At 51.7% G+C, this 70529-nt stretch overlaps 2 protein-coding genes across 2 annotated transcripts; one reads left to right on the forward strand and one right to left on the reverse strand.

Moving 5' to 3' along the window:
* Window positions 1–11535: 11535 nt before the first annotated feature.
* KLF11 (Kruppel like factor 11) lies at window positions 11536–18494 on the forward strand. The gene is given in 5 exon segments (XM_035000569.1): window positions 11536–11742; window positions 13515–13784; window positions 15249–15488; window positions 15490–16210; window positions 18148–18494. Coding segments are annotated over 5 exon segments (1554 nt in total). The 5' UTR covers window positions 11536–11700; the 3' UTR covers window positions 18429–18494.
* A 9362-nt stretch (window positions 18495–27856) lies between these two features.
* Window positions 27857–49506, reverse strand: CYS1 (cystin 1). Its single transcript, XM_035000571.1, has 3 exons — window positions 49165–49506; window positions 33647–33699; window positions 27857–29786 (listed from the first exon to the last, which is right to left on the reverse strand). The coding sequence occupies exons 1-3, from the start codon at window positions 49504–49506 to the stop codon at window positions 29672–29674; spliced, it is 510 nt and encodes a 169-aa protein (XP_034856462.1). The 3' UTR covers window positions 27857–29671.
* Window positions 49507–70529: the final 21023 nt, after the last annotated feature.

Consider the following 70529-nt stretch of genomic DNA (forward strand, 5'->3'; position numbering starts at 1 on the left):
TTGGGAACTTGAATGGTCTCCACACCCTGCACTGAAGCTTCTGAGCACAAAGTGTGAGACTGGGTCCAAAAACACTCCAAGGCCTGGCTGTTGGGCGAGTGTGCTCCCCGAGAGCCCCCTGGGACCACCCGGCCGGGCCAGCTCGCCAGCCAGGGGGGTGCAAACTCAGGGACCTCGTTTTCTGCACCCAATCTCCAGAGGTGCCTCCCCTGCCCACAGGACTCCAGGCCCTGCCCCCCGCCCCAGGGTTTCCCATATCCGGGGCAGTCGATGCAGTCCCACAGCTGTCCCCTTCTCCCCGGGCAGAAAATCAAGAGCCCCGCCCACCCAACATCAAAACCGGTCCTGATGTGAGCGGAAAGTTGGGCCCAGGGACACCAAAAAAATAACCTGCTCTGCGGGGTGGGGGGAGGGGGTGGTAATTGGATGGCTCTAAGTGCCATGCGTTGTGGAACAAAACCTCTAATTCTTAAAACAACTCAGGTAGGGAAGTATTTTTTTTTTACATTTTTAAAAAATGTAAAACCAATTAACATATAATGTATTATTAGTTTCAGAGGTAGAGATCAGCGATTCATTCGTTTTCTATAACACCCAGTGCTCATCACATCCTGTGCCCTCCTCAATGTCCATCCTGGTAGAGGAGCCCAGGGGAAAACATGCGCCCTGTGCCCTCCGGAAGTGGGAGAGCGAGGAAGGCCCAGGGGGAGGCTGGTGACAAGTTGGTATTTCCTGCTGAGGCCTTATTTCTCTGGGGGTTTAACCCTGTGTGAGCCAGTTGAGGTGGCTTCCCAGTACCAGAGAGGACTGGGGACCCATGCGTGCTGATGAATATGGCGAGAAAAGACAAAGTGCATTTACAGACGAAGGGAACTCTGGGGCCCTCTTCCCTGGACCCTTGGCCAGCCTTCAGCGCTGAATTCTTGGTAGACGGTTGATGTGGGGCCATGAGCTTCAGAATGACTCCCCGGCAAACCCTCTCTACTCGCAGGGTTGGTGTAAATGCTGAAAGGGAGGTACCAAGCCAGGACTCGTGGTATGTGGCTCATGGCAGGTGGCTCTCAGGCAAGTGAGGCCAGAGGAAAGGAGGCCCTGTCTGGCCGTGGGGACTGCAGCTCCGGCTAGAATAGGCTGCCCAGTGCAGGCTGGTGGCACTCTCCTGTTCTGGCAAGACCTGCCCAAGGCTCCGGGGAGCAAGGGCCGCCATGAGCCTCCAGAACCCCAGGACGGCCCTGGGGCCTCAGCAGCCAGCCCACCCGAGGCAGGCATCCTCACGGCCCTGATGGACTCCTGCCCAGCGTGGCTCAGGTACACCTCACGCTGGGGGGCGCACCCCTCGTGGGGCGGTCCGTGCACTTACTACATCCTATTACATAGCCCTCTTCACTGCTGGTAGAGAGGGAGAAAACGCCATCCATCCGAGAGCCAGCAGCAGGACCATTCTTGGAGGAGAGAGCTGCCTAGGTTTGTGGGTCACCAGTTGTAGAAAGACGGCCCCCAGGGCCTGCCCACTATGGGGTTGCAGAGGGGCAGAGTTAACTGGGTGGGGGTCAGGCAGCCGGGGAGGAGAGACATGGGGGGCACTGCACATGGAGGACAGAGGACCTGGCTTTTTTTTTTTTTTAATAGCTATGTATTTATTTGAGAGAGAAAGTGTATGTGCACAAGCTGAGGGAGCAGCAGAGGGAGAGAGAATCTTAAGTAGACTCCTCACTGAGCAAGGAGCCCGACGCAGGGCTCGATCCCAGGACCCTGAGATCATGACCTAAGCTGAAATCAAGAGTCAACGCTTAACGAACTGAGCCACCCAGGCGCCCCGAGGACTCGGGCTTTTACGACAGGGACATTCTGCTTTGCGTTAAGTCTTCACTTGTACCTCTTCCTCCAGCGTGACCTTGAGTCAAGGTGTCCATGCACTTGGCTGTGAAGGATCAGGCTCATCCAAGGGCACTCCAGGCCCAGGAGATGAGGAGAGGAGGAGGAATCTGCACGAGCAGGTTCTCAGAGCTGGTCACAAAGGGAGAGATGTGGCCCTGGGGGTCCCTGAGGATACTGGGAAGGATGCGGGGTTCCAACTGGACAAGGGCTGTGCTGGAGCAGTTGAAGCTAGTTCCTTACGTCTTAGGAGCAGGAGGGCTCAGTGGGCTGAGGGACTTGAGGGCTGCTGATGGAGCCAATCAGGCATCTGTCCAGTGCCCCTGAGAGCTGAGGTGTCAGCTCTGGCCGGCACAACATATCCCCTTTCCTAGAAACCCAAACTCCTCACTGTGGCTTACCAGAGGCTATGCCCCTAGCGGCCCTGCCTGTCTCCCAGGGCCCCCTCACGCTCGGACCCAGCCACGCTCCTGGCCCCCCGCCCCGAGTCTCCACGGCCTCCCCTCCAGCCACCTGGCACACATGTACCACTCCCTAATCCACATCTGCACACACATGCACACACGCGCGCGCTGTCTGGAAAGCCTGCTCCGAGTCATCTCTCACAGCGCATTATTTGAAAAAATTTTCGGTAATAATTTTAGATTTATCGAAGAGTTGCCAAGATAGTACAGAGAGTTCTGGCATACCCTCCACCCAGCTTCCCTAGTGCTAGCATCTTACGTGACCAGGGTCAGCTCATCAAAACTCAGAAATCACCATTGGGAGGCTACTACAGACCAAACCGACTTTATTCGGAGTCCACTAGCTTTCCCACCAATGCCCTTTCACAACTCCTGGGTCCCATCCAGGGGCCACAGTGCAGTTAGCCCTCGTGTCTCCTTAGGCTCCTCCATTCTGGGATGGTTCCTCAGTCTCTCCTTGAATGTCATGACTTTGACACCTCTGAAGAGTCCTGGCATTTTGCAGTGTCCTTTGATTTGTCCAACAGTGCTCATGATTCGACCAGGGTTATGGAATTTAGGAAAAATAACACAGAGCTACCGCGCCCTGCTCGCCTCTCCTTGGGGGTCCATAACGTCAACACAACTCAGCACCCATGAGGATAGCCCCCGCCTGCCCCCTGTGCTTGGTCATGTCTACAAGCTTGGGCTTCTTCTGTACCAGACAACGGTCCCTTCCTTCATGTTTGCTTAATTACAATGCATTTTGCTTATCTCCTCTCTGAGAGCCTCAGAGCTGAGCAGCTAAAATAGCTCTGCCCACCAGACTTTCCTCTCCTGTTGCACCCATCAGACCTCACCATTACCATTACTTTCCTTGTGAGCCTCCCGATCACAGGACAGGTTTCTAGCTCTCATTTACTGAGTAGTCGGTATGTAGCAGACACCTTAGCCAACAATTTATATGAGCATCAACTCATTTAATCCCCATGACATGCCTGTAAGTAGATATTTTTACTATCCCCATTTGACAGATGAGGAAACAGGCTCAGAGAGGTTAAGCAACCCGCCCGAGGTCACACAGCTAGTGAGTGAAGTCCATGAGGGCAAGAACTGTGTCACACCCATGTCTCCCCAGTGGCTTCATCAGGAACATGCTGGCTTTGCAAGAACAGCAAAACCCCAGGCTGGTCTCGTGATAACTGCCTCGGTCAAGTACCTCCTGCCTTCCTGCCCAGAGCCTCCTAGGGGCCAGGTGTCACCTGAGTCCCCACCTGGCAGGAGGCAGAGGGAAAGGCGGCAAAGCCTCTCCCCAACCCGGAGCACCGAGCACCTGCTCCTCCCAGCTCTGCTGATGCCGGGGTGGACCGGCCCCGAGAGCGACCCAAGGAAGGTGTTCAGGAAGGGGCTCAGGACAAATCAGGGCATGCAGCATTTCCTAAGCTCCTCCTGGCTAGGTGGTTTGCTCACTTCTTGGGGAAGAGTGAGCCCAGTCAACACCGGCCTGCTCTGTGGTCAGAGCGGCAGGAGCTCCCAGTTCAGGGTGGAGACAAGACGGAGATGGTAACTCTGATCAGTGTGACTGCAGAGAGGCCATGTGGGGACACCGGAGAGTGACACCGACTGCAGGCTGTGCAGAGGGGCGAGATCACAGCTAGCAGGGGCCTCCACCCAGCGGTCCCGTGGTGCCCGGGGAAGCAGCTGGCGGCAGGCCAGGCACCTGGGTGAAGCTGGGCGGCTCAGCCCTGAGCTGTGGCTGGCCTGTGTAGACAAGGCATTTCCTGCAAGGAGCTGAAATCTGTTCCTACGCTGGGTCAGGGGGCCGGCTAGCGTGGGGGGGTGGGGGGGCCACAGGAACAGGACAGCCTGATGGAGGCTCAGCCTGGTGCGCCCCAGGGCGCAGGAGCGAAGAGCAGGACAGATCCGGGCTCAGGCCCCTGCAGGTCGCTTACAAGTGCCCCTGGGAGATGCTCCTCCCCTGGCCACTCTGCCAACGCCCTGAGCTGCTGGCCCGGCTGGCCCTGCTGCCCATCCAGGCCACTGCCGGCGTGGTGCTGGGTCGCTGCCAAGGCCAGGCTGGGAGCAGAGCCGGCTCCAGGCAGTGGGCCAGGCAGACGGGCTGGGTGGCCACGGGGATCCGGGGAGATTGCCCTCCCAGGCCAGCAGGCCGTTTCTGCTGTTGTCCAGGACCACACTGGCCTCCGAAGGCTTTCTCCTGGGCTCTTCCCAAGAGAGCAGCCCGGGAGCCTCCGTCCAGGGGGCTGTGTCATATGGGACAAGGCACTAGTTGGGAATCAGTCTGGAGGTGGGTTCTAGTAGCTTCTTTGTGCACCCTCGGACGGTGATTTGGACAAGCTGCTTCTGTGCTCTGGGTCTGTTTCTCTTTCCACGAAACCAGGGGGTTGGACTTTATCCATGGTTCTACAGCTTGGTCCCTGGGCCAGCGGTGTCGACGACATCTGGGAACTTGTTAGAAACACAAATTCTCAGACCCTCATCTGAGACCTACTGGGCCCAGCAGTGTGTGTTCTAACATGCCCCCCCTCCCCGCCCCTGGGAATCAGATGCTGCTCAATGTGAGAACTGCTGGCCTGGATCCCCTCGTAGGTCTTTTTCCGGAGCTATTTCACTCTATTGGGCACCCGCCGTGTATGCAATGGGGATACGCTGTGTGTCCGCTCGCAGACGTCGCTTCCGCTCCCTGGATGGCTACCGCCCACTTGTCCCTTAGTGCCAGCTCCCGCGGGAAACCCTCCACCAGCTCTGCAGGCGGAGGTAGTCGGGGGTCCTCTGCCCCCTCTGCACCTGTGTGTCCTTCAGTCCCCTGTCCGTGGGTCACTTTCTCCTGCCAAGTGGGACCTGAAGGCCGGGGTTGGTCTTCGTCCCCCAGGGGCACGCAGCACCCAGCACACCACAGGGGGTCTCCTTCCCAGCACAACAGGCTGTCCTGCCTGGGCGCTCAAGGTCCCCCACCAAGCCCCTACCCCCTCAGAAAGCCTCTGGGGGGGCCCATGCTGAGGCTTTCCTTTGGCAAAAGTTGCAGCCTGAGGCCCACATGACCTTTCTTCCGGAGCCTGGGGGCCTGACCCGTAGATGCGAACTGGTTCTCCCCCCTGGAAGGTTTGAAGACATAACACACAGGCTGGCCATCCTCGTGGGTCCGGTGGGGGCCACAGCAGCGCCCCCCCGGCCGCCCCGGGCCCACTTACAGGGACTCGCAGGTGCTCCTAGCACCTGTTGTCCAACAGGACAAAGAAGCGCGGGCCTGGAGCCCAGGAGGTGGGCTGTGGCGTCCGCAGCGCCAGGTACGCAGGTGGCTCCAGTTCTCTAGCTCTCGGTCTCTTCATCGTAAAACGGGGCTGAAGCAGAGGACGGAAAAGGTGGAAGAGTTGGTACCATGCCGAATTCCTGACCCACGTTTGGTACCTGATTAGGGTCTGTGGAGCCGAGCCTCCTTTATAACTCAAGCACATCACACAGGACATCGTTATCATTTCTCTCCTGAACAAGGCGGCTCCGTGTGGACTCACTAGGCCTCAGTTTCCCCATCTGTAAAAATCTGGATGATGTGTGCCTCGGTTACCCCTACAAGCCACTCTGCTCCCCCCAGTGCCAGTGCCCCGGCAGGGTTGGGGAGGACAGGGGCCCTAAGGTGTTAGGAGTGGCAGGTGCCCACTGCCAGGCTGGCGGATCCATCACCCAACAGGTGGGAGAGTGGTGGGTTGGTGATTCATTAATCCATCCTCTAGTCCGTCAGTGATTAGGGAAGTCGTTTAGTCCACCAGACCACAGTCAACCAGCTAGTCGGTTTGCAGCAGGTTCTGGTCCTCGTGTGGCTTCCAGTCATCAGTGAGCTCAACTCAGGGGGAAAGAGAGCAGCACGGGACCCAGGCCCCACGGGGAGCCAGCTTTCCCCCGCCCCATGTCAGCTCTGCTGCCCTTCCCCCGGTGGGCTCTGCTTTGCAGCTCGTGGTTCCACAGCTGGGCCCTGGCCAAGGCTGAAACCCTCGAGAGCTGGTAAGGCCTGGGACTGCCAGTCAGTGACCCAGGGGAGGGGTGCTGAGGGTCAGGAGGAGGACTGAGTCTGCTTGCCGTGGGTCCTTGCCTCCCGGGCTGTTGCCAGGCCCAGGCCAGGGTGCAGAGGAGTCGGCTCCAGCCTCTGTTTCTGACTTTGAAATCAGCTCCTCCCAGCTCAACATGGAAGGGAGTCCAGCCAGCCCTTATTGGCTCTCAGAGATGGAATGGGCCTCTGGAAACATCTAGTCCAGAGAGTCCCAGATTTGGGCATTTCACTGACCACAAAATTTCAGAACAAATTTGGGGGGCTGCCAATGTTTTGTTTTCACAGGTTAGGGCACTCTGTACCGTCTGCTATCACTACCTCTTTCAAAAACACAGGACATTCTGGGGCGCCTGGGTGGCTCAGATGGTTAAGCATCTGCCTTCGGCTCAGGTCATGATCCCAGTTTCCTGGGATCGAGCCCCACATCGGGCTCCCTGCTCAGCGGGGGGCCTGCTTCTCCCCCTTCCTCTGCTTCTCCCCCTGCTCATATTCTCTCTCTATCTCTGTGTCTTGAATGAATAAATTTAAAAATCTTAAAAAAAAAACACAAAACACAGGACATTCTAATGAAAAAAATTAAGAGGATCTAATCTTTGTAATAAATGATAGTCCTTAAATTGTACTTAAATACATGAGGGAAAAAATGCAACAAAACCATGACAACGAACTTGATTATAGTTCAGGACTGATTAGAATCACAGAGCAAAGTCAGAAAACTGAGCTCAAAGATGAGAAAGAGGCCCACCCCAGGTGACCTAGTACCTTAATCCCCGGAGTTGGGACAAGAGCCTAATTATTGGTCTAAGGTCACTCCAACATTATGACTGGGCCCTCAGTGTGGCAGGCAATCGCTGTCACTGTCCCTGGCTGAGTCTGTTCCGGATCCTTCTCATCCCACCAGGGCCCGCTCCCTGGTAGATGGCTCCCACATCACCAAGAAGGCAAAGCATACGTAAACACTTTGGCCTTCTCTCCTCTCCAACCCAGAATCTTCCTGGATCTCCAGCCATTTTCTCTCCTTTCCCATGTTCTCCCACAAGGCAAGCCCTTCCTCCTGCGCAGGGCCAACTTCCCTGTTGTGTGTCCCCCATCCTCCCAACACACACTTCCCTTGCCTCCTTCCCCCTTCCTGTCAGACCCCCACCTCTGTCTTGCATCATTCACTTTTCTCCACTGGCCCCTTGTCTCCAGCATATAAACATGCTCAACTTTCTGTACTGTCGTTTAAAGTTCCTTCCAGGGTGCCTGGGAGGCTCAGCCGGTTAAACGGCTGCCTTCGGCTCAGGTCATGATCTCAGGGTCCTGGGATCAAGCCCCACGTCGGGCTCCCTGCTCAGTGGGGAGTCTGCTTCTCCCTCTACCCCTCCCCCTGCTTGTGATCTTGCTCTCTGACAAATAAATAAAATCTTAAAAAAAAAATTCCTTCCAAAGTTCACAGAAAAAGAAATCAAGATGGCTTTTAAACACACGAAAAACTCTGAAGGAAACTCCATCAGAGAAATGCAGTGTACTATCATGAGTTCTCATTTTTTCCACTTAGCTTGGTAAAGGTCAGAAAATTCAAGGCGGCCCAGCATTAGTGAAGAAATAGGGGACTGGCTTTGCAGTCCCTTGTTGGTGGGATAAATCGGCACGAATTCATGTTTGGAGGAAAACGTGACAATCTTTCTGAATTGAAGATGCACGTACTCACGTATGAGAGGTGTCCTGCTGGTTGCACTCGTGGTGGCCCCGGGCTGGAAACAGTCCTGATGCCCATCCGCAGAAGATGGGCCAATGCATCATGGCATGTTCTGCCTCGAGGACAAATGAATTCCGATTACGTGTGACTACATGCTAGACCCCAAAGAGAACTGTAGGATTCTCTCGGGACAAGTTTCAATACATGCAGAAATCTCCTCTGGTGCTGGAAGCCATGATCAGGGTTATCCTGGGGGGGTCTCGGTGGGGGGCCTCCTAGGATGCTGCTACTATTCTGTTTCTTGATCCAGGTGCCAGTGACATCAAATGTGTGCCTTGTGCAAATTCAGTGAGTGGTACCCTTACGTTTCCACGTTCTCCTGGATCCGTACTGTGCTTCACTGACGTTTACTGAAAGGAAAAAGGACAGAAAAGAAATGCAAGGGCAGTTAACCCAGCAACTCCAGTCGCAGGAGGTGATTCTGTAGGTGTCCTCGAACATGGGCAAACAATGCTTGGACATCACGTCCTGGCAAGCTGGACATAACCTGAACAGCCCGCTGATTTAACCAGGAGGAAAGTAAGCTCTGACACATTTGTATAATGGACCATTAGTTAACCCTTACAAAGCACGAGACTGATCTCTGTGAACGGAGAGGTAACACCCTCGAAGACACGTGGCGAAATCAGCAAGTGAGGTGCAGAAGGTGCACAGAACACGGTCCGCTGGGTAAGAGCACGTTTGCACAGAGACTCTGTCTGCAAAGTCACACGGGAAGGTGGTGGTGGTCTGCTCAGTGGCGGTTGTCCGTGTCCACAACCAGTCTGTCCACACTCCGTCTGAGAGTCTCAGTGATGTCTCTGAGTGAATGACTTTAACGGTCTGTAGTTTACAAACATGTCACTATTCCTCTGACTCCACGCGGGACCAGCATCCAGGGTGTGGCGGCAACCACAGCTTCGCGGGCATGTGTGAGAAGAAAGGCTTCATGGAGAAGCAGGATCTGGGTAGAGGTGAGGGAGAAATAAGGACGGACCAGCAGGAGCAAAGGCCTGTCGGTCTGTCCGTCCATAACACGGGCTAGGCAAGGGAAGGACGGGGCCTTATACTTGAAGAGCCCTGAGCCAGCCTGCTGTCCAAGTTTCCAGGGGTTCCTGCTGCCCAGGGAGCAGGCACAGAGCCTGATGTGGGAGAAGCTCACACACCACACTCACGGCCAGCAGCTGTCATCTCGTATGCGACAGAGACATGGCCAGCCACGTGACTTAGCCACACTGCCACGGCTGGGATTTGGCTCCAAGTCCGACTCCCAAACCCTGCACTTAGCATTCTGCTGAGCTGTCCTGCTGTATGGCAGTCAGGGAGGGCTTCGCTGAGGAGTCACGCAGTCCTACGGAGCCAAAGTGGAGAAGGGTTGCCATGTTCCATGTAGAAGGTACACCGTGTGCAAAGCAGAAGAGAATGACGTGACCTGACGTTGTCGGGGGGTGGGGTGTGGTTGCACGCACAGAGTTCTGTATTAGTGCAGTGGAGGGGGGACAGCAAGAGAATAAGGGATTGGGGGAACTGGTTGGCATGATGCAGGAAGCTCTGGCCCAGGCTGGTTATGCAGAGTCATGGACTCTTGCCTAAGGAGCGAGGTTCAGTCCTGTAGCTACTTGGCTTCCAGCTGAGAGTTTGCATACTGGCTTGGTACTGTCTCTCCTTCCAGAAGACCATTCTAGCAGTGAGATGAAGGGCGGATGGTAAGCAATGAGGCTGGAGGCAGGGAGACCTGCTGGGAGGCAGTGGAAACAACTCAGGTGACAGAGGACGGTGGCCTGGGCCGGGCACGAGTGGGTGATGAGAAGAAGCCAGCAATCTGAGAGAGAGTCAGGAAGAAGAAGGGCATGAAGTAATTGGCAAGAGGAACCAAGGGAAGGGTCCAAGTTGACTCTGCTCTCTGGGTGAAGTATCAGGGTATCTGGCGATGCCCTTCCCATAGATGAGAAATCCAGATTTGGGTAGACTGTGAGTTCAGTCTCAGGGACAGAGAATTAGAGGTGTCTGCAGGATGTCCAAGTTGGGGGGAGCGAGGGGTAGAAGGTGCTTGCCTTTATTCACTCCTTCAACCAATGGTTACAGTGTGCCTACGGTGAGTCCGGCACCAGGGGTTCGCAGGGACGCACACAAGCTCCCCAACCTAGGGAGGGGAAGCAATGAACAAAGAACTGAAGGAACAGAAAAGTGACAGGCCCTGAAATGTGCCAGAGTGGGCCTGAAGAAGAAATGGAGAGTAGTTGGTCAGCTTACCTCCCCCTACCCAAGCGGAGCAGAACTGTGAGGGGGATCAGCCGCCAGACCCCTGGGCCTCCCCTGCTGCCTTACCAGGAGGCCCTGCATGCTCTTGTGGCCTGTCCCTTGGGCCCAGGGCTTCTCTAGCTCAGAGCACAGCCCCCACAGTGCAAGCACGGATCCTCTACTTTCTCCTGCAGTTCGCTTTTAGGCCAAGGACTCCTCCCGGCGGCCTCTGCATCTCGGCTGCACCCACCCGTATCACAGCTCGGCAGCTGTGGGCCGTGTGGGCGCAGGAAGGGCTGCCCCACGCTGAGCTGCAGGCTGTAGGGGCACACGTAAAGACAGCCTGGCCCCTGATCGGCAAGAACTTAGAGCTGCAGAAGGGGGTAAACCACACCCAAGTAGAAGGGGGAAGAAAGATGCCAGTGGGTATCTCTCTCATTCAAGCCAGAGGAGTCCCAGAGGGGGTGACGCTTACACGGGGTTGGGAAGAATGGAGGGTGTCAGCAGGCACCTTTCAGATCTTGGTTCACCCTACCTCCACTTAAAAGAGTGGAAACTGGGGCCCAGAGGTGCCTGGGAAGGGGCGTCAAAGGCGGACCCACGTCTAGAAGCTTGGGTTCTGGGTGCCTGCAGAAAGGAGCCACAGATGCAGAAATGTCACCTGGAGCCAGCCAGCTTTCAAAACTTCTCCCCATGGGGGAAGCACTCCTAGGAGCCAACCGGAGATAAATTAAAAACAAAAACAAGCAAGCAAAACCTGGTGGGTTCCCTCTACGGGACGAATTCTCTCCATGGGGGCCTGCACTTGGGCAGGGCGCGGGCGGGACCCCTTTAAGCACGACCCCCCCTCCCCCGCCAGTCCTGCCCAGGGGCTTCCCCGGCCCCATCTGCACCGCCCTTCCCTCTGGCCGCAGCCGCCGCTGCCGCCGGGACCTTTCCCCTACTTTCCAGGGCCCCCCCAGGCCCCGCCCCTCACTCAGACCAAAACACGTGCCGCATCCCGCCCTGCCAGATCACGCCGCGGCCAGGCTCCGATCACGCGGCTCCCCGCGGCGCCCATTGGCCGGCGGCGCAAAGACCGGTCGCGGATTGGCTGGCGGGCGTCCGGCCCCGCCCCGGCGGGGCGCGGTGTATTTTGGTTTGCCTTCGCGCCACGCCCCCCCCGGCCGCTCCCTCCGCGGCCGCCCCGCCCCTCCCGCACCGCGAGGGCCGCGCCGGGGCAGAGCGGCGCGGGCGGGCGGAGGCTCCCGCCGGCTGCAGGGACTCCGGGTCGCCGCCTCCCGCGGCGCAGGTGCGGGTGCAGCCGTGCCCGAGCTCCCGCCCCGCAGCTGCTTTGTTGCCTCCGGGCCGCCGGCACCATGCACACTCCGGGCTCCGTGGGCCCGGGCGACGCGCGTGCGGTGAGTGGACGCCCATCTGAGCGAGGGGCGAGGCGGGGACGTGCCGCCTGTGCGGGTCCTGGGCGCGGAGGAGGGCGGAAATGCACGGGGCTTTGCCGCGGCCGCACGGTTAGGGGCGCAGGGGGACCCCGGAACTGGCAGGGCCAGGGGACGCGCCCGGCCCCCCGGGGGCGTGTGCCCCGCGCCGCCCTGCGCGTAGCTTTGTCTGGCGTTTCCGCAGCGGCCGCCGGCTCCCGGCGCGGGGCTATTTCCAGCCATGACGTCACCAGGCCGTGTGAGGAGGAGGCCGTTGGGCGGGGCGCGGCTGGCGGGAACGCGACTTGCGGGCGGCAGGGGTGCGGCAAGCGGGCGGTGGAAAGGGAGGGGGCGGGGCAAGAGCTGGCGGGAAGGTGGCACGCGGGGGGGCGGGGTGGGGGGTGGGGCAAAAGCTGGCGGGAAGGCCCTGCGGGGAGGGGGCGGGACAAAGCTGGCGGGAAGGCCACGCGCGGTGGGTGGAGGCAGGGGGTGGGGCAGAGCTGGGAGGAAGGCCTTATGTAGGGGGCGGGGCAAAGCTGGAAAGGGGGCGGGGCAAAGGGGGTGGGGCGGGGCACGGTTGGCGGGAAGGCGCACGCGGGGGTGGGTGCGGGGGGGGGCGAGGTAGGGCGCTGTTCTTAGCCGTGGCCCCTTGGTGTCGGGGCCTGAGGGCCACGGGGAGTTAGTTGGCTGGCTAACCTAGGACTTTGGTCGTCGAGACTGGAGGACCCCGAGGGCCTGAGAGAGAGGTGTGGGAGCCCTGCGCGCCTCCGGACCTCCCGCCCATGGCGGCAGAGCGAGCAGGAGGCAGCCCCACGTCTGTGACCTCAGGGTTCCGGGGCCCGGGCTGCGGACGAAGCTGGGCCAGAGTGGCGCTTGCAAAGGCAGCCGCCTTACCAGCGTGCCCTGCGGGGGGGACCTGACGCGACAGAGGGGTTTGACGCTCGCTGGGGCAAACCAAGTGGAAACATGTATCTTTATAGATGTAAAGGGTCTTTGGGAAGGGATGAGTTGACTCCAGTCACTTCTCTTCCCACCCTCCCCCCCCCCGCCCCCGAAAAAGACCGGTGTGACACACAGGACGGACATCTGTTTCTTGGGCCGGCTAGATCTTTTAAAATTATTCTTCTTATCTCCTGACTGCGCAGTAAGGAGTGACTTGAGTGTTCCAGAGTCTGAGGAACAAGGCTCAGCCAGCGTGGGCCCCCCCTTCCTGGCACCCATGGAGTTGAGCCACTGGAAAGTTCTGCCCATGGTGATGCCCTGACTTGAGAAGGCTGTGCTGAGTGCTTCAGAGAGTTGCCAGCAATGCATCTGCAGGGACACTCTTCTGCTGGCTTTGCCAACTCTGAAGAGCCATGTGTCCTCTCAGCCAACTGAAGGCTTAGAGTGGTGTCCGTTTCTCCTGGCTGGACAGTGTCACACTGGCCACTTTGGCTCACACCTCCGGGATTAAAGTCTTGCGAATCATTACCGAAGGAAAACACGAACTTAACTTTTCTTAAGAATCAGTGTTTTCCCGTGGAAACTGCTGGCCAGCCAAGTCCAGTCGTCTTCATTCTTCAGAACATTGGCTTAAAAGTGAAATTGTCGTCAGTGTTCTGTTGATATATTTTCCTAGAATACAGAGCGCGTTGTGTGTCGAGTATGGTGTGTTACGTGCATGGTGCAGGCGCCTGGTGTACGTACCCATGTGCCCATCAGAGTTGCCCTCTCTTTGTCCCCTGGACTGAGACGCCATTGTCTTGTGTCGCCTTTAGGTTGACATCATGGACATCTGTGAGTCGATCCTGGAGAGGAAGAGGCATGATAGCGAAAGGTCTACCTGCAGCATCTTAGAGCAGAATGACATCGAAGCCGTTGAGGCTCTTGTTTGCATGAGCTCCTGGGGTCAAAGGTCCCAGAAAGGTGACCTATTAAAGATAAGACCCCTCACCCCTGTCTCTGACCCTGGGGATGTCACCAGCACGGTGCATGTGGACGCAGCCACATCTGAGCTACCAAAGGACTTCGACTCTTTATCGACTCTGGTAAGAAGTGGGGAGAAGAGCGTTTTTTGTAATGACTAGAGTATGTTAAATAAATGTGCTGAAGGACTTGTGGGTAGATTGATTGGGATGCTGGTAGGCCAAGTGCATAACCTCCTCTTGGGTGGGTCCTAAGGGTGAAAACTTCTCTTACTTCTCGAAAATCTGCTCTTTCCATTAATAGATTATAGCTTGCAGCCACAGGGTTAAAATGTTCATAGGAGGAAACCTGCAGATTGATGCGAGAAAGTCAAATGTACTGGCTTCCGTGGGGAGTTGCAGGGTGGGGGCTTAGCTTCCCCCAGAGGACCCAGTGTGGAATCAGGGTGCCCGGGTGGCAGCTAGAAGCAGTCTGCGCTTTGGCACCAGCCTTCGTTAGCGAGGTGGAAATGCCGGCCCCTCCCTCCCCAGAGCAGCCCGTTTCTTACTTGCGTGAGCTGAGGGCAGCCAAGCACGGTTTTTGGTTTTGTTTTCTTAACTTGCTAGGGAAGTGCTGGGAGAGATTACTTCTCAGCTTGGAGAAACTGAGAATGGGCTAACAGATGTGCAAAGTAGAATCTGATTATCTTGGGTTGGAAGCTGGCACTGGGGAGAGTGTGGAAAGCAGACTTGGGAAGAGGGAAGAGAAGGAACTCGTGGGCAGTGGAGAGAATTGTACAAATAATGGGCCAGAAGCACCTCACAGAGCTACTTGGCATTGAGCTCCCCCACAGGGGGGCTGACAGTAAGTGGGAGCTGTTGGGTACTGCGGAGAGGCTTGGTTCAGTCAGAGCCACTGGTTAGAGCGTAGCCTCTGGGAGAGCATTCCGACAGGTTTTCACCTGGCATCCACTAGGCACTGGGTAAGTGTGTGTTAAATGATTAGCACTGGGATTAAAAAAAAAAAAGATTTGAGAATCAAAAACTATTGTGAAAAGCTCTTATTTTGAATGTAAATTTGCTTTCTCATTTGTGGTCCTAATACTTAAAGTGCTCGTTTCGGTGGCTTTGCAAGCCCACAGGTGGCACTGACGTTCTTAAAACTAAGCAAATGGGTTGGTTTGGGAGAGCTCAGGAAATGGGGAGAAGCCTACAAAGTAAAATACTTCATCTAGTATTGAAATTCACTGGATGCTGTTGTGAGCAGGCTTAGACGAGTCTTTCCTAGATACTTTTTCTTTTTTTTTAAGATTTATTTATTTATTTATTTGAGAGAGAGAGTGAGAGAGAGAAAGAGCACAAGAGGGGGGAGCGGGAGAGGGAGAAGCAGACTCCCTGCTGAGCAGGGAGCCCGATGCGGGACTCGATCCCGGGACTCCAGGATCATGACCTGAGCCGAAGGCAGTCGCTTAACCAACTGAGCCACCCAGGTGCCCTTTCATAGATACTTTTTAAAAGGCATTTGGGGCATGGTGATCAAAGTAAGTCCCTTTTAAAATTTAACCACAACAACCTTTTCACACAGGAATTTTTTTTTTTTTTTTTAAGTGCATGACTCCTCCTCAGAGCCCTGATCTTGTGGAGCCATCGACAGGGACACTTGTTCCTTCTCAAGTAACTGATTCCAAAGCATGCATGGTCACGGCCATCCACCCAGCCTCCGCTGGGGCCGCCAAAGTGCTAAGCAGGAAGGCGGAGAGGGGCCTTCCTGGTTCGAAGCCAGAGCCACCGGAGCCAGCCCCCAGCCCCCCCTGCAGGCCCATGGTGACAAGTGTCATCCGCCACACTGGGGGGGAATCCTGCTCCTGGCCACATTCCTACTGCCCAGATTCAAGAATGCCAACTTCCCGTTAACAGAGGAGAAGCACAGATTTTGGGACATACTGAAGCTTTGCTGGACACACAACTCACAGATAATCTACTGACCACTAACTCAGTGTCGTGTCAGCCTTGCTTGCACAAGTCTGGTGGCCTGATCCCCATTGACAAAGGCCAGCAGGCAGCGTGGCCTGTTGCACTTCAAACCTGCTTACCAAAGAATTATGAAAGTGACTTGCCAAGGAAAGCCACCCCTCTGATTTCTGTCCCTGTCCCCAGTTCTCCTGTCTTTTGCCAAATGGTCCCTGTGACTGGACAGAGTGGCATGTTACCAGCTTTTTTGAGGCCTCCTCCCCAAGGGTCTGCAGGGACTGTCAAACCCATCCTGCCCCATGCTGCTCCCGTGCCCCAGCCTGTGTTCGTGGGACCGCCTGTGCCTCAGGGAGCTGTGATGCTGGTCCTGCCCCAGGCGACCCTCCCCCAGCCTGCCACCTCTTCATCCAGTGTCGTGGCTGTGGGCAATACCAAGTTCTTGCCCCTTGCGCCTGCCCCCGTCTTCATTGCCTCCGGTCAAAACTGTGCCCCTCAGGTAGACTTTTCCCGAAGGAGAAATTATGTTTGCAACTTCCCAGGCTGCCGGAAAACCTACTTCAAAAGTTCCCACCTCAAGGCTCACCTTCGCACCCACACAGGTGAGTACTAAGGCAGGTAGGCCATTAGAACTGCAGAGCCTGTGTTGAAGAGACACACGCTAAGCCTTCCTGGAGTGGGAGGGAAACATGAGAAGCACTGGAAAAGGTGGAAAGTGGGCAGTTTTTCTTTGGTTCTGAAAAGCCTTCATAGTCTTGTAGGGATTGGGATTAACATTAGTACAACCGTCATTGGTTTTTCTAGAACATGCCATCTGCTCATCCCAGTAGATAAAATGTAGTATAGTTCTAGGATTGTGGTCCCTTTGATAGATTTTTAGGGTGATGCTCATGTTGCCCCTTTTTCTTTACATTGCAGTAGACTCCTCAGTCTGCGTTTTAGAAAATGTGCATTTCACATTCAATAAACATCAATGTAACTTATTTTGGTTTACTGTGGGGAGAGGTCTGTAAAGTGTGGAGAAGTTTGAATTCGAAAATACGTGAACTTTAAGGGGATGTAGTTTTCTTATGTTGGGAATATACAGTTTTGAATTCAGAAGGAGAAGTCGTACAAGAAACTATAATGACTTGGTGATACCTTTTTTATCTCATCAGCCTGGCCCAAGAGAATTTTTGGCAATGTTAGAAATATTCTCTGTCCAGTTAAGGTAGCTGCTAGCTGTATGCTTAAAATGTGGACAGTGTGACTGAGGGAGTAAATTGTTCATTCTCATTGAGTTTACCTTCACATAGCTACATGGGGCTGGTGGCTACCATGTTTAACGGAGGTCTGGTAGAGCTGCTGCTTTAGTAGAATAGTTCAGATGTTCTGTGGCACTCTTGGTCTTTGAGTTAGTGTTCTGCTGTTTTGTTTTGAAGGCTCCTATGGTTAAATAGTGTGTTAAACTCACCTTCGAGAGGTTCACACACATACGTGAACTGGATGTTCACTGGATGAAGAGGTGGCTTATACGTGAGTATAAGCACAGTGACAGGTTGCACGGAGTCTGCAGTGAGGATGTGTTGCATAAACTCTGTGATCATGGAACCCCCTTCCGCCAAGATGTCTGCCAACGGCCTGTAGGACAGCAGTGAGTTGTGGAATACAGTGCAGGAAGGGCTGAACTGGAAGGAGTTACTATTGTATTGTCTTCCAAAATGCATTTCAGATTGGTGGTTATAGTTCATTATAGGTCTAATCATGGTGGCTCCCACTCAACGAATGGAATCGAGTCTAACAGATAGTCACAGATGTATCGAAGCAAGTGGGTGCCTCCAAGGGGTTGTACTTTTTTTTTTTTTTTAAGATTTTATGTATTTATTTTGTGGCGGGGGGGAATGCCTGCATGGGCTCAAGAGCGCGCACACAAGTTGGGGGGAGAGGCAGAAGGAGAAGTAGACTCCCCACTGAGCAGGGAGCCCGAGCCAAAGGCAGATGCTTAACCAACTGAGCCACCCAGGTGCCCCTAAGGGGCTCTACTTTTGAGGGAAGGAATGATTCCTTTCAAGAATCTTCCCCCTACCCGAAGCTATAACAATGAGAGATTATTTTTATTTAAAAATATCTTTGGAGGAGCACCCGGGTGGTGCAGTCTGTTGGGTATCGAGCTCTTGGTTTCGGCTTGGGTCATAATCTTGGGGTTGTGGGATCGAGCCCTGTGCGAGGCTCCACACTCAGAGTCTGCTTGAGACTATGTCTGTCCCTCCCCCCTTCACGCTTGCGCATGCTCGCTCTCTTTCTCAAATGGGTAAATCTTAAAAAAAAATCTTTTGAAATGTGAGATGAGTCTGATATCTTTGGGCCCTGACATATATCTTAGGTGTGGCAACAAAAAAATGGAGGATTTCCTGGCTTTTGAATAACTCAACACCAGAATAACAGGATACTACTTTCTTAGATTTTGATGAACAAAATTTCAAAACGACATGAATTAACCAGCTTGGGTAAGATGCTGAGTGTTTACATTTTCTTTGATGTGTGTTTTCTCCCCTCTTAGGAGAGAAGCCTTTTAACTGTAACTGGGATGGCTGTGATAAAAAATTTGCTCGTTCTGATGAACTCTCTCGCCACCGCAGAACTCACACTGGGGAGAAGAAGTTTGTGTGCCCCGTGTGTGATCGGCGTTTCATGCGCAGTGACCACCTGACAAAGCATGCCCGGCGCCACATGACTACCAAGAAGATCCCTGGCTGGCAGGCAGAGGTTGGCAAACTGAACAGAATCGCCTCAGCAGAGAGACCCGGGAGCCCACTTGTGAGCATGCCGGCCTCTGCATGAAAGGTCAGCCAGGGACTTGCCCATGCAAAGCATTTTTCAGGAATGGAACTGATGGTTTTCTCTCCCCAAAAAAAAAAAGAAAAATTGTTTTAGGGAGTAGGAGAAAGTGGGGAGCTGGTTCTGATGAAAGTATGTTAACTTTTCCTTTTTGGTTGGGACCCTGTTCAAAATCTTGTAGTTTCAGAAGTTTTTTTGAGGAAATGGAAGAAAATTTGATCATCTGAATCACCAGCATTCAAACCGACATTTCGGCAATAAAGTTTACAAAATCTGGATTTTTACAACCTTTCTATTCATGTTTTGTAGAACTGAGACAGGGTACTAATTTTTATACTGTTTTTTATTAAAGTATTTATATTGTTGGTGTTCAAATCACCAATTTCTAGATAGGTGATTTTACAGTCTTCTTTTCAGTGTTCAACAATGGTTTTCATAATAACTCTACATTTAGTAAATTTGGCACATTATTCAGCCACAAAAAAAAAAACAAAACAAAAAAACAAAACTGCAAGTCTGTCATCAGGGCTTTTAGATCTAAGAATTTTTTAGAACCAGAACTAGTTGAATAGAGGCTTCTTAAATGGGGCGGTGGGGGGTGGGGAGAGAAGAACTTGCATTTAGCTTTTTCATAGCATTTTCAAGAGAAATTCCAGGCAACAATTCCTTTAAGGCTGTAGCCCAAGGAATTAAAATTTTGGTTAAGTAGAACTAGTCATTTACCTGTGTCCATGGTGTGACTTGTAAAGAATGTACCGCAGAGGATGTTTAAAATACCTGATAGATACCCAGTGAACAGTGAGCTGTAGGATCTGAGTGTCTGTGTCTTTGGGGGCCATTGCTCTGCTGAGAGCAACCTAGCTCAGTTTCCTGTTTGTACCTCAAACACCAAAAAAAGATAACGTAAGCACTCAAACCCAGCCACTTTGTTAATTGTCTGTTGACTTCTTTTGCTGTGGCCTTATAGTATTTTGTGAGTAGAAGAACTTCTTAGAGAAGAAGAAAAAGTCCTTATTAGTTGGAGGAACTTTCCACCAAAGTACAGTTTATCTGAGGTGAAGTGTACATGCAAACAGTCCAGCTCCAATATTCTGATTCCCCTAATTATTAAATATTAAGAACTGCAGGAAATGCAAGTTGGACTTAAGGCAGTAATACCACTGTGCTTTCTTTTCATTCATTTTACTTGAAGGGAGTTGATCTAACTGAATTACTTGGAATGGGGTGTTTTGCAGTGTGCTTGGAAAATAGACCCATGGCACCACTTTGAATCCGTGTGATCTCAGGTCCTAATTCTCCAGAGACGGCGGCGCTGGGGTCCGGGAAGCCACTGAGCTTGCTTGTGCTGGGTGGCGTCGGGAATCCAGGCGACACGATGCATGCAAGGAACATAGGAATGTTACGCTGCTTTGTGAGCCTGGGGATGGGTATTTTTTGTGTGTATGTATGCCATGTGTATTTAGATTTTTGTCTTTGTCTCTTTGTTACTGGCATTTACTTTTATTAAAATGATGGTATGGTGAAATACTGATTAAATATGATTAGGTTTTATGTTTGGGTCCTCTAGTCTGATAATCGTCACCTGGTCAGTCACTGGATGTTACTTGATACCCAGTAAGTTGCCCTTTGGTATCAACTGCTCAGTGACCTACACATCCGAGTGCTGGCTGTATGTTTAGGTGGCGTTCATATTTTTGGACCCTTCATAGTTGAGTATTCCTGCAGCTCATGAGACAATACTGTTGCAAGAGAACCGTAATTAAATGTATATAGCTCATGCTTCCCCACCACCCAGTCTCTTCTCCCGCTTCCATCTTAAATCAACATAAACATTTCTGACTATGTATATGCCGTTAAGTGGCATTAAATTTGGATATTTTTCTTAATTATGCAAAATACTGGAAGTCCGACTCATGTTCTGGTGGATAATACAGGTCTTTGAGTATTGGATTACTTGTCACATTAAAGTTTATTCTCTGAGCAGTGTCGTTTCTAAAGAATAGATGGGTTAAAATGGTCTTGATTTATACTTCCATTTCCTGATTAGATTTAGAAATACCTTCTGTAAACGACATTTTTTCTGCCCCCCTCTGTTTGTTGACTGAAAGACTGTAAGTTGGGAGAGTGTCCATCTGAAAAACACTCTCCTGAGAACCAGAAACCCTGGGGTTCTCAGCGTGGAGGCCCCCGGCCGGCGGCTCTGGGCGTCGGGAGCGGAGCGCGCCGCGGCCTCCCCCGGTGCACTTTATTGCTGAGCAATTTTGCTTGATCTTTTTTTGACTTTGAGCCTTTTTAAGTAGTTTCAGTAATAAAATTTAAAATGTTTTGGAATTATGTTTTATGTAACAGACTTGGACTTATTATTTAAATGAATATGTGTGATGTGACTTTTTTCTTTGAATCCTATAAAACTTTTTTGATTTGCAAACCGGACTCGCGTCCTGCGTTATGAGGCTGCTTCAGAATGTACCCGTATCTTTTCAGCAGAGTCTACAAAACTTATTGTATGTTGGCCCTGCCTAACCCTCCTCTCTGTTTTCTGGGCTTCTGTTCAGCTCCCAGGTGCCCTTTAGATTCCTTGGAGGATTCTTTAGGAAAGAAGTGTGTGCGGAGGCCGCGTCTGTGTGGGCTCTCTGACGCCGCTCTGGTTCCGACAGGGTGGGACCGCGGGCTGGGGGACCTGTGACAGGAGGCCGGGTGAGAGGGAGTCTCTTCCCTCCCTCCTTCCCCCTCCAGCCCAGGCGGTACAGGTGTGTCGCTGAGCCATGGTCTTCACTCCTGCTCTTGGGGTATGTCTCCCGAACCTCCTGCGGCGGGGGCTCTGCATCCACACCTCCCTGAAGGAGCTGAGATCTGCGTGAGTTCACGCCTCCGTCGTCATGCTTGTGTGTCAGCAGCCTTGGACAGAGCTGATCGCCCCCCACAGGCCACACTCTCCCGCTTTCCTGGTCCTGCACTGTCTGCTCTTGGCTGGGGCCCCTCCTCTCCCTGACCCTTTTTCTACTCCCCTCACAACCACGGTGATCGTTTCCAGTCTCGGGCCTTAGATAGAAATAACCTCTGTACCGTGGAGACTCCGTGTGTGTATCTGTCCTTTGCACCTCTAACCTGAGCCTCCGAGTCCCCCTTCCAGCTGTCTACTTGACGTGTGTCCAGTCGGCATCTCAGACTTAACCAAGCTCGTCATCTTCTCTCCCATGCTCACTTTTCTCACGGTTAAGCCCACTGTCTTGAAAAAGAACAGGGAGTCCATCCTTCCAGCCTTCAGGTGTAAAACCTTGGAGTCACCTGCACTCCTTTCTCACTTCACACGCAATCTGTCGCAGTCCCGCTGACTCCCCGCCTTCCGAAGCTGGGCCCCCTGGGATGTGATTCAATAGGCCACACTGCTCCTGGTCATATGGGCGCGCAGGCGGCGGGCTGGGGGTGAGGGGTTGGTAAATAAACGATCATAATGCGCTCTGCATTCAGCAGTCCACCCAGGAAAGTCTCTCCGACTCCGAACACCTTTGTTTCTCGGGGACAGCCACAAGCGCGGTGCCTTGAGCTGTGTGAATTTGTACTTGCTGCCCTTCCTCTGTTCCCAGGGTTCTAGCTGCTGCCTGACTGTAACATCCACCGTCCCTGTGCTTTCCACCTGCCTCTTGGTTGAGGGACTTTCACAGTGAGGAACTTGAGACATTTTCCTGATGGCTGGGCCCCCTCCTGGGAGAAAGCCCAGGCACCAGGACTCCCTACCCTAGAGGAGTGAGACACAGTCCCCTCTAAGTTAGGAGGGTTGGCTCCCAAAGGCTCCTCGCCGCTCCCTAAGAAGCTTAGTGCCTTCCAGAATTGTCCTGAGCTGGCTCTGCAGACAGGCTGCTTCTCCCCAGGATGTCTTGCTGATCTCAGAGGAAAAGTGGCCAACAAACAAGATGATAAAGAAGAAACAGGATGCCACAAGTCAAGTGCTGGGAGATGCACGTGTAGTGAGGTGACAATCATCCTGTGATGGTGCTCGTGCTTGCTCAGCTCTCAGCAGGCCGTTCTGATGGCAGCCTCCGGGGGGCCTTCCCAGGGCACCCCTTTCCTGGGCTCCTTCAAGACTAGAGGTTTGGTCTTTAAGACTAAAACTTGTCATATTTCATTGGATTTTATTGCAAATCTAATTTACCTGCTAAAATGTAAGGTCCCGCATGCCAGAGATCATATCGCATCCACCTGCCCCCCATCCACCCTCCCATCCACCCCCCCACCCATCCATCTCCTCCCCATCCATCCATTCAAACCCCGTCCGTCCATTTATCCACCATCCAACAGCATGTAACAAACTCCTGTCATGTTGGAGCAGAAACCCAGAGATGAGTCATTCTAGTTTCTGCCCCCAAGGAGCTCGTAGTCCTGCAGGTAAGATGTGAAAACACATGAACGTATTGAGCCGAAAACAGGTAAAAGAAGATAGAGGGCCAGGGAGCACCAGGCAGTGAGTGGCTGATCGCTGTGCCACTGGAAGAGTCTTCTGGAAGAACATCTGAACTAAAGGTGAAGGGAAGGTTTTCCAGGCCCTGGACCGGAACAGCAAGCAGCAGGCGCAGGACAACGATGCTGACGTTCCCCCCCCGCCCGCCCCTCCCAGGCTGTAGGTGCCAGAGGTGGGGTGTGAGGGCGCCGGTGGGAGAGGAGGGGGCGATGCTGGGGAGGTGGCCTCGCGTCTTCCCTCAGGGCCAGGCAAGCATCGCAGAGGGAGCCCCAGGGCGGGAGTAGGGAAGCGGCCCACACCCGCTGCGGACTCACCTGGATTCTGGGGAGGGATGTGGGGAAGATGTGGGTCTGTGCCCCTTCTCCCCCTTTCCTGAACCTCCCTTTCATGCCAACAGCCTACCACCTCTCCTGGCTGAATTCACTGCCCAGCCTTATTTCACGTACCTTGTCACGGTAATCACACCTTGTCCCCCTCCATGGACTGTGGGTTCCCTGAGGACAGGGATGGCAGCCCTTCCTTGTGGCTGGTCTGTGTCCCTGAAGCCCAGCATCCTGGAAGCCACAGGCGACTCCCTCGGTGTTTGTTAAACGGGGCAAATTCATGCTCCGTGCTCGGGTCAGCCTGCTCTGGCGGAGGAACTGGAGGGGTGAGGCCGGGGCTGGAGTTCAGTCAGGACACTGCCGACTCGCAGACACAGGAAGAATGCTGGGAAACAGACTGGCTTTGAGCGGCAAAGGCTGTGAGGTCTCACCGGGGGAAGGGGGGAGGTGGGCAGTCCTGTCTCCCCGTGTCCTGTCTGAGGGCGCGCGTGCAGAGGGGTGGATGGCCCTGGGCGGGGGCCGCACAGAAGAGAGCGGCCTTCTTTTCTTTTCTTGTTTCTAAAGATTTATTTCTTTATGGGGGGGGATGGGGCAGAGGGAGAGAACAAATCCTGAAGCAGACTCTGCTGAGCACAGAGCCTGACACGAGGCTTGATCCCAGGACCCCAAGATCATGACCTGAGCCGAAATCAAGAGTCAGATGCTGATTGGACTGAGCCATCCAGGCGCCCCGAGCAGCCTTCTTTTCCACGAAGGGGTCTGATAGGCCCTGGAGTCCCTGCAGGCTGCACTGGTGGGTAGTGTTGATTTGGCCTGAGGCAGGCGGACTCCATCTAGCCATGTGCTGCTGAAAGATACTCTGCCCTTCTAAGCTTTAATTTCCTTACTTATGAAATAAGGCCTAAGTAAAGACAAGAGGCAATGCACCTTGCTCAGTGTCTGGCACTTTTATTTTGCATGTAGAAGAAAACCTTAGCACGGACACCTGGATGGTGCAGTCGGTTAAGTGTCCGACTCTTGATCTCAGCTCAGGTCTCGATCTCAGGGTCGTGAGTTCAAGCCCTGCATTGGGCTCCACGGTGGGAGTGGAGCCTACTTAAAACAAACAAAAAACCTTACTTGTTTCCTACCCAAAGGAGCCAGGGCTCCTTGCAGCGTAGCTGTTTGGGGGGACACAGAAACATCCAGACAGTATCCTCGTGTCACCAGCTGCCTTCAACAATGTCAGGGACTGTGCGAAACAGCAAAGAAGTCATTCCAAGGGACTGCCACGGGCCGACTTGTGACAGTGTGAACATCAAAATCATAGAAATATGAATTCACTTCCACCCAAGATGGAGTAACAAGAACGGAATACACCTCACATCTGAAATAGCAAGGGAGGGGCGCCTGGGTGGCTCAGTCGGCTGAGCGTCCAACTCTTGGTTTCTGCATGGGTTGTGATCTGGGGGTGGTGAGAGTGAACCCCGAGTTGGGCTCTGTGCTCAGTGTGGAGTCTGCTTGCGATTCTCTCCCTCAGCCCCTCCCACTTGTGCTCTCTCTCTCTCTCTCAAATAAATAAATCTTAAAATAGCAAGGGAAAACCCACCCAGATAAAATCGCGATCCCAGCGTTTTCAAAGGACCTGGACCATAGAGAGACCCCTGAGAGACAGGAAATGAGTGGGTGAGCCCCGCGATTGCCCCCGTTGGCTGCCTCGAGGAAGTTTCCAGGCTGCCGTGGAGGGAGGGGAAACCAGGCCGGCCCCAGGGGAGTCCCTGAGTTGAGGAGATGGCACTGAGGGTCCAGGGACACTAAGGAGGTGAGGGGTCAAAGGACAGAGTGCCGAGGAAGAGAGGACAGCGAGAGAATGCTGGCGATCCGCCAAGGGCGCCCCTGAGCGATCGGCGCGCCCACCGGCCTGGAGCGTGGCCGCACCCGAAACCGAAGGCAACTGTGCGCACGTGGGCGTGTGTCCATTTTCCAGGCTGCGGAGCTGCCACTTTTATCAGTTCCTCAAAGGGTGACTCCGCATGGCTAGATCCGTGCTCTTGAGGATAAGGCTTCTCGGAGAGAGCACGAAGGGTGCACGGAGGGGGCAGGACATGGGCTGGGCCTGGGGCTCAGGGTGCGGGAGTCCCCAGCCCCATGCCCAGCTGGCTCGATGTCCCAACCCAGGGAGACGGCTGTGTGTGTGAGCCCGGGGGGCCGTGACACGGCTGCCCAGGCCAGTGACGACACGGCTGGGGGAAGCTCTGAAACATTAATACAGGGAACACCAGGAAAATGCGGAGTTCCTGCTGGTAAGCGGAGTGGGGCTCGAAGCCGTGGGTCCTCACTTGTAACCTCAGGGGCGTCCCTGAGGAAGAGTTGTGCCTCTTGGTACACCAAACCCCCCAAGCCCAGGCCCAGCCGGCCGCCTGTGGAGCACAGACCAGCCCCTCCACCTACACTGAGCGGCCCAACCTCACGACCAAGTGCCCACCTGTTACCTGCATGGGCTTTGCAGTGACAGAGCTCCCCGCGCCAGCCATTCACCGGTCAGGCCTCCCAGGCACCGTGGGCAGCAGGAAGGACAAGCGCCATCTGCCGCCTGGATAGATGAGGACACTAAGATCCCCAGATCACTTGCTGGAAAGTGAGGCCAAGACTGGAGTCCGGGCCTCCTCCCTGCCCGCGGGGCTCTCCCAGTCCCCGCGCTCCCAGCTCTTGCAGCCGAGACAAGCTGATGGGCCTCCTCAGGCAGCCTGGCTACTTCCTACCCCACGTTTTCCAAGGGCGGGGGAGGGAGCAGTGTGGACTGCAGGACCCAGGCCCCAGCGGCTCCCCGCCCCTCATCTGAGCTTGCAGGGGCCTTGGCTCATTCCCGTCACATCTGTCTTTTATACCCCCAGGGCCTAGCACATAAGGTCGTGTTATTTCTATTTTCCGCTCAGATTCTCTCCTGTCAGACTCATAAGAAACCCAGCCCTTCCCTCTGCGGTTCCTCCTCTTTCGCTACAAATTGTGCTAAACCTCTTGGGGCTTAGCGAGCCCGAATGGGGATCTTTCCAACCGCAGCTCCCCGGGGGCTGAGCCGGGAAGTCCTGACCGAAGCTGCTTCTGTGATGCTTGCTGCCAAGTGGTGTCACTGTTGACCCCTGGCCACAGACCCCTGACGTGGGCAGAAGCCTGGGTCTTGGAAGGACAGCCCTGTGCCCGAGGCGCCGCAAGAAACCACACTCGCTTCTGTGTGGCCACACCCAGACACCGCTCCATGGGGCGTCCGTCAGAGGGTCACCTCCTGAAGACTTAAAATAAGTGTCACCTTTCCTTCCCAGGGTCCATACCCCACGGAAAAGGCAGCTTTTCCTTTCCAACTCTGGAAACTGACGATTTCATCACAGAAGATAGAACCCTGCACACCTGTTAAGGTCGGCTTGGTCCCCAGGGGTCCAGATGCCCGCACACCGAAGGGCTGATTTCATGTTGCCTCCTGCCTAGAGGAGGGCGCTGGCCTTCAGAGCCTCAGATGTGGTTTATCCTCCCCAGTGCACCCTGGAAGGCTTTTCTCCTGCCTGATTATTGCCAGAACAGAAGGCCCTCCACCCCCATGGGTTGGACCTCCAGGCGGGCGACGGCTACTCTTCTCTGACAACCTTTCCCCTCTCCGGAGTGAAGACGTGCCTACAGCTGTGCGGGCAAGCACGGACTGGGCATCTAGCTGAGGGCAGGCTCACAGCAGCAGGGGCTCGGCAGATGGGGACGCATGTGGCACTGAGCAGAGCCTTGGGGGGACCTCACGGCGGGGGGCGCAGCACAGCCCAGTGGGACGTGGCTCTAAGACTTTGGACCATCAAGGGGCGGCCGGGTGGCTCAGTTGGTTAAGCGTCTGACTCTTGATTTCGGCTCAGGTCATGATCTCAGGGTCGTGAGGTCGAGTCCCGCATCAGGCTCCGCGCTCAGCCGGGAATCTGCTTGAGCTTCTCTCCCTCTGCCCCTCCTCTCTCTCTCTCTCTCAAATAAATAAATAAATAAATAAATAAATAAATAAATAAATAAATAAATAAATAAATAAATAAATAAGACTTTGGCCCATCAAAGGGCACTGCCTGGCGTGGCTCTGCTCCTTCCCCAGGGAAATGGCCACGACGTTTCTCAGAGCCGGGATGGAGTGTGTTTCCTGGCTTCCTGGCATTCTGCCGCCTCTCAGAGGAGCGTGCCCCCCGCAGAAACCAGGAGACGCACTTCCAGTGCTCAGACCGTCCCAGACCTCCGCACGGGTTGGGTCGTTGTCACTTTCGACTCTGAGGCCTTTTCCTTCCTGCCTCTCGTTGAGCTGCCTCCCGCCCCGTCTGGGAGCAGGTCCCGCACTCAGCTCCGGAGCAGAGGGCTGGGGTTCAGGGGAGGCGCACGGAGCTGCCCCGGGAGGGGCTGGAGCGGTGAGTGGCCGCCGCGGGCCATCAGCCCCCGTCTAGTGGTCCCGGGCCTTCCCCGCCGCCGCCACCCCCGGGCCAGCCCCCCGCCCGGGCCCACCTCACGGCTGGGACACACGGCTTTAGGCTTTATATGGCTGGTCACCATTCAGAAGACACTTTCCTGAATTCAGGGAATTAAAAAAAAAAAAAGGACCCGAGAGCAACTGCTTTGCTTTGATGATGTGCACTCACTTTGACCTTGACAGAGACTGGAGTAACCACAGGACGAATTCTTCTTTTTCTGAACACTTTTATCTCATGAATCGTTGTATGAGGTTTCCACTGGAAAATGCGGGAAACTGGTTGAATGTGTTCCATTTTAACAAAATAATGATGTAAAACTGTAAACATTTTACGTCATTAAATTCAAGGCCTGATCTGTCTGGTGGTGAGAAAGAAAATATTAACTGCTTTTAAGAGAAATATTTGTATTATTAAAATAGTAATGGCTTTCCTCTTTGATCGAAAGAAATGATTTGGGCTTGGATGGGCAGTAGCTCTCGCTTTGGGGGGTTTCGGAGCCACTCCGTCAGCGACCGTTGTCGGAAGGCTCCACGCGCCATCCTCCGGCTCGGCAGTAAGAATCTCCGGGTGATGGAACACCTGATCAAAGGCCGCCTTGCCAAGCAATAAAAGTTCATGGAAACACCCGTTTGCCTGCGACGACGACAGGCCTGTGGGTCTGGGGACAGCGCCAACGGGCCCTGCGTCTGTGTCCCAGAAGCTCTTGCATGTTGCAGGCGACGCCAGGGAGGCTCTGTGTTGGTGGTAACTGTGACAAGCTGAGACCTATTCTGGCTTTGGCAAAAGCTGACGTCACACCCACATGCCCCTTTGTTCTGAAGCCCTCCCAGCTGCCCCTGAGGGGCCTGCCGCCTGGCCCCCGAACCGCACGCCAGCCAGAACCTTCTTCCAAGGCCGGCCACGCCTGTGCCCCCCAGGAGTCCCACCTTCCAGTCAGCCTGTGGCTCCCCTGGCCCTGCCTTGGATTCACAGACATCCCTGGCAAAGCGGCTTTCTCATCTGTCCGCTGGGAACGTTCTCGGGCTCTTCTGGCCTCAATGCGGGGACGCTGTACCTTCTCCCAGGTGGGACGAGAGTAAACCAGTCCCATCAGGCTGGTGAGAGCAGGTGTTCCTCAGGACCTCCTCCAGGTGGGGCCGGGGTGCCCCCCCACCCGCCGCAGCTGCAGAGGGAGCTCTGTGCCCCAGGGGGAGGGCAGAACAGCAGAGATCAAGGAAGCCTGGATTGTTGGGGCTGCAATGCCTGGAAGAGCCTCCAGGACTCAATTTCTAGAGAGGGAAACTGAGGCCCACAGGGTGAAAGTGGCTGCATGTTAGTTAACTGAGGGCTCCAGCTCCCGGTCCTGTGCTCTCCGTCCCTCACACCTGCCAAGGAGGGGCGCAGGCCTCTCTCCAGGGAGGCAGGCGGGCTGTGGCTCTCAGCAGCCCCAGCGCCAGGAAGGAAGAGTTGGGTAAGGTCTAAAGCTTAGACTCAATCCTTCCTACCCCGAGCGAGGCTGGGTTCCAGGAGCTCGGGTCTCACCCAGGGGCTGGTTAGACATGCAGACTCTGCGGCCCCGCCCCAGAGCCACAGAACAGTAATGCACGCGTCAACATCTCCGGGCAGTTGCTGTGCAGAACCAGGGACATGTTAGAGGCCCCAAGGGAGCCAGTCTGATGAGCTGTCCCCAGTCCCGGTGCAGAGAGGGCCATCCGACAGGGGAAGCATCTCAGGCTCCAGGAGAAGCCCGCCGACAGGCCCTCCGCAGAGACTGCAGGAGGAGTAGCTGGGAGAGCACCTGCGCACCCACCGGCGGGACGGCCCCTGGGTCTGCCTTCACGCCTGGGTCTGCACGCTGAGCACCACTTGCCAGCAAGCTTGAAGCTGGATCTTTCGAAAGAACCAGGAGTAACTGCATGTTGGAGGGGGCTCAGCTCCAGCCAGAGCCTGGGCAGGGGGCAGGGGCGGGGGTGCAAGCCCAGTCTGGTCGGGGGGTCGGGGGGCCTGCAGGGCAGCTCCACAGCCTCAGCGACAGTACTCCCGCTCGATGCTGGCCATCAGCTCCTCTTCCGAGCAGTCGTACGAGATGGCCGAGCTGCCCGACTGCCTCTCGGGCCTCCCGTGGCTGCCGCCCGGGGCTCTGTGAGCCAGAAACATGGACAGGGGTGTCAGGAGACAAGGTGTCACCTTCAAACTCGTCATCTCCACGATGGCCCCTTCAGGGACTTGTGATCCGTCCTTAAACCAAAACCGAAAACCTTTGCCCTGGGAAAAAATTCTTAATCTTTTATAAGAGCGGGCCTCTGCCTATTTCTCTGGCTTCATTGCCTATGACCTTGTCCGCCCAGACCTTACATACCCTGCGAGGAAGCCAGCCCCCGGGGCGTTTCAGGGTCAGGGCCCTCAGGGTGGAAAGGCCCGAGTTCGAATCCCAGCTCTGCCACTTACTAGCGCTGCCACCTTGAACAAGGCATTTGCATCTCTGAGCATCAATTTTTTTACCTCTAAAGTGGAGCTGTATTCATAAGTTCATTCTGGGGCATAAATAAGATAATGCACAGAGAGCACGTGACACTGAGTCCTGCACACTGCACAGCCCTAAGCAAATGTGAGCTGCATTGCGAGCTACCCATTTGCCTGATTTACTCCCGGGGCCTGCACCCTTGGGGGCGCTGAACGGAGCTGCTGCTGCAGGACAGGACTGGGCATGGCAGAAGTGACCAGAGTCAGACCCTGTTCCTGCTCCCTGGGCTCCACAAGGTGGTTCCCATCAGCCTGCACCTGGTGGCCCACCCCCTCTCCGACTTTCTGGACATCATAGGGACTTTGGGGTGGTGTTCACTGTACCCCGAACTTCCCTTGCTTTCAGGCTGCTCCCTGGCAGTGTTGCCTGGCACTGGCCTTGGCCTGCCCGGAACCTTTGACAGCTGGGGCGGTGTGGGCATGGGTCAGGCTGCGTGCTACCCGCTGGAGCGGATGCGAGGTCCGCAGCCCAGAGCTGCCCGCCGCCGGCGGTGGGACAGTGACCTCCCGCGGCCTGTTCTGCGGTGCTGGAGGAGAAGCCCACGCTGCTCTGCCGCTCAGGCCGCTGGAGCGACTTCCCCTCGCACCTGTGAACTCAGGGAGCCGGGCTGGGGGATCCTCAGCGGCAGGTGCAGACAGGAGCCACCAGAGTCACCAGGCGTCCCCTCCATGCACCCTCAGCTTCTGTTACCCAATCCTAGGACCTCAGGTCGGGCCAGCCCTGCCCTCAAAGCCAGCCCGACAAGCTCAGCCCTGCCGTTTCCATGTCTCCCCGCCCTTGCCCCTCAGGAGAAAGATGTAGATGTCATCAAGGATGATCAGGACTCGGGGGCGCCTGGGTGGCTCATGCGGTGAAGTGTCTGCCTTCAGCTCAGGTCATGATCTCGGGGTCCAGGGATCAAGCCCCGCATCGGGCTCCCTGCTGGGCAGGGAATCTGCTTCTCCCTCTGCCCCTCCCCCCTCTTGTGCTCTGTCTCTCTCTCTCTCTCTCTTTCAAATAAATAAATAAAATCTTAAAAAAAAAAAAAAAGGACGATCAGGACTGGGGGGTCAAGGCCCACATGGCCCTGGTTCACATCAAACGTTCCTTTCAACAAGCGTCTATGAGACACCTACTGTGTGCCCGGCGCTGTGAGGGACCAGACCCGAGGCAGGGGCCCACGCGGCCTCCGTGAGCCTGAGCGAGACTGGGAGCCGACCTCCGTGGGTACCTTACGGGTCACGGGTGTGGAGGCTGGGTGCCGACAAAGTGGGGCGAGACCCCAGCTTGACGAGGACGGAGGGGAGGGCGAGAGTTTGCGGGAAGAGATTTTAACTGGGCTTGGAAGGGTTTTTCTCTTCAGCACTTTATCACAAAGACTCCCAAGCATATAGAAAGGTTGAAATTGTAGATTCAATAATTAAGTAAATACACACTTTTTTTTTTTGCTGTATTTACTTTATCACACATCTACTTCATCTGATTTTTGGAGGTATTTCAAAGTAAACTGCAGATGTTAGGACATTTCTCCCAGAAATGCTGCTCTGCTGGGTTCTGACAGCAGAGCCGGGGGGTAGGGGAGGAGGCCGGGAAGGAAGGGGGGCTGCTGCCTCTGAGATCTGCGTCGGGGGTGGAGGGAGAAGGCCCCCTGAGGGCCTGGAGGTGTGGGGGAGCCACGGCAGATGTGGGCCAGGAGGCCTGCTGCTCCCTCCCCGCAGGGGCTCTCCTTAGAGGCCGAAGAGCCCAAGTTTGGGGACCAGAGGAAGGCTGCTCCAGGCCTGACCCCGGGGAGGGCCAGTGCGCCCTCAGAGCTTGCCTCCATGGCCCGCTCCTCCTTCCCGAGGCAGCAGGGCGGGCTGCCGGAGCCTGACAGAGCCTCGCATGAAAGCAGGTGAGCCAGGGAGGGAGTAGACTCCCGGGAGGGTGGTGAGGAGTCTGAGCAGCCACCGCGAGGGTGCAGGGAGCGGAAGGGGCCCCTTCAGTTAAAAAGCAGAAGAAAGAGCTAATTGATTCCACATAGAATTTAACCCTTCTAAATTCCTCAGGTTGATGAAAACTGGAGAACGTCGTGCTAATTCTCTTTAAAATCAGTGGAAACAGTCAGCCAGAGCTGAGCTCTGCGCCGTTCCTTCCGCGGGGCCCACGGGCAGGTGTGTCCCCAGGTCCCCAGCACAGAGCTGCAGGCTCGGGCGCCTGGGTCGGCCCAGCAGAGCTGGCCGGGGCCCCTGGGGCGGTGGCTGCCCTCGCACCCGAGACCACCCCCAACCCCTGGCGCCGAGTGCCAAGCCCACCCCCAGTCCATACAACGAGAGGAGGAGGGTCTGAGGGAGGACCAGGGCTCTCCACGGTGCTGAAGAAGGCTCTGGGCCTGGACCACTGGTGTCAGGGTTTTAAGCGTTCCCACTGCTTCGCCCTCTACGCCAGGGAGGGGTCCCAGCCCGCTCCCACTCGAGAGCGGTGGCCAATGGCTACTGCGTGGCACTTAGCGCCCTCTCCACCTCGGGGAGCTTCCGGCTCTCGGTGACCCCCAGGGCCCTGGGCTAACTGCAACCTGCTGGCACAAAGTGTCCTCAGCTGGAAATGCGGCCGGGATGCTCCTGCCTCCTGTCTCCTTGGTGACCTCCCACGCGGCCTTCAAACCAGTTTAACCCTTACCAGCTCCTCTGTGAGCCCTCAGGCCGCTCCTGTCCCCTCTCTGACCTCCCCTGAGCCCACTGCCTGCCCTTGTGAAGAGACCAAGCTGCTCAAGGAAGGACCCCTGCAAATGTGTGTTCAGTAAGGGAAACCAGCAAGCTTCTTGCCCTGAAACCATTTGGAATTGGTCATAAAAACAGCTATTACGTTAGAAGTTTTACACCTGTTCACATCGGTGGTCTTGAATCCCAGAGTCACCCACATCCCAGGGACGGGGCAGATCACTGTCATCCTTTTAGAGGTAAGGAAGCCAGGAGGGTATGGTGGGGGAGAATAGGCCAGGGGCCCAAGGTCATCCCAGCCAAACCTCGTGCTGGGCTGCTTTTGATGCCCTGAAATCCTCACACGGCCCAGAGCCATGTGGGATGGCCCAGAGCAGAGAGAGAAGCCCTGGTCTCTGGGCCTGGGGTCCTTAGCTGACTCTTCCCAGGGGTTTTAAAAGCATTTTCCTGATAAAATTGTAACAGATTACAGGGGGTCCATCTGCCATCCCTCTAGGCTGTAAACTCTGGAAGGCTCATCTGCAGATGTCCCACGGCACACAGTTTCTGAGTGAACGAGTGAGATCGGGAATGCCCTGGATGATCTGGATCAGGGCCTCTCTCAGGGGGACGATGACAGTGGCTGTGAGGCCGAGGGCTTCTGCACACGCCCGTGGCCGGGACCTTCCCTGGAAGGAGGGAGCTGCATCGGGCAGGTGAGCTGGGACCTGGGAGCCATGGGGTTCTGTGGGCATCTGGGGCGGAGGCAAGAAGCTGCGGCTTCTGGCAGAGGAAACGTGCTCACCCCAGCCTCGCACTCACCTGGAGACTCTGCCGCTCTCTGGGTGCTCGTCAGCGCTCTGTTTGGAGGACACCTCGAGAAGGACAAAAGGAAGAAGCATCAGAAGATCGTCAGTGATGCTTTCTGCCAACAGACACAGGCCACCATGTTTAACCCAGGACTAGATAAACCACAGCGGGAAAGCCTCCCTCTGGCTCTCCAGTTGCATCTGCCTACTTCACAGGTGGGAAGACTGAGGCTGGGGCAGGGGGTGACTTTATGAAGCTCACACATGTGGCCAGTGACCTGGCTGCATCCCCATCTCTCATCTCCAGGGGTCACATCTGCCTTCCACTTGGCTCTGCCAAGCTCTCTCTGTCCCCAGACAAGGGTGTTTAGACGGAGCACACGTTTGTCTGCGGGCTTTTCCGGAAGTCCGTGCCAAGCCCTGTGCCTGCACCAGCCCATGCCAATGACCACAGCTTTAGAATGAACCTTGACATCTGCTAAAGCACGTCCTCCCACCTTTTTTTTTAAAAAGAGTCTTGACTACTCTCGGTTCTTTGCATTTCCCCATATATGTATTGGAATCAGGTTGGCCTATTCCGTGGGAAAAAAAAATCTTGGGGATTTTGTTGGGGTGGTATTAAACCACAGATCATTTGGGGGGAATTGATACCTTTATAATAATCAGCCTTTTGATTTATAAACAAGGACTGTTTCTCCATTCATTCAGGCCTCCTTTAATGTCTTTTTTTTTTAAGTCTTTATTTGAGAGAGAGAGTGTGAAGGGGGCGGTGGGGAGGAAGGGCGGAGGGAGAGGGAGAAGCAGGCTTCCCGCTGAGCAGGGAGCCCGATGCGGGGCTCGATCCCAGAACCCTGGGATCATGACCTGAGCCGAAAGCAGACGCTTAACGACCGAGCCACCCAGGTGCCCCACACAGCATCACCTTTTTTAAATAAAATTTTATTTTATACCTCTTGTTGCAGAAATATGACTGAAATATATATATTTGGGGGAGTCGGTGAATTTACCAACTCTTGTATTAGCCCTCATAATTTATGTGTAGATTCTTTTGGTATTATTTTTGTTCTCATTCACCTATTCTGGGAATAACAGCCATTCAATTTCCCCCTAACTTTTCCAGACTTCTGGTACTACATGAAAAGAAGTGATAATAACAGGCATCTTTGTCTTGCTCCCTTATTGAAAGGGAAAGTTTCCATTGTTTCACAACTTAATGCTTGCTGTGATTTTTTTCTTGAGCATCTGGATCAGAGCCTCGTCTGGGTGCTATGCGCTGGGTCATTTCTCCAGCTCTGTCTTCCAATGTGCTGATCTCTTCATCTCTGTCTAATTTCCTGCTAACCCACACCATCGGGATCTTTAACTTTGTTTATTCTAGTTTCCATTTCTACAAGTTCTGTTTGGTTCTTTTTCAAATACACCAGGTCACTTTCTCTAGGCCCTTGTCCTTTGCAGGTATTTTCTTTAAACATAATAAACATAAATTGAATATAATCTGTTCCTGGTAATCCAAACACCTGAAGTCTTCACCGATCTATTTTGGAGGGGGGAGGGGCAGAAGGAGAGGGAGAGAGAGAATCTCAAGCAGATTCCCCACTGATCGTGGAACCTGACACAGAACTCGATCCCAGGACCCTGAGATCATGACCTAAGCTGAAATCAAGAGTTGGATGCTTAACTGGCTGGGCCAGGCAGACGCCCTCCACTGATCTAGTTTTGTTGACTATTTTTTCTTCTGGTTTTTACTGGGTTCCTTGCATAGTTGGTTATTTTTTTGTTGTTTGCTGCTCCTTGTCCTTGGAAACTTCTTTGTGAGTATTCTCTGAGTCCTAAGAGGAAGATGACTTTTTGCTGGGCACCTCAGGAGCGTTTCCAGTCTGGGACCACTTGAAATTAAATCTATGCATTCAGGCCTGGGATTGGGACCTTACTTATTCTGCAGACATTGGGGAGTTTTAAAGGTTTTGGTTTTTCCCTTTTAATAGTGGAGCAATTGTGTTCTCTCATTCCATGATCCTACACTGCCAATAGACAGAACTGGGCTTTTGCCCCCACAGGAAGCTGGTTGTGTTCTCTCCAAATTCTCTTGTAAAGCCCTCCTGCATCCTCGGACTCGGAGATGTGATCACATGGATCAATCACTCACCAGCCATTCACCCAGCACCCCAGCATGCCCCATGCTCTATCAGCTGCTGGGCAGACCTGCGCTCTATGCTCTTGAGGTCCTGGCAATGTCGCTGGAGAAGTAAGTCTTAAACACATTGAACAGTTAGCCAGATGTGTAAGAGCACAGAGCTGGGGGGCGGGGTGTTGCTATAAAATGTGCAATTGGAGAGGGTGGGCAGTACGGTAGTCAGGGGCGTAAGTTTTGAAAGAGAGACAGACCAAACCCTGCCCTAGCAGCTCTGCGGTTCGTGTGGTTGTCCTGACCTTTCTCAGCAGTGGTTTTCCTCGTGTGCAAAGCAAGTTTACTGGGAGATATTCTAAAGTCATTCCAGAGTGCCTGGCACTTAGTAAGTTCTCAGTAAACATTAGCTGCTATCGTTTCTATTATCATCAGACCGATGTTGTATACCATGCCGTCCTCTAGTTATTAACCTGTTAGTGTTAGTTAGTCCTCCCCAGCAAGAGTACCACTTCTCCAAGCTGGGCACAGGATAAACATGAAGTATTTTCCGAATTAAGTTGAATGTCAAGGTGCTGGGTTGTTATAATCTTGAGTTTAAAGTCTATATAGCAGTTGGCATAGTAGAGTAAAAATAGCATAATAGAGAAAAGGGTTCAAATCCCAGTTGTGCCATTTAATAATGATATGCCTTTGAGTGGATTGTGAGGCTCTCTGAGCCTCAGTTTACCCATGTGCCTAATGGGGACTGAGCCCTCAGGGCTGCTGCGAGACGGGAGATTATCCATCCGGCTCATCTGTAGTGTAACCGCCATCCTACAGATGACCAGTAAACACCATCTGAAGTATCTGAACCAACGTCCAATCTAGGCCAACCTCTGACGAAGGCCCCCTGGAAGATAACCAGATTGCATGATGTGGTTGGTCTAGGGAGCGTCCTGGTCTTCGAGGCCTAAGCAGAGGTTCCTGTCCAACATTTTCTTCCCTGTGAAATCAGCTCTGACGTGTCTCTTGGGAAACATTAGCGTTGGGAAGTGAAGCAAGCACACACTGGGCATGTCCTGCCAACGCGGGCCCCGTGGGGCTGCGCAGGGGAAGGCCAGCCAGCCTCGACGCGCTGTCCAGTAGAGGTTGGTCTTGCCTCCACTGCAAGTGGAGGCTGGCCACACGGCGAGGGTGAGCAGCCCCGTTCCAGCCGTGTCCCCAAGAGCCGACCACGGCTGTTGGTGGCTGGGGACCTTGCGATGGGGGACTCCATATCATGGCGCGTTTCTTGGGACACTCATTTTTGCCTTTGGGGAGTATAAAGATGCAGAGCAGGTGACTCTCAAGTCAGCAAGGGATTCACAGTAGGAAGAGGGACAGGGGGGGGATAGAGGGAAGAAAGAGGACGGGAAGTAACACACACACACTTAACCCCACTGCCTCTTGTAACCACCCATCCCATCTCAGAGCAGCTCAGACCATCTGAATGGTCTTTTTTTTTAAGTTGGCTCCACGTTGGGCGTGGAGCCCAATGCAGGGCTTGAACTCACGACTCTGAGACTGACACCTGAGCTGAGATCGAGAGTCGGGTGCTTAACCGGCTGAGCCACCCTGGTGCCCCTGCATGTTCTTTTTAATTAAAAACAAAATTCTGGGGACGCCTGGGTGGCTCAGTCGGTTAAGCGTCTGCCTTCGGCTCAGGTCATGATCCCAGGGTCCTGGGATCGAGTCCCGCATCGGGCTCCCTGCTCCGCAGGGAGCCTGCTTCTCCCTCTGCCTCTGTCTCTCTCTCTGTCTCTCATGAATAAATAAATAAAATCTTTAAAAAAAACAAACAAAAAAACCCCCCAAAAAAACCAAAAAACAAAATTCTGTGATAAAATACACATAGCCTAAAATTCACCATCTTAACCACTTTTAAGCATACATTTCAGTATTAAGTACATTCAAGTACAACCAATCTCAAGAGCTCTTTCCATCTTGCAAAGCAGAAACTCTGTCCCCATTCAACAATTCCCCACCCCAAGCCCTGGCAACCGCCCTCCTACTGTCTCTGTGAATCGGACCAGCTTGTCTAAGTGGAATCCTACAGTATTTGTCCTTTTGTGTCTGGCTGACTTCAGCTGGCACGTCTTTGGGGTTCATCCATGTTGGAGGAGGTGCCAGAATGGCCTTCCCTTTTAAGGCTGACTAATATCCTATTGTGTGTGTGAACCGCATTCGTCTGTCAGGTTGCTTGCACCTTTTGGCTGCTGTGAGTACCACTCTTGTGAACATGGGTAGACAGAGATCTCTCTGGGACGCTGCTTTCAATTCTCTCGGGTACACAAGAAAGTCCTCTTATCACTGCCACCAAACTGCCACCCTACAGCTTTTGGTCATGGGGCCTGCCTACATGCCCAGGGCCTCTGGAGAAGAAAAGTAGTACTTTACCCAGCCATCCCCGAGCTGCTTTTTAGACATCATCCTATTTGCACCCTTGTGCCCTCTTGTCAGTTTCTGCGGAACCAGCCTTTGTCATCACCTACTTTGGCTTTGCCCCTCATCACCAGACTGTGTGAAGGTTGTTACACATACAGTTTCTCCCAGCGGGAGGGCAACTGAGAGTCAGACCTTTGCAGGATCAGCCCGTCTCCTCCTGCCCGCTGCTTTCCCTGCCACTAAGGGGGACACCCTGCTGGCCCCGGGGAGCAACCAGGACGGGGCACACCATCACCCGCACACACCCTACAGCAGGGTTCGGAAGGGATGCGGTGCTCTTGCTTTTGTAATTTCCCCCATGGCTCAGCCTTGGTATATCTGCTCCATGTTTACTGAGGTTTCTTTCTGTGCCCGAGGTCTGAATGCACGGTTCTTTCTTTGTCAGTGCGTTTCAGCCTTTCACTTGACTTTGTCACATGTGGAGCGTGTTAGACGCCCTCCCCGAAACACAGCTCGCTGAAGCTGCAGAGGGAGCTTGGACGAAAAGCAAAGACACAGCAGCCCCTGCCGCTGCTCCCGGCCTAGTGCAGACACACGTTCCCGCCCGGGCGGCCTGCCCCCTCTGGGCCAGACAGACCCCGGGGACCCCGGGGGCCCCGGGGGGCCGTGGCGCCTGGGCTGGGCCGGCGGCCGTGGGAACCGGGCTGAGCTCAGGGAGCGCGTGAGTGTGTATGGGCGGGCGATGTGTCATCACTCGCGATCCCAGGCAGGTTTTGAAGAACACACCAGAGCTGAAGGAGCAGCAGAAAAGAGGAGGAGGAAGCGAATCAGATGATCTCTTAGTCTCCCCAGACCCCTACAACTAGGGTTTTTTGAAAAAAGCAAAGAATCAATGGCTAATTTTTAGGAAATCCGCTGCATCTTTTATTTACCAAAATGTCTATGTTCTGCTTCTTCTGTTTAGAGAGTCCTCCCCTTTAACTCTTCATGTTCAGCTTCATATGTATGTATGTACACATATCACTGATACAGAGAATTGCCATATAACAAGCCACAGATGTTTAAGGAATTCAGTTTGGTGGGCTTCCACATGTGCATGGACCTGTTAAACCATCCCTGCGGTCAGCACCCTCGGTGGTCCTCCCTGCTTCCCTCGGCCGCCCTCCCGTCTCCAGGCAACCACTGATCTGCTTCTGGTCACTGCAGATTCGTGCACCCTCTCTGGAAGCCGAGACCCGCAGAATCATACAGCGTGCACCCTTTCCCTGGCTTCTTTCCCTCAGTGTAATGATCCTGAGATCCATCCACGTTGTGTGTAGCAACGGTTCACTGCGCCCAATGTGGGGCTCGAACTCACGACCCCAGGATCGAGAGTCGCATCTTCCACCCACGGAGCCTACCAGGCATCCCAGTAAGTTTACTCCCTTTTATTTCTGGGTGATATTCCACAGCCTGGGAAGCCTTCCCCCTTCTTCACTATCGAAGAATTATCCTTCTTCGAAGCGCAGGTTTGTTCGGTTGGTTGGGGTTTTTATGTTTCATTATGGACATCTGAGCACATAAAGTGGCGAGAACAGCGTGAGGGCACCTCCTGGCACCTGGCCTCCCGGCCTCAGCGAGGTCCCGTGTTGGGCCCTCGGGCTCAGCCTTCCCGCCACCAGGGGGCGCTCCTGTCCCCACACAGCCCCACTCCGCGGCCTCCCAGGCAGCAATCACTGCGGGCCAGGTGGGCTCTGCAGGGAGAGCTGTTCTGCGTTAATAAAATGACAACCAGACTTTTTCAAAAGGAGGCTCTGACTCTGAGACCACCGGTCGAGGAGCCCTCACCGCCCTTCACGAGGCCATGCCTTCGGGAAAGTGTTTCCAAAGAGAATGAAAGCCAGGCCGACCTGGAGAAGCTAAAAGGGGTGGGATTGGAGGAAAAGGACAATCAGTTGCATTTATATAGTGTTTTCTCACCTTATAAAGCATGTTCACGTACATTTTCACATCATTATAAACACTGGGGACTCAGCTGGACTCACGGATGGGCCGCAGGCAGCCTGTTGCCCACCCTGGGAGCGGCCCCCATCCAGCGGCTACTTGCCCTTGCACGGGGAGGGAGATGACCTGGCGTGGCTCCCGGGCCTGCCCAGCCCTGGGGCAGCTCCCCCTGCTGAGCCCCAAAGGCCTCTGACGTAAATGAGATGTGGGCCTCATGGTCTCGTGTCCCTTTGGGGCTAGCAAGCTGATTCTCCAACTGGAAAGAGACCACTGGGTTCCTGGACATTGGCTGTCGGGAGGCAGAGTTCAGCGGCCACCCGAACTGGTGGCCTTGGGCTGGGAGCTACCTTCCGTGCTGGTATCGGGCTCCTGGCCCCAAGGGAGGTAAGAACCTCTGCTCTGCGCAGATCCCTGCTGGCCCCTCACCTGTGGGAACTAAATCTCCTGGGCCCAAAAAGTCTTCACCAGCACCTCTGGACGTCATGCTCCTGACAGCGACCCCCCCCCCCCAACCCCCGCCTTCTTTCCCCTCTCCAGCCAGCAGCCAGCAGCCACTGCTGAGGCCTGGGTCAGGCCAGGCGCTGTGGGGCTGTGCTCTCAGCCACCGTCCTGCAACCACGGAGGGAGGGAGCCCTCGGAGGTCCCACATCCTGCCCGCTTCTCCAGGCACTGTGCATCTTACAGTTGAAATCTCGCTGTTTTTATAGGTCCCCTGAGGGGAGGATTCTTCCTGCAGGGTTGGATGTTCTCCAGGCTTAGCATTCTTCTCCCCCAGTCCATGTGCTTTCCCCCACAGCAGCCCGTCTGCATGCTGCGTTCACAAACCATGAACATCAGTGGACATGAATTTCGGACAGCCCCAGGAACTCGTCTGCCTCCCACCTCAAACCCGGGTCAACTACACAAGCAAGAAGCCTTGGCGCCGTTCTGGAAACTCGCCTTCCTTTGCATGTCATACCCAGATGTCATCTGGGCTTCTCCCACCTCCTCGGCCCTGGATTAGTGCAGTACCCTCCTACCTGAGCGTCTCACTCCTGCACAGTCTCCTCTCAATCCCTACCCCCTGCCGCTTCTGACCTTCCGAAAGTGAGGCTGGCCAGGAGAGGAGGCACGAGAAATAAGCTGGTGTCTCTGGGGAAGGGACCCGGGGAAAAGGTGGGGACAGTGGAAGGGACACTTTCTTTTCAGGGCATCTTTCACATCTTCTCTCCTGTGCATTTCTATTACCTCTTCTGATTTCAAAATCAACATTTAAGTATAATAAACACAGAAAACCTCCACTTGCTCTGCACTGTCTACAGGATGAAGTTCCACCCCTTAGCCTAGAGGGTTGTGAAATCATGACTCAAAGCGATATGGTTGCCTTTTGCGCTCCATCTGTCATCACCTCGCTATCCAGCCATAACGGGCTGCACGCTGTTCTCCTAAAGCACTTTCATGCCTCTGCGTGCTTCCACACGCTGTTCCCTCTGTATGGAAGGCTCCATCCTTTTCCCACTGCTGGAAAACTCAACTGATCCTTTAGAACCAACTCAGATGTCAGGCTCACTGGGAAGACGCCTGCCTCAGATGGAAGTATTCCTTGCGTGTATAATCCTTCCTATATATCTCTACTGCAAGAATTCCATGATGAATGACACATGTGCATTTACACAACCCTCCACAACACAGTTAGGAGCTTTTTGGGGATCAGTACTAGTTTTACTCTTCTATTTTTCCTAGATTGCTCAAATACCACTTACTGCCACTTAAATTTGTGTGCTTTGCTATAGATTGCATCTGAATGCAGATGGACGGTAACTGTTGTCAAAATAATGGCTTTTTTTTTTTTTTTGCCAAAGTCCATCATATTACCCATCATGTTTAACTCTCTCTGGTGATCTGCTTTCCAGCCACGTAATCATTTTGACTGCTGTATTCACCCTCACATCCCATAGCAGCTGTGAACCAGGATTACGCCAAAGTCCTGGCTGATGGTAATAGACAAGGATTATCCTGGTCCTTCTTTGCTAGAGCAAAATGGAACCTTTGCAAAAATGGTGGAAGATGGATTCATTCTGCCTAACTAGAAGACATGATTGGCCTAGACCTTCTTTTAAAAAAAAATGTGCTACCTTTGCAACAACAATAAAGTTCCCAGAAAATGAGGGGCGCCTGGCTGGCTAAGTCAGTAGAGCATGTGATTCTTGATCTCGGGGTTGTGAGTTCAAGTGCCGAGTTGGGTGTAGAGCTTACTTAAAAATAAGATCTTTAGGGGTGCCTGGGTGGTTCAGTCAGTTAAGCATTGGACTCTTGATTTCGGCTCAGGTCATGATCTCAGGGTCCTGGGATCCAGCCACCTCGAGCTCTGCACTCAGCAGGGAGTCTGCTTGAGATCCTCTCCCTCTGCCCCTCCCCCCCTCGCACTCTCTTTCTCTCTCTCTCTCTCAAACATAAATAAAATAAATCTTTAAAAAAATAAAAATAAATAAAATCTTAAAAAAAAAAACTTTCCAGAAAACAAACTTCCCTAGATCTTGATCAGCCCAGATTTATTAGGCAGGAGGGGAGACAAAGTCTCAACTACATAACGTGGTAGTAAAGGTGCTGAATTTGGATTCTATCAAAATTTCCTCTTTAAGAGTGCCCTTGAATTTCACTAGTGCATTTAATCTCAAAAACTTCGTTTATCCAGCCCATTCTGGGACTGAGATTTTTTTTTAAAGATTTTATTTATTTATTTGAGAGAGAGAGACAGAGATAGCAAGAGAGAGCACAAGCAGGGAGGAGAGGGAGAAGCAGGCTCCCCACTGAGCAGGGAGCCCAACGCCGGGCTCGATCCCAGGACCCCAGGATCATGACCTGAGCAGAAGGCAGACGCTTAACGACTGAGCCACCCAGGCGCCCCTGGGACTGAGATTTTTATGGTTAATTCCGTATCCTACCAGAGCCATCCTTGACTATCCACTACCACTTCACTGTAAAAACAACCTTCCTGAAAGCATTGACTACACTCTGGTTCCTTGCCTCTCATTCTCCATGAACCTCAGCCTGTCAAGCTTTCCCCACTGCTCTTCCCGAGGGCATTAGGGACCAACAAGTTGCTAAGGTCAGTGGTCAGTTCCCTGGCTTCATCCTATTCATCCCATCAAACAACATTTACAAGAGCTGGTCTCCTCTCCCTTCTTGAAACACTTTCCTCCCTTGGCTTCCAGACATGGCATCCTCTTGGTTCCCCCCCTCACCCCGCGTTACTGGTTGTCCCCTTTGGCGTGTCCCCTCATCTTTTCCACATCTGAATACGAGGTCACACACATCCACGGCCACAGCAGTGCCTGGCACCCGGGCAGGTGTTAGCCGGCATCGTTGTTATTGGCGTTCTGGTCGACCCTCCATGCTCCTCTGTTCTGCTGGATCCCACACTCACAGCTCCAACCCCAACGTCTCCCCTGAGCACCGAGCTCTTACAAAGACAAGCTCTTCACTTGCCTCACTGTTTGGGTGTTGAACAGGCATCTCAAACTTACACATTCAAAACCAAATTCCTGATTAACACCCCAAACCTGCCCCTTCCCCATTTCCACGTCAGCTAACAGCAACTACGTCCTTCTAGCTGCTCAAGCCCAAAACTCTGGGGTCATCTTTGACCCTTTTCTTTCTCACACACCCCACAGCCAATGCACTGGTTAACTGGTTGCCTCTCTTCAGTCTGTGTCCATAGGCCAACCACTCCTCACGTCCCTCACTACCGCCCTCTGTTCTCAGGGATCCCTGTGAAAGCCTCCTAACTCCAGTCCCAGCTGTGGCTCTGCCCCACCCCCACTCTGTCTCCAACACGGCAGCCAGTGAGGGTGAGCCTTAAAACAAACCAGGTCATCTCTGTTCAAAACCCTCCAGGGCTTCCCACCTCCTTCAAAGTAAAAGCCAAGGGCCTAACAGTGGCCAAAGGACCATCATGCCTTGCCCAGACACCGGGCCACCATCCTGGCCACCATCCTGTCTCCCACTACCCTGACCTTGCCCTCTCCAATCCAGCCACACTGCCCAACCCGCTGCTCTTTGAGCAGACCCTCCAGGCTCCACCCCAGGACCTCTGACTGGCTGACCCCTTGGCTTGGGACACCGGTTCCCACAGAAGCACGGCAGCCCTCACCTCCTTCAAGGTTTTGCCCAAGTCCCGCCTCCTCAGTGACACCTTCCCTGCCCACCTATTAAAAATGACAACCTAGACCCACTCCTGTTCTCCCCAGGCCCTGCTGCTTTGCTGTTCTTTTTTTAAAATACATATATTTTTTTCTTTGAGAGAGAGAGACTGGGGGGAGGGGCAGAGGGAGTGGAGCAGAGAGAATCCCAAGCCCACTCCACACTGAGTGTGGAGTCCGATGCCGGGCTCGATCTCATGACCCTGAGATCATGACCTGAGCCAAAATCAAGAGTCAGACAACCGACTAAGCCACCCAGGCGCCCCTGCTTTATTGTTCTTTATGCTTTATTTTGTTCACTGTTGAACTTAAGACGATCAGAATGGTAGCAGAGGTTTTGTCCGTCTGGCTCACTGATGTATACCGAGCACCTAGAACAGTACCTGGCACGTGTAGGTGCTCTAAAATATACACTAAATGCATGGATCAAGAATAGACGGTAATTTTCCCAGGTAATAGAGCACTGAGTGGTGGAGATACTGCTGCATGGTTAAAAAACTATGACTTGATCAAATAACTTAATAAAACCCAAGCCCAAACAATTAGCTTTTCTCACATAATTTTTCCATCCTAAATAGTTTTCAATTTCAATATCCCACTAAGATACTGTTGATTTTAAAGTTCCACTGGCTTTGGGAAAAAAATTCTGCTCTGCACACCTAATACTGCAAGGCACAAAGTTAGAAATTAATCCAGGACGGTAACAGGAGATGGTTTAATTCATGGTACATGAATTTGATGGATATTTTGCATTTATTAAAATAATTAAGAATACTATGCAGCAATATAAAAAGCTGTTTATGAGGGGCACCTGGGTGGCTCCGTCGTTAAGCATCTACCTTCGGCTCAGGTCATGATTCCAGGGTCCTGGGATCGAGCCCCGCGTCGGGCTCCCTGCTCGGTGGGAAGCCTGCTTCTCCCTCTCCCACTCCCCCTGCTTGTGTTCCCTCTCTCACTGTGTCTCTCTCTGTCAAGTAAATAAAGAAAATCTTAAAAAAAAAAAAGCTGTTTATGAAATAGTTGAAGTATAAAAATCCAAAGCAGAATATTATAATTCCAATGATATCAACATAATGCCACTGGGACCACTGAAGTAGCTGCTATATGTAGATAACATTTCTCATATGTACCTATATATATAGGTAGATAGATATAATTGATTTAAATACCTCTTAAAAGGGGCACCTGGGTGGCTCAGTTGGTTAAGTGTCCAACTCTTGATTGCAGGTCATGATCTCAGGGTTGTGAGACTGAGCCCTGCATCAGGCTCTGGAGCCTGCTTAGGCTTCTCTCTCTCTGCCCCTTCTCACCCCCAATCTCTCTCCCTCTCTAAAATAAATAAGTAAATAAAGAAATAAAAGTAAATACTTCTTAAAACTTAATATTAAAAATCCCAGTTTTAGAATATGGCAATACTTCATTCTTACCCAGCAACCTTAACTGTATCAGGAAAACAACCAAGAATTAAGTAACAAGACAAAAACGCACATTTGATTAACTAAAATATTTGCCACAAAGCCCATTGGCTGAAGAGATGATTCTTCAGGCCAGGGAAGAACCTCCCCCAGGCCTGACCTCGGAGGGTCCTGCTCTTCCTGGAAACACAGAATCAGCAGGCATGGTTATGTGATTCCAACCCCCAAGTGCAGCTCAGAGAGGCGTCCACTAGGGCCGGGGATACAGAGAAGCTTGTTTGGTTGCATACAGACCGACAATGGCTAAAATGTGACAGTGGAAAGACGGACCAAGGCAGAGAGGCAGTAACAAGCATCACAGCTGTTAGGGCCATTTTGATAATAAGGGTACTGCTGAGAGTCTGATCTCTGCTCTGCCATAACTGTGTGGCTTTAGTTAAGTTGCTTAACCTCTCTGTGCCCCTTTTCTCTTTCCCACCTGTAAAAATGGACGATAATAAGATGAAAAGAGTTAATGCTTGTTTGAGACCCAAGTGCACATTAAAATATTAGCTATAACTATTCTTGAATATAGTCAAGTATAATCCATAATATTCAGGATGATGGTTCAGAGATATGCATAATCAGTGTCTAAGAAATTCTAATCAATAGTGGTGAAAATTTTTAAACGTGGGTGCTTAAAGGGATAATTTCACTTGAGTTTGATATTGTCTTATGAAGAATACCTCTCTCCTCCAAAATGCTAGACAGTTTAGAACCTAAGGAAGGTTTTTGTCCTTCCCTCCCAGAGAAATTTAAATTGTGTTATTTACTTGCTCAATCAAACATTTGCTCTGTCCTTGGGAACATCATTCCTAACATTTTGAAGAAGGGCCGACTTCAACCCATACATAGAAGTCAGCCCTTTGGTATTTAGCTGGATCAATATTGATCCATCTAAATGCCAATTTTTTCCTAGCTCAATGATGTCTTGTCAACTCAGAATCTTATAAGATGTACAATTGCCAAGAGAATCAGTCAAAGGACATAATCTATACAGCAAAAAAGCATAAACCCCACACTTGAGTGTACAGGCAGTTAACCTTCTGTGACCTTTACAGTCAAGAAATTAGGAGCCCTGACCTTTTCACTTCATCTCCCCACACCTGAAAATAATTGGACTCGAGGAGCTTTCTTACAGATCTAATAATCCTAAGATTCTAGGATTCACTCAAGAAATATTTATGGCACAGGGGCACCTGGGTGGCTCAGTTGGTTAAGCGACTGCCTTCGGCTCAGGTCATGATCCTGGAGTCCCGGGATCGAGTCCCGCATCGGGCTCCCTGCTCAGCAGGGAGTCTGCTTCTCCCTCTGCCCTCTTCCCTCTCGTGCTCTCTGTCTCTCATTCTCTCTCTCTCAAATAAATAAATAAAATCTTAAAAAAAAAAAAAAAGAAGAAATATTTATGGCACAGAGGATACATACAATCCACAGCCAGAAGAACCACCACGGCTGGCCAATTCTCCCTCCTAGGCACCTCCGTCTCCCCTTCGGCTCTCCGACTCTCCTGCTCCACTCAGGACCTGCTCACCCACACCACCGAAGCGGCCCCCAGCTGGCCATCCTGGCCCCACGCTTACTTGGCCCAGGCCATCCTCCCACAGTTGTTGGTGTCATCGTCCTAACACACAAAACGCCGCTCCCCCTGGCCCTTCAGAGATAGCCACAGCTTTTATGGTAAAGTCCAAACTCCTCAACGTGGGAAACTCCCAGCATGACCTGCAACAGCATGGCACGTACCCCTCAGCCTCTTCAACCAGGCCCTCCACCCCCACCGCCTGTGCACCGTAGACCCCGCCCCTTCGCCTCTGCCCACAGGCACGTGGGGTTCTCTCTGCACAAATGCTCTTCCCTGCTTGTTTGCCTGGCTAAAGCCACAGATCCTTCCAGATTCAGGTCAAGTGCTGTCCTTCTGGAGTGCCACCCTGACTTTTCCAGGGGATCGGTCGCTCCTCTTGTGGACTCTGTGCGGGTCTGTCTCTCACCATGCCCTATTCTGGTTTTTGTCTGCGGGTCTCTCTCTCCCCACTAAACAGTGGATTTCTTTTGGGCAAGGACCGTGTGCCATCTGTGTTCGCTTTAGCACCTAGAGGGGTGCTGGGCTCATACAAATGACTGGGAGAGTGAGTAAGGCAGCCCTGCACCCTGACAGTCACTGATATTCAGGACATCGGGGGGAAATCCATTCTTTTTCTTTTCCTCTCGTTTTCACTTCTAGAATTTCCAAGGCACTTGAAACTTGGACACTAGATGATTGCTTCCATGCTCTGAGAATTTCCCCCAAATTTCTCAACCGTTTATCCATTTTTAGTGTTATATAACTGAATGGTGATGTAGTCTTGAAGGAATCTTGTGAACAAATTCAATCCTACTCACTGCGGCTCACTTTGGAAGGGTAGCAAGGGGACAGGGGACGGGCAGGAGGACGGGGGGCGGGGGGGGGAGGAGATGAGGCACTCTGCACTGTCTGATTTGAGCCAGTTCTCCGCCCTACCCCTCACAGTGGCACTTTCAGGATTCTGCTGCTTGGTGGTTGCCCCCAGAAGACACTTCCCTGGGTCCTGGCAGTTAAGCAAAGCCTGTCGGGCTCCAGGGAAGGGGGTGCTGCCTTTGGCATCCTCCTCAAGCCCAGGAGCTGACAGTAAAGATCTTGTTCATTCTGCTCTGCTGGAGTGAAGACTTGCCAAACCGAAGTGCTCGTTTTTATTGTTTTTCTAGAACAACGGGACTGTTATTACAAGTGTTCTGGAAGAGAGGATTGGGAAGCCAAAAACAGATTCCACAGCATCTTAAAAATAGCCAGTAGCATGTGAATTGCTTGACTAGCAAGGCAAGGCTCTTGATGTGTCTGACACATTTGTGAGCCACTGTTTGGCTACCGGTCCCACCACTGCGCAGCCTCCTCTGGAGAGAACAGCCAGCACGCCTGGCCAAGTCCCACCTAGGCTGGAAGGAGCCTGGGAGGCTTGCTGTGAGGGTGGACACACAGCTCTGGCCAGAAGCCAGCCGGGGAGATAGATGCACTTCTGCCAAGGGATGTGTGCCCCCTGCTCTTCCAGGCTGCACCCCGCACTGTCACCGCAAACTCGAGGCAGCGAGACCAGCACCCAGAAGGGGCAGACAGGGAGAAAATCAGAGCGGGTGTTAGGGAAGGAGAGGCCGCGTGAGCAGCAGGAGACCTCGGAGGCATTCGGAGACACCCAGACGGTGGGCGACACTCGGGGCAGGGGGACAGGCGGCGCGCAGGCCCAGGGAGCCCGGGGGGGGGCGCGGAGGCGGGGGGGAGGAAACACGCGGCTGGGGGGCGGGGGGGGGCTGGGGGGGCTGGGGGGGCTGGGGGACGGGGCGCCGCCCCAACGGCTCCGCGGGCCGCCACACTCACCGGGCTCCCGGCCGCGGCTGCGGGTCGGGGCCGCGCCGGGCCCCGCGGGACCAGCTCCCCCGGGCCCCAGGCCGCCGACTCGGCCAGCAGCTGGTCCAGCAGGCGCAGGGTCTCGTCCCCGCCGTCGGGGGGCGCCGCGGGGCCGGGGTCGGGGTCCGGGTCGGCCGCGCCCTCAGCAGCCTCCGCCTCGCGGGCCTCCTCCCGGGTGGCTGCCGCCGCCGTCGCCGAGACCAGAGGCCGCGTCCCGCCCTCCGAGGCTGCCCCGCCGGGCCCCGCCGGCCGGCTGTCGGGGCTGCGCAGCCGCCTCAGGGCCCGGCCGCTCCGGCTGCTGCCGCTGCCCATGGCGCCCCCGCCGCCCGCCCAGCAGGCGGGTCTCGCCGGCCGAGCGCGGCCCGGGGCGGGAGCGCGGCCGGGGCCGGGCGGAGGGGGGTGCGGGGAGCGAGAGCCGGGTGCGGGGCACTGGGGTGAGGGGTGGGGGACACTGGGGCGGAGCGTCCCCTCCTCAGTCTTCTTCCCCGTCTCCTCCTCCCCGCCTGGGGTGGGGACCCCTTGCGGGTCCGCCTGCCGGGCTCTGGCTCCGCCACCTTCGGGTCAGCCAGGTACCCGCCGCCTGGAACTGAACCCTCCCCCGGGCGCCGACCGACCTTGGGGCGAACTCGGCGGGGCTTTTTGCTCATTTATGGAAAACACTGCGTGAGGACGTGATGAGAGGGGAGGTGATATCACAGCCTTGCCCCATCGGGCTGGGCGGGCGGTGGGCGACGTCGCCTCTCCGAGCCTCCCATTCCTCGGATGGGGTACAAACACCCGAGGACTGAGTAAGATAATGTGCGGGGTCTCACACCTCAGTGGCCCCCCAGCCTCAAATTGCCGCCCCTCTCTCTCCCGCGCCCGGGGGGACCTAAACGTGACAGAAGGATGGAAGGGGCGACCCTCCGCGAGGACAGCCCCTCCAGCCTTCGGGCGGGCGCCGCAGCAGAAAGGGGCAGGCCCTCCTTTCGTCCCCCCCGCCCCCTGCCCGCCCCATCTGAGACCCCGAGCCCCAACGCTGCGCCTCACCCAAAACCTTCATCATAAAAAGTAATCACTGTTAGGAAAGAAAAATTATTTAAAAAAGGGAACAGAGAAAGCATTCCCCCGCCCCGAAAAAAAGCAAAGGAAATACCAATAGGTACTAATCATAATTCTAGCTTTTGGTCATTGGATAGTAAAGAAATACGTTTATTATTTTAAGTGAACTAACCCCCAAGTAAAGAAAGGAGGCTCCTCAAAGCTGTTTCCTTCAACCCCAGGGATGTTATTGTTGGTCTTGCCTGTGTTGTGCTTAGACTTGATTTCTTCCTCTCTTTTTCCCCACTTACTTAAAAACCCAACTTTTCCAAAGTAAGACAGTGCCAACGCCCTGAGTCTCACTCACCCATGTGGACTTGGCATTAACCAGAATCCTGACTGAGCTGCAGAACAGTTGGTCAGATGAAATGTTGGCTAATCTTTTCCAACCGTGGACTTGAAATGTTACTATTTTATCACTCCAGGAGTAGGGATTAAAAACTTTATGCGGGAGAAAATGGAATAAACATGGGATGCAAGTCCATTTCCATTCAGTTTTATTATCAACAGACCAAGGAAGTCTTTCTAACTTCCTTTTTTTTTCTTCTTTTTTTGACATGCAGTCTTAACCATCCAGATGTAGGAGATGGGCCAAATATATTATTTGAAGTCATCTGGGTGTCCCAAGTCTACAGATGTGTCTAATCTGGAAGCTGTTGATATGTTTTCTCGTTAAGAAAAAAAAATCTCATCTTGAAATTCTTTAAGCCTGGGGTGGGGGTGGGGGTGGGAAATGTTCAGAGGGAAAAGACATTTTTCTTGAACTAAGCTCAACTAAGTTTAATCATTTAAAGGAAAACATGTTTTACTTCTGCCCAAATAGAGTCTAGTCATGTGACTCATGGTTTAAATATATCCAGAGCTCTGTGTGTTCCACCTCTCAGGGCAATTGATGTTTCTGACCGCTCTAGATTCCAACCTTGTTTCCCCAGACTTGTCTAGCTCCTTTGGCTTCAGCAACAGTAATGCCAAAGCCTGTGCTCTTTCCATTCTTGAGAATCCACTTAAAATCAACTACATTTGGAGACCTGGCTTCCATCAAACATGCTAAAAACCCATATTGATTTTTTTTCTTCTTTTTTTTTTATTTTATTCTTATGTTAATCCCCATACATTACATCACTAGTTTTAGATGAAGTGTTCCATGATTCATTGTTTGTGCACAACACCCAGTGCTCCATGCAGAATGTGCCCTCCTCAATACCCACCACCAGGCTAACCCATCCTCCCACCCCCCTCCCCTCTAGAACCCTCAGTTTGTTTTTCAGAGTCTATCGTTTCTCATGGTTCGTCTACCCCTCCGATTTCCCCCGCTTCATTCTTCCCCATATTGATTTTATTAGAAGTTTCCCATAATAAGCAAAAAACCTAAGTTTTCCCACATGACGAATGCCTCCTAAGATCATCTCTAGAAATAAACAAGAATCTCTGTCCCACGGGGTTAGCAAAATCCCAGGAATATTGGGGCATTGAAAATGGGGTCTAATCCCTCTTATGGAGGCATCTTGGCAGCCACACGTCTCCAGCTAAAGGACTTCTTTATGCAGTGACTGTGGTGGTGGCTGGTGAGGGAGATGGAAGATGAGACCCAGCTCAAGAGCCGGCTGCTTCATTCCTGGAAAATAATAACTTCCTTGCGGTGAGCAAATTAAACTTCAGCAGAGAACTGTAGTTGTTGATACTTTAGCAGGAGATGTGTCCTGAATGATGCTTTCCTTGGCAACAGGACTAGCCTGGCATCTGGAGGTGAGGCAGGTGCTCTGCTTACCACAGCCCAAGGACCACCCCCCTCTTAAAGCCCCACTCAAGTGCCCTGCTTCTGGGACTCCCCAGATCTATTCTCCCTGCTCAGGACCTCTCTATAATCGTCCCCCATTCCCGACACATCGGTAGCCGTTATGTAGGAGAGATATACTGTGTAGGTTCTGGTTATTATGAATATACAGAACGATAGTGTTTATATTCAGAGGAAAAATGAGACAGCATTTGAAACACAGGCAAGCCATGTTTCTATTTTTAATGCTTAATCAGTAACTTGAGAGAGCCACAGGGCTATCAATTATTGCTGATACATTTGGACAGCAGTAATCTCATAGAATTGCCATTGTCTCCTTGCAAAGTGTCCACGCTTTTGCATTTAGTTTCATGACTTCACCACTGAGAGGGGTGGGAAGAAATGTAAGCAAGAGTTGATACTATTCATTAAGGATAATTAATGAATTACAGAACTCTTCTGCAGTATTTACTCAGAAATAAGAAATCTTAAGTCCTCAGCGTTGGCATGATGGATTTGGCCCATTCTATAACGTTGTGAAAAGTTCTGACCACAGGCAGTAAAACATGGATGACTTATACCCCGTTTATTTATTTATTTTTTAAAGATTTTATTTATTTATTCATGAGAGACAGAGAGAGAGAGGCAGAGGGAGAAGCAGGCTCCCAAGGAGCAGGGAGCCCGATGTGGGACTCGATCCCAGGACCCTGAGATCATGACCTGAGCCGAAGGCAGACGCTTAACCATCTGAGCCACCCAGGCGCCCTTATACCCCGTTTAAACAAAAGGTGGGAAGCAGGGTAAATGATGCAGGCTGTCCATTAGGTGACCAGTTCACATTGCTGAAGAGAGATCTATGGGCTTCTGGTCCAAAAGGGCAGGTCAGGCACTGTTTGCTTCTTTTTTTATTTGAGACCCCGCCCCACTGAAATCAAAGTATTGAAGTTTAAAAAGAAAAGAAAAGAAAAAGAGACAGGGAAAGTGTTGTAAAGGGGGGAGAAAATCACAGATGAGAGATTTCAGCACATTTCTGGAAGATGGAAAGCTGATCATAGAAGGTTTCCAGATGAAACAGGAAGAGGATTTACAGCCTGTGATATGATGTCAGGGGCTGAGGGGGAAACAGGAGTCAGTCTTCCGACAGCGAGGCTCGGGGCCTCGGGCAGCAGGTATGAACGAAGGTGGGAGCAAGAAGTAGGCATACAAACCAGAGACTGATGGAAGGTCTTCATATGGACAACACATCATCCTCCACCTCCTCCAGTTCATGTGTCAGGAGAAAGGATCGGGTGGCTAGTGGGGAGCTCTGCTGCGGGGTGAAAGAATCTTTTCCTGATGAGGTTTTACCTGGAGTGGGGAGCTCTGGTTGGGGTGGGGTATTTACGAGTGGGCAGGAAGCAGCCCACTCTGGAGTTGGGCTACTCTAGGTTCGGGTGCCCACACCTGGCCCACTGAGCTACGGTGCTGGCCCAGGTGGCGGGACCGTCCCCTCCCAGGGGCTGTGGACAGCACAAGCATCACAGCTGTCCAGTATGGCATCATCCACAGTTGCCGGCCTCCGTGAACCTGATCCCTGCTCCTTGCAGATCCGCCACTCAGACAGCCATAGGCTGACTCCCCTTTCCACAAACACAGTTTTGAGTTGGAGATTTGGAGGGCATTCAAAGCATACTTAGACTCTAGGCTTTGTTATTTTTCATCCTAGGGAAGTCCTATAGCAGGAGGGGAGAGGGGAGAGGGCAGTGGGGGGAGGGAGGGGCAATGCAGCGGGTGTGAACATGGCCTTAATAGGTTTTGATTATGGAAGTGAGCCTTTGCACTCCCACTGGCTAAAGAGCACACATCCAACATGAAACGTCCAACTTTAAGCTCAAACCACCCCACTGTGAACGGCACCTCTGCAATGTGGAAACTGCCCTGTTCTCGTCGCTTCTGCACAGAACCAGCGCATGGTCCCATAGAGCTGGGGAGATGCTTATATCCCTCCTCCTTCTGGGAGACCTGAGAATTCCCCAGTGAACTGATCACCCAAAGGAACAGTCAAAGCTCAGGTTAAATATTAAGTTTGCTGGCCCTTCTGTTCATAGTGTTTTAACTTGTTAAGTGGCACCGAAGTCTCAGCCTGCTCATACGGATGGATGCCTGGGAATTGTTTGTACAGGTCCTCCTGTGGAAAGGACCCCCTGTCCTGTGGAATGCAATCAACCACCACCCAGGGAGGTTAGCTAGCTCTTCCTGGTCCCTTTACAGACCTGGGCTCCTTAAAGGAGCCTCTTAGCAACCTCCTAAGGTAGATACTACCTTCCTCCATTTTAGGGACGGCAAAGCTGAGGCTCAGAAGAGCTGCGGACTCGCATAAGGTCTTGAAGCCTTGAAGTAGCGAAGGTGGGACTCGAACCCAAGTCTGTCTGGTCCTCATGGTCTTTTCGTTACGCTTGCTATACCCAAATATTGAGAAACCTAGCAGAACAGACAAACTGAGCTCCTTAGAAGGAGCTACCACCCCAGTACCCAGGTCTACCATGTAGGTAGGGTGACCAACCATTTCTGTTTGCCCAGGACTGAGGGTATTCCTGGGTTGTGGGATTTTCAACCAATGAGTCCGTCGCCCTACACGTAGGGTTGTACAGATTATTTACTGAACGAAAATGCCTGACCAGGGAGCAAGTAGAAGCTGCGATTCAGCCATGCTCCATCCACCCAGCTCTCCCCTGTGCATCAGGGATGTGCCCCGCCGCCCCAGAGGGAAGTGCAGAATGAGCTAGCATGGTGTGGAGGACAGGCTGCCCCAAGATGAGCCACTCTCACCTGCAGATTCTTTTGAGCTAAGGCAATCCAGACCCTACAGGCTCAAGAGAAACTTCTGCCCCTCCCTTAACTACATAGGAGAATCTAAATCAGAGGATCTTTCCAGAATAAGGGTTACTTCCACAGATAAATTTTATCTGAGTGACCCATCTATATGGCAGCGCAAGCATTTGTTTACCAAACATTTACTCTTTTTCATCTTCCTGTGAATTACATCCCCTCCCTTTGAAGTCCAAGACCCCCTCGCCCCTTCTCCTTAGTCCACAATGGCATAAATACCCGATTTTGCCTGTCTTTGGAATTTCCATGTCTGTGTGGATTCCCTGTATGTACGCTATTAAATCTGATTTTCTCTTGCTAATCTATCTCGTGTCAGTTTGGATCTTAGTCCAGCTAGAAGGACCCTTGAAGGGAACAGGAATTCCTGCTTTCTGACACTTGCTAAGGCCCCACCAATTCCTCTGACGCTATTAACCCAGAAGTTTGAGTAGCTGAGTGATTAAGGTAATGTTCTCATTTTACACTAACCTGTTTACCCTCTCTGGCCAAAGAATTTCTCTTAATCCCTACACACACACACACATACACACACACACCACACACACACACACAGGATCCAAGCACAAGTTCCTAATCATGTTCTTACAAACTAGTCCTGTCACTGATGGGAAATGAAACTGGAGGAATATGGGAGATCTAGAATGTTGTGTCTGATAGCCAACATTTCCTCCTGGAAAAATGGTAGGAACGCACTCTCCACCTTGGGATTCGGCGGTCCTGGGACATTCTCTGGCCAATGATTCCTGAGCAAAATTGAGTGTGTCACTTTTGGGACTCCAGCCATCGAGCCTGCTGGAAGATCTCGAATTCTCTTTCTGCCACGGTGACCAGCAACGTTCATGATGGTGGTAGCTCTGTCACCCAGGGTCCTAGAGGGGAGGTCACTGAACAGATCCCCTGGCCAACTTGTGATGGGTATGGAGCCAAGGCAAGAACTAAGTATTTGCTGCTGTAAGCCAGTCCTCGTGGGTGTTTCTTGCTGTGGTGTAACCTAGCCCCACTGCACTCCATGGTGAAGAAATGGACACTTGATTCTGTGAACTATGTGGAGGGCTCTGCAGAATAGTACAGTCAGGTTGGCAGTTTCCAAAGACCACCCTATTCTAGCTCATTCTTGGGGTTGTTAAGCATAAATAAGTTTAAGAATAGGGTTTATCCTAAATATATTCTTAGAAACTAGGATTTTTTTAAGCTTTGATTGTAATTTTCTTTTGATAAAAAGTTACTCTAATAGTAGTTGTGATGGTTAATTTTATGTGTCAACTTCACTGAGCTAAGGGAGGCCCAGGTAGCTGGTGGCACATTATTTCTGGGAGTGTCTGGGAGAGTGTTTCCAGAAGACATGAGCATTTGAATCAGCAGACCAAGTCAGGAGATGCCCTCCCTGATGAGGCTGAGGACCTGATTTGAACAAGAAGGAGGAAGGGCGAATTCTTACTCCCTGCGGGAGCTGGGACACCCATCTTCTCTTACCCTTGGGCATTGGTGCTCCTCATTCTCAGGCCTTTGGGCTCAGACTGAGTTATGCCACCAGCTTCCCGGGGTTTCCAGCTTGCAGAAGGAAGACTATGGGACTTCTCAGCCTCCACAACCCCGTGAGCCAGTTCCTATAGTAAGCCTCCTCTTATATATACCCCACTCTATATATCCTATTGCTTCTGTTTCTCTGGAAAACCCTAATACAGTAAGCCACGTAAAATCTCTGAGTAATCAAAAAAATCAAATTTATTTTCCTACATTGATTAAAACTTAACACTTCCATTTGGGCCCAGTGTGGGGCTTTCTCTGCATAGTTCTGTGCTCTCCCCACACTGCAGTAGATCAACACAGCCAGCAAGCTCCCTTCTGGGCACAACAAACCTCAGACCTCAAAGATGGGGGTGGGGGTGGGTGAGGAAGGGGTCAGTGACAGCAGCAGTTGGGCTCTGCCGCAGGTGAGAGGCCAGCCATCCTTCTGGATCAGAAACCGCTGTTCAGACTCGAGAGGTTTCCTTTTTTCTCACTCATTTGCTTTTCTGTGTTAACATTGCAACACCATAATAACCTTACAACTTGGTCATCATGGCTTCCATTTATATGTGCTTGCTGTGTTTAAGAGAAGGGACCAGTAAACCCAAAGATGGACCGTTTAGTTCAGGAGTCGGCAACCTACAACCAGCAAGCCAAATCCAGCTCCCACCTGTTTTTGTAAATAAAGTTTTATTGGACACAGCCATGTCCCCCGTTTGTTCATGTGCGGTCTTCCACTGGTTTAAATCACTCTGAAGGGTTGAGTAGTTACCTCAGAGGCCCTTTGTCCTGCAAAGCCTAAAATATTTACCATCTGGTCCTTCCCAGAAAGGGTGCCAATTCCCAGGTTAGTTGGAAGGCCTCTGAGTTTCACCCAGTCATTCCGGATGATATAGCTTATTCATGAAAGAAAAGGAAGTTAATATTAACCAGCTGCGATTTTTAGTAACTTATTTCTGCCTTCATACCTAACTTAGCCTTCTCACCCAGGGCCTTGGGTGAGCTTGTTGAGCTATGAAATTCAGAGTAAAAGGTTCTCATAGACAAACCCACCTTCTCAGTTTTTAAATTCCTTCTTTTGTATGAGCCAGAAACTAGATCTGCAAATCATCCTCATGTTTCTGCTTCTACTGGTTTTTTCCCTTACAGATGAAATGTTGAAAGTATTACCGTCCCCTCATTCTCTCTCTTATTCACACACAAAGGGAAAAATCTTTCCGATTTCCAGTTTTGTAAGCATCAACACTAGTGATGTGTTAAAAGTTATTTGAAGCTGTTTAAGAATACATACCCAATTATGCTTTGATTCCTTAAACTAAAAGCAAACTTATACCAAAATGAAATCATCAGAAAAGAAACTCAATCCGTTTGAACAAGTATACACCCCACATATATTCAATCTGATTAAGTCTACAAACATTTGTGAAGCACATAATGATAAATCTGGGGAATAAACAAACGATCCATAATCCCTACCCTCAGGGAATTTGGGGACCAGAGGGAGAGACAGCTATGTTAAATAATTCAGATAAAGGGAGAAATGGGAAACAACAGGTACAAAATAGAGAGGAAGGAGGATTAACATGAATTAACTCAAGAGTGGTCAAGAAAGCGTCCTGGGGCCAACACCAGAGCTGGGTTTTAAAAGAGGAGCAGAAGGTGAGTCTTCGAAAACAGAGGTGAAGGCACGGGATGTTTGTGGGCTTGGCGGGGAGGGCAGAGAAATGCTGCCTTCTTCCAAATGCCCTCTTGGGTTCTTAGCTTCCTGCTCCAGTGGGAAAAACAGCAACCGGATTTTTATTTATTTTTTTATTATTTTATTTTATTTATTTATTTTTTTGCAACCTGATTTTTAAATAGAATCCTGCTCTTGGAACGAAATGAGATCCTCGAGTAAAGAAAGGCTTCTCCCGGCCCCAGCCCATCTCCCGTTCCCAGCGCGGAGGTCATTCTGTCACTTGGAGCATGACCCCCACGGGCCCCTTGCTGGCGCTGTGTTCTAGACTAGACAGCGATGGTGAGGATGCCACACAGCAAACACGGGGGCGTGGAGTCAGCCCTGGAAGGAGCCTGGGTAGCACACGCGCTGAACAGAGTCCTGAAGAAGGAAAAGTGACTCACCCGAAATTCTGCGGCCAGGATTTCAGAGTTACCATTTATTAAGGGCTCTGGGGCCCCTGGGCCTCTGTGAGATTCTGATGGTTTGACCCGTAGCAGCATTATGGGGTAGACTCCATGGTCCCCCCGTTTGACAGACAAGGCACTGAAGCTCAGAGAGCCCAAGACACTTGCCCACAGTCACACAGCTCATTGGAGCCTCGGGCCGTCTCGCTGCAGAGCCCATGCTCCAGAACACCGGTCCTCACGATAAGGCCACGTGCCCGGGTCCCTGGCTGTGCCCTCCATCACCCGCGAGCCCCCCCAACTAGCAGACCAGCAGGCGGGAGCACGGACGGTTTTGGTGGCATTTACAGAGCGTGTCATGCACCATCATGACAACATGCATCTCGAAGTCTCTCTTTTCCAGTAAGATGCGAGCACCTCCGCTCTTAAAGCAAACTTTGGTTGCCCTGGTAACTGGGCCATCAGCCTCTTCCGGCCTGAACAGTGCCAGCAACACCCTGGTCTTATCTCTAAAACCCAGCACTCAGTGAGTCACTCACGCGCCTCTAGCTGCAGGCTGCCGAGCTCTGGGTGGGGGGCCCGAGGGGGCGAGGTGGGGCAAGGAGGGGCAGGGAGGCTCTCCTCACTGGCGCCAGCGATCTTCAGCCTCAGGAGCAAACTGCCGAGTCAGTACTTTGATCCTGGAGGAGGTAGGAGAGCCTTTCCTTAGCCATCTGTGTTTTGTTGGGGGAACAGGCATCGCGGGGGGCGGGGGGGCGTTTTGCTGCCTCCCAGACCCAGCTTCCTTTTCTTTGTTGTTGTTAAACTAATCTCTACACCCCACAAGGGGCCTGAACTCACAACCCCAAGATCAAGAGTCGCACCCTCCACCAACTGAGCCAGCCAGGCGCCCCCCAGCGGTATGGATCAGAAGTGCCCTGCTGTCCAGGGACTGGCGGTCCCCGAGGCCAAGAGCCGCAGAGAGCCGGGGACCAGGGCGTCGGGCCAGGCCGGGGAGAGAGTCCCGCTGTGGCTGCCCCTCTCTTGGTGCTGGCTGCCTGGGCCCGTGGTCGGAGCTCCACATGGCCCCCCCAGAGCGTTGCCCAGACCTGCGGCCCAGCAGGAAAGAGGAGAGGTGCCAGGCAGTTAACAAGGAGACAGAGAACCGGTCTCAGGTTGGAGAGTCAGGAGACACGGTGACACAACACAGAAGGGGTCCTGCACCCCAAAAATGGCTGTCGGGGAAAATCCAGGAAATTGGGATCTAGTCTAGTATCGTGCTTACCACAGTCAGTGTCCTGGTTTTGTAATCCTACTATGGTGATGCCACATGTCAGCACTGGGGGAAGCTGGGTGTGCTATGGAAAAGCTCTTCCATAGGTCTAAAATTATTTCGAAATAAAGTGTTTAAAAATCGTATGTTTTTCCTCATGAGAATAAAAGGAGGTACTGCCTTTCATATCTTGGGACCTCATAAACTCATTTTGCCAGACTGCCTTATATTTCCTCAATTCTTTACTGCTCCAGTTACTCAGGCCAAAAACCTTGGGGTCATCCTCAACTCCTCCTCTCTCTCACATCACACCTTCAAACATCAGCAGTTCCCTTGGTTTGGCCTTCCGATGACATATCTGGAATCTGGCAACTTCTGACCACCTTCATGGCCCTCTCTCATTCCTTGCCAGCCTCCCTGCTCTCCATGCCCGTGCCCGATCATGCCAGACACACGCACACCCCAGGGCCTTTGCACTAACCATGTCTGTGTCACTCTTTCAGAAAGCTGCACAGCTCACGTCCATCCACATGGATGGATCCCACTCAGTCCCATTTCATCATTGTAGGGAGGCCTATTTTCAATCAACCCCCCACCCTACACTTCAAACCTCTTTATTTTGCTCTATTTTCTTTCCATAGCCCTTTCTCCTTCTAAGATATAATTTAATATACTTATTGATTATGTTTATTGTTTGCTTCTGTTTTCCTCCTGCTAGAATGTACACTCCCGGGGGCAGGGATTTTTTTCTGTATTGTTCCCTGCTATGCTCCCAGCACCCAGAATAGTACTTGGCCCTCAGTAACCATTTGTTGCGTTGAATGCAGTCGTTTCCTCTCCGGGGACAAGCATGGGCAAACTGTCCACAGAACTATTCTTTTGTAGGTTTTTGTTCTTCTAGAGCAGAAATATGTCTGGCTACACGCTCGCTGTCCAGCCAATGCCAAAACAGAAATGGGGTCTATTCTCAGGCAGTGGCATTTGGAAACGAAGACACTCAGCTGTGAGTTTACACATCTCCACCATCTGTGTAGCTCCAGATAGATTATTTAATCTCACTGCGCCTCAGCTTCCTCATCCATCAAATGGGGATTAATAATTCCCGCATCGTCGTGTTGTTGTGGGGAGAGAATACGACTGAATGTGGGCGTGCATGTCAAGCTATCAGCATACAACAATGTCGAGCACGTGAGAGGCACGCAGAGAATGTGAGCTAAAAATGCATTTGCAAAAGGTAACTGTTTAAAATTCAAAATACATTTTTTCCCAGAGAATCGATGAAAAAAACTGAAAAAAATGAAAAATTCCCTAGAGCGCCTGAGAAAATTTGGTAACAGAACGAAAACGTATAATTGGCTCAAAGCTGGTACAGTTCAGTGAACATTTACTGAGGGCCAGCCACATGCAGGCCACTGTACCAGCCACATGCGGGCCACTGTACCCATGGCAGGTAGGACTGACTTCTTAAGCAAGGCACAACTTTGTTTACCTTCTGGCTCTGGACTCATCAAGAGGAGTAGAAATCAGTTGTCAGCGCTCAAAGGACACTTAAATGCCCATCTTTCCAGGTGGGCAAGCTGAGGCCTGGAGATGTAAATAATTTGCCCAGGGTCACACAGCTGCTCCTGTCCAAAACCGTGTTCCTTTTGATGTTCGACGTGATTGTATCAACGACTATTCATGGAATAAAAATGTCTTCTTTGCAATACAAATGTGTCCCAGCGTCTTCTATATAATGAACAACTGTGTCACTGCTCTCAGGCAAACGTGAAGCCTGAGCTCCCTCCTCCAGCGTCTCCTTGAAGACATGTTTTCGATCAGCTTTTCTCGGGTCTCCTAGGCAGCAGGGGAGAGGTCTCCCGTTGTGTTGGTTTTGCTTCCAGCCTGGAGGTGACTGACAATAGCGCCGAGCGCGCCCCCTGCCGCCCATGGGTGGTACCGCTCTTCCAGGACTCCAATCCCAGCTCAGGCTGAGTGGGGGTCTCGCAGAACCTCTCTTTATGAGCAGGGCTGAGGGGCAGCCATCTGCCCTTAAGTTGAGGGTGTGACACTGGCTGTGGGACTTGACTTTAGCCTTTGCAACGCGCACTATTTGATTTGGGTGGGGGTGTTCATTTGAGGAGGGCTTAGGAGACACGCCCCGTCTGCTCACCCCCAACACCCCACCATCACCAACTCGTTCCTTCAATGGCACTTGGCTAAATTTAATATCTACCATGGCCTACCACGTGCAAGGCATTGTGCTCAGAGCTATGGGAAATATGGAGATTAATAAGATCTTTAAGTAAACTCACAAAGACGAAAGCGCAGCGCGTTGTTCCGTCCACCCCCGCAGCCCCTAATACGTGCTGAGGGGTGTGCTCTGACACGGGGCCGCCAACATGGGACACCGTGCGCGCTCGGTAAATGTTAGGGCTCATCATCTTCACCACTGGTCAGGGTAAATGGACTCACTCAAGGTCCCGGAGTGGGAGATAAAGGGTGGAACTAAGGGTGTATGTATATATCTGCTTTGGTTCAAATGCTTTTTCTCTTAGTGCCTCCATGGCGCTAGAAAAAAGAGCTTGGCCTTGAATGGCTTCTCACTCTTCCTGGAAAGGCCAGTGAGAGTGGAGTGGAGTCTTCTTTCCCACACCTCCTCCTCTAGCTGAAGAAGATCCAGGGGCTGGGGGCCAGGTGGTGGGCCCAGCGTCCTGGAGCGGGAGGTACAGTCCACCTGTGCCAGTCCCTGGGGCTGATAGGGTCTTCCCTGCAGGACGTCTTGGGTCTCCAACCTGCTGACGTGGCCCCAGGGAAGGAGATGGGGTGGGGGCGGGGGGGGTACCATTTCCCAGAACCTTTGCCAAGGAGTATTTCTTATGGATAAGTTTTCAGAGAAGGAGATGGAGTCCCCATGGCTTTTGGGGACCCTGTGCAGCCCATCGGTATGGCAGCTGTCCTTGGTGCTTCCGGGCCAAGTGGAGTCACCTTGAAGAGTCAAGCTGGCCAGAACCCGCTAGAGGGCAAGAGGAAGACAAGAAGTGGTTTCCTAGGAATGATGCCTGAGCTGTGTGCTCCCGAAGGGGTGGGAGAATGTATGTGTGTGTACATATTTTTAAGGGAATATTGTCTAAATTCCAGAGACATGCCTTTTGTTGTCAGGCCCTAAATTGATCACCAGTCTCTATGAGGAAGTAAGTAAAAAGTTCAGATTTTAAAGTACTAAATATCAGTAGGATTTTTTTTTAAAGTAACATTAGGTAGGGGCGCCTGGGTGGCTCAGTTGGTTAAGCGACTGCCCTCGGCTCAGGTCATGATCCCGGAGTCCTGGGATCGAGTCCCGCATCGGGCTCCCGGCTCGGCGGGGAGCCTGCTTCTCCTTCTGACCCTATCCCCTCTCATGCTGTTTCTCTCTCTCTCTCTCAAAAAAAAAAAAAAAAAAGTAACATTAGGTAACGTTTAGACCTTTTCTGCGCTGTTCCTTTAGCTCTCCTTGAACTGTTAACACAGAACCGAAGGGTCTCTCACACACACACACCCTCTGGTCTTAGAAGGGGCAGGAGGGCAAGAAAGGTTGGCCGCGTGTAGGAAGATGCCTGGGAATGAACAGGCACCGGGGTGACCATGTGAGCAGGGCCGAATGATGGTGCCAGAGATGGGGTGGAGGTAGGGGTACTCGCCAAACTGATGGCACTTCTGGGTGCCGGGGGCGGGTTGGGGGAAGGGGTAGGCAGGGTGGAACAGCTACTCTGGGCTTTTCAGGCACTTAAACCAATAAATACCCTTTTTGCTCAAGTGTCTTATCACTTGCAACCAGTAGAGTTCTGAGTCCCCTTCTGGGTTCGTTCTGCTTGGCTCTGCATTGAGTCCACCTTCCACTCTGTGCTTCCGAGTCTCAGGCTTAATTCTCTAAGCTCCAAATGCAGCAGGAAGTCAAAGCTTCTCTTTCCGCCCGTGGCCAGCAAGTGGCCTGAAATTGGGCTTCTTTAGCCCAAGGCTTGAGTTGGTTGCCCATTCCTAATGGGGTAAGCGCTGTGAAATTGCCAGGGTAATGTCCTTCCCCTACACCTTTGGGGGGCCAGGAGGAAAGTGGGGAGCTGACCCATGGGCCTCGAGGGCCTTACAAGGACGTGGACATCTGCTTGTACGAGATGAAGTCAGAGTGATCAAGCCCACGCTGGGTGTGCAATCCAGGCATCCTAGTCCTCTACCTCTTGGAACACCTTCTTGACACTTTGGGTTATATCAACCCACCCAAAGTGTGATTCTGCAGGTTTCGAATCTGCCCATCTGGCAGGCCCCATCTCTAAACTCCGTAATCTCCCCACACTCCTGTCCTCAGCTGTGGGCCAAGCCTAGATAAGCATCCCTGGGCCTGCCCATCAGGCACCCACAGAGAAAGAATAGTGACACCTCCCTTGGGTCTCATCAGGCCATGCAGTGGGGCTTTTGGATGGTGGGTCCAGGGGGGGCCCTTGGAAAACTCTGGGACAAAACTCCTAATGTTCATAATAGCTACCAATTATTGAGGACTACCAAATGCCAGGTACTCCACTAGATGCCATAAATTCTTTCACTGAAGCTTCACACGTCCTACTGAAATATTAATGCCCCATTTTATAGATGAGGGAGGTAAGGCTCGAGGAAGAGGCAACTTGCTCAGTTACACAGCAGGATGTGACAGAGGACAGCAGACGAGGTCTGTCCAACTCCAAAGGCCACGTTTGGAGTTACAGCCCTCTGTTTCCATGTCCCACCTCAAATGAATCTCTGGTCTCTTGTCAAATGTTTTCAACCTTTTTCACCAAATGGGGTTATGTGATAGGCAACAGATAACAGTATCAACTTTGTTCCAAACTCTACATCGTCAACCTATTAAAATACTCCTATAAAAGTTAATGCTGGAAATGCAAACCCAAACCACAATGGTTATTATTTTAAAAACCCATAAAATAGGGATGCCTGGGTGGCTCAGTCGGTGAAGCGTCTGCCTTCGGCTCAGGTCCCAATCCCAGGGTCCTGGGATCGAGCCCCGCATCGGGCTCCCTGCTCAGTGGGGAGCCTGCTTCTCCCTCTGCCTGCCGCTCCTCCTGCTAGTACTCTCTCTCTCTGACAAATAAATAAATAAAATCTTTTAAAAAAATTAAAAAATAAATAAAATAAATAAAAAACCCATAAAATAACAAGTGTTGGTGAGGATGCTCTTGGTGGGAGGTAAGAGGGTGCAGTCACTATGGAAAACAACATGGCAGTCCCTTAACAAATTAAAAAATTACATTATTCTCTGCGTCTTTTTAATTTTTAAAAAAAATGAAGAAGGAAGGAAAAAGTACAAGCCACATTTTCTGGTAAATTATATCAGAGCAAAGAAAATATGTAAAGTTTCTTAATTTTATTCTAATGAAGCTACTTGGATTCCAAACTATGTGAGAAACAGAGTGGGAATGAAAAGATATCTAAAACTGAAATCAAATTGTATGGATAATTAACATTTTTGACTTTCTAAATCACTCAGATGAAGGTGGAAATCAAAACCAAAAATTCAGAAAGAATGCAAAAATGAGATCACACCCATTAAAACCTGTGGAATTTGGCCAATATATACTCAAAAGAACATACAAGGGCATTAATGATTTCATTAAAACAAACAAACAAACAAACAAGCTAAGCACAGTGTGGGATCCTGGATTGACTCCTGGAACATTAGTGAGAAATCTGGTAGAATCAGAATAAAGTCTGTAGTTAATAATTTGGTACCAATGTTAATTTTTTCACTTTTAACAAAGGTAAGATGTCATTATTAGGAGAAGCTAAATGAAGAGCACGTAGGAACTTTCTATAACATCTTTGCAATTTTTCTATAAATCTAAAATTATTTCAAAATAAAAAGTTCGAAGAAAAAGATAGCAGCTTAGAGCTACACGGGTGTCGAGAGGAAAAGTACAGAGCATCCACTCAGTGGCAAGGATTCTGGCTAAGCAGTGTGGACTTGACCCCTATGGGGGCCTTGACCTCTTGCCACTCAGTGGCAAGGATCCTGGCTAAGCAGTGTGGACTTGACCCCTATGGGGGCCTTGACCTCTTGATCCCAGTCTTCTGGTCATGGTACTGGTGGTAGCTCCCTTGGGGGGCCAGCTCTGCAGTGCTCTGGAAGTTGCTCCTGGAAGGTCCTGGAAGCTCCCCCCAGAGCCCAGCCCTCTACCACTTGCAATAATTTTGTAAGCATTGACTCCCCCAGTCAACCTAGTCAACCCTTTTCTGCTTAAATTGGCTACAGTAGTTTCTGAATGCTCCCTCACTGAGATGCAGATAGAAATACTGACTATTTATACCCCATAGAAGGACATGAAAAAGTTATCAAAAGTTTACCTCCCTCTGCACAAAAAGGTGCTAATCCTTGAGAGTTTTTATAGGCAAGTTCTATCAAGCTTACAAGAGACAGAGCATTTAAACTCTATGAGAGCAAAGAAAAATATGTAAAGTTTCTTAGTTTTATTCTAATGAAGCTACTTGGATTCCAAAGTGTGTGAGAATAGAAAATTTAATAATTTAAATATTAGCAATTTTTTTGTGTGTGACTGATGCAAAATCTAAATAATGCTATTGGTTCTAGTAGAGTAGTCAAAGAATAAAAGACCATGACAGACACAGACTAACTTTGGGGTTAATTGCACAGATTTAGGAAAAAGACTGTAAGGTTCATATCCTAGTTTCACCTGTTTGATCTTGGGTACGATACATAACTCCTCTGTCTCACCTTCTTCATATGTACAATGGGGATGATGACATACCTCCCTTGTGCAGTCGTCAGGAGCTAAAATGAGTAAATACAAAAAGTGCTTAGGACAATCCCAGTATATAGTAAACGTTGTGTATTAGTTGGCTCTTATTAGCATCATTCCAGGATGCAATGTAGCACATTACATTAAATAGATTTAGGTTAAGAATCACAGTTTTCTTGGTAGATGCCAAATGAGTATTTGATTAGGGGCGCCTGGCTGGCTCAGTCACTGGGCATCTGCCTTCGGCTCAGGCCATGGTCCTGGGGTCCTGGGATTGAGCCCCACGTCGGGCTCCCTGCTCTGCGGGAAGCCTGCTTCTCCCTCTCCCACTCCCCCTGCTTGTGTTCCCTCTCTTGCTGTATCTCTCTCTGTCAAATAAATGGATAAAATCTTAAAAAAAAAAAAAAAAGAGTATTTGATTAAATTCAACACTTCTCATAAAAGCTCTCTGTGATCTGGGAATACCGTGACATTTATTGAACATAATAAAGAATATGTATCAAACACCAACAACAGATACTTCAGGAGAAAGAGGGTGAAGTGAAGCCAGATCATAGATTCTCCTTCCTGTCATTCAGTGAGTATTTGTCAAGAGCATACTGGGATCCTGTGCTGGGAATGCAGCAGTAAACGGCTTGCTGGGTCCCGCTCTCATAAGCTTACATTCTAAATAAGAAAAAATTCAAGGGCGCCTGGGTGGCTCAGTTGGTTAAGCGACTGCCTTCGGCTCAGGTCATGATCCCGGAGTCCCTGGATCGAGTCCCGCATCGAGTCCCGCATCGGGCTCCCTGCTCGGCAGGGAGTCTGCTTCTCCCTCTGACCCTCCCCCCTCTCATGTGCTCTCTCTCATTCTCTCTCTCACAAATAAATAAATAAAATCTTTAAAAAAAGAAAAAATTCAAGTGACTAACAAGTGCTGTGGAAAACATTACAATAGGGTGGTGTGTCAGAGTGACCAAACCAGTGACACTCTGCTGAGATCAGAGTGAGAAGAGTGAGCTGTGAAAGAGACCAGGAGAAAGGGCATCTCAGGCCCTGAGAGCTACCCCGAGGGCTCTAAGTGGGGGGTCAGTTTGGGATGGCCATGGAACACAAAGAAGGAATAAGCACTCAGCTATGAAGATACTGAGAATTAAATCCAAGGAGAAATGTGCAAAACCTACAAGAAGAATATGATAAAACTTACTGGTGGTCATTGAACAAAACCTTAATGAAGAAGTGTATCATGTTCATGAACGGGTGGACTTAGGATAGTATTTTCCCCAAAATAATCTATAAATTAAATGTAATTATAATTTAAAAATTCTGGTAGTTGTTTCTAGTTTGTTTTAATTTGGAAATTGACAAACAAATTGTTAAGATTCATCTGACAAATAACTGTGCAAGAATAGTCCAGAAATACTTGAATAAAAGAATAATAGGAGCATCTGGCTGGCTCAGTCCATAGAGTGTAGCTCTTGATCTCAGGGTCTTGAGTTCAAGCCCCACACTGGGTGTGGAGCCTAAAAAAAAAAAAAAAAAGGAAGAAGAAGAATGAGAGAGTCATGGCCTAGCAGACATAAAAAATAAATTACATAACTGCAATAATTAAAAGAATATGGGAATTGATCAGTGGCACATAATTGAGAATTCAGAAATTATACATATGGAAATTTAGTACCGTACTTTATAGGATAAAGATACATTTTTTTTTAAAGATTTTATTTATTTATTTGAGACAGAGAGAATGAGAGAGAGAGAGCACATGAGAGGGGGGAGGGTCAGAGGGAGAAGCAGGCTCCCCACCAAGCAGGGAGCCCGATGCGGGACTCAATCCCAGGACTCCAGGATCATGACCTGAGCCGAAGGCAGTCGCTTAACCAACTGAGCCACCCAGGCGCCTGGATAAAGATACATTTAAAAGTAGTATAGAAAAAGGGGCTGCTGTGGGGCGCGTGGGTGGCTCAGTCAGTTAAGTGTCTGCCTTTGGCTCAGGTCATGATCTCGGGGTCCTGGTATTGGGGTCTGCATCCAGCTCCCTGCTCAGCGGGGAGTCTGTTTCTCTCTCTCCCTCTGCCTCCTCTCCCCTTCCCATGCTCTGTCTCTCTCTCTCAAATAAATAAATAAATAAAATCTTTTTAAAAAATAGAAAAAGGTGCAGCTGGCTGGCTCAGTCGGTAGAGCATGCAACTCTTCATCCCCAGGTGCTGAGTTCAAGCCCTACTTTGGGTTAAGTATAACTACTTAAAAAACAAAACAAACAAAAAATCCCTATCAACTAAAATTACTATAGAAAGGATAAGTGGATTATTCAATAATGGTATTGGAACAATGACCTATCAATTTAAAAAAGCAGAGCTCAGGGGCGCCTGGCTGGTTCAGTTGGTGGAACAGGAGGCTCTAGATCTCGGGTTATGTGTTCAAGCTCCACATTGGGTGTTGAGCTTACTTAAAAATAAAATATTAAAAAAAAAAAAGGAGAGTTCAGCTACTAAAAAGTAGAGTAGAGCTCAACCTTATTCAGCAGATCAGAGATTCAAGTGTACAAAGTAAGTCATCAATATTCTGTAAGAAAATGTATCTTTGTCTGGTGTGTTAGCAGGACAGCAAAACCAGAAATCAGAAAAGGAAATTTTTAACAGCCTTATCACATAAACACTTACAAACCTCTGAATGGTAAAAGACATCATAAATGATATTAAAAGATAAATGAACAAGCCACAGACAGGGAGAAAATATTTACAAACCACCTGCCTGACAAAGGATTTGCATCCAAAATATAATAAAGAACTCTCTAAACTCAACAGTAAGAAACAACCAAAAACATCACCAGACTTTGCCAAATGTCCCTGGCGGTTCAAAATCACGCCCAGTTGAGGACCACTGAACTAGAAAATGAGCAAAAGACCGGAACAGACACTTTGATGGAGAGGATGTGTGAATTGAAAGTAAGCACAACATGCAAAGAAGTTCAATATCATGAGCCAGGAGGGAAATGCCAACTAAAGCTCCATTAAGACATTACTATACACCTACTAGAATGCTAACATGGAAACTACCAACAATATCAAGTGCTTGTGAAGACATGGAGCCCCTGGAACTCACATTCCTGGCTAGTGAAAATGTAAACGGTACAACCACTCTCCAAAACAGCTTGGCAGTTTCTTATAAAGTTAAACAGACACTTAGCATATGAACCAGCAATTACACTCTTGAGTATTTATCCTAGAGAAATGAAAGCATATATTCACACAAAAATCTATATATGAGTATTCACCATAGCTTTATGTGTAATAGCCAAAACCCAGAAAATAACTCAGACGTCCTACACCAGGGGAAGGGTTAAACACACGGTGGCACATCCACACCATGGGACACCACTCAGAAATAAAAAGGGATATACTACTCACACACTGAGCAACATGGGTTCACCTCAAGCTCATTATGCTGAGTGCAAAAAGCCAATCTCCAAGGGCTGCACGCTGCATGATTCCACTTATATAATATTCTCTAAGTGACAAATTATGGTGATGGAGACAGATTGGTGATTGCCAGGAGTTAGGGATGGGGGTAGTTTGGACTATTAAGGAGTAACACAGGGACTTGCTTTGTGGTGATGGAACAGTTCTGCCTCCTGATTTGGTGACAGTTACTTAAATCTACACGTGTGACCAATTTCTAAGAACCATGGACACACAGTGTTTACTCCCAGAAGTGTATGTAGAAACTGGTGAAATCCGGGGCACCACGGTGGTTTAGCGTCTGCCTTTGGCTCAAGTCATGATCCCCCGGGGTCCTGGGATGGAGCCCCATGGTGGGCTCCTTGCTCAGCAGGCAGACTGCTTGTCCATTCCCTCTGCCCCCCCACCCCAGCTTGTGCGCTCTCTCTCTCTCAAATGGATAATAAATAAAATCTTCAAAAAAAAAAAGAAAGTAATTGGTGAAATCCAGATAAGCTTCAAAATTTACTTAATGGTATTGTGCCAAT

Source organism: Mirounga leonina, unplaced genomic scaffold, assembly GCF_011800145.1.
Source record: "Mirounga leonina isolate KUSES-001 unplaced genomic scaffold, KU_Mleo_1.0 Mir_125, whole genome shotgun sequence".
In the NCBI taxonomy this organism is placed as follows: domain Eukaryota; kingdom Metazoa; phylum Chordata; class Mammalia; order Carnivora; family Phocidae; genus Mirounga; species Mirounga leonina.

Coding starts and splice junctions, on each gene's coding strand:
- CYS1 (XM_035000571.1), bottom strand. CDS start 49,506: ATGGGCAGCGGCAGCAGCCGGAGCGGCCGGGCCCTGAGGCGGCTGCGC. Junction 33,700..49,164: donor CAGCCGCGGCCGGGAGCCCG/GTGAGTGTGGCG, acceptor GTCCTTCTCGAG/GTGTCCTCCAAACAGAGCGC. Junction 29,787..33,646: donor GAGAGCGGCAGAGTCTCCAG/GTGAGTGCGAGG, acceptor TCTGGCTCACAG/AGCCCCGGGCGGCAGCCACG.